At 36.5% G+C, this 72,089-nt stretch overlaps 2 protein-coding genes across 3 annotated transcripts in view; one reads left to right on the forward strand and one right to left on the reverse strand.

The window, feature by feature from the left end:
* Window positions 1–271: 271 nt before the first annotated feature.
* On the reverse strand, window positions 272–28,193 carry LOC108672505. 2 transcript variants are annotated; one of them, XM_018160184.2, is made up of 4 exons: window positions 27,899–28,193; window positions 5,942–6,023; window positions 1,762–1,914; window positions 272–1,358 (listed from the first exon to the last, which is right to left on the reverse strand). In XM_018160184.2, exons 2-4 carry the CDS (start codon window positions 6,021–6,023, stop codon window positions 1,084–1,086), a joined length of 510 nt encoding a protein of 169 aa, XP_018015673.1. In that variant the 5' UTR covers window positions 27,899–28,193; the 3' UTR covers window positions 272–1,083. The 2 variants fall into 2 exon arrangements, with proteins under 2 accessions (XP_018015673.1, XP_018015672.1); XM_018160183.2 differs by lacking the exon at window positions 27,899–28,193 and adding an exon at window positions 8,108–8,409.
* A 41,794-nt stretch (window positions 28,194–69,987) lies between these two features.
* Window positions 69,988–72,089, forward strand: part of LOC108672490 (alpha-amylase 2B) — a 4,022-nt gene continuing 1,920 nt past the window's right edge. The window contains exons 1-5 of the mRNA XM_018160157.2: window positions 69,988–70,012; window positions 70,366–70,461; window positions 70,910–70,999; window positions 71,216–71,373; window positions 71,972–72,089. The exon at window positions 71,972–72,089 is cut by the window's right edge and continues 72 nt beyond it. Of these exons, the coding sequence (XP_018015646.1) occupies window positions 70,381–70,461; window positions 70,910–70,999; window positions 71,216–71,373; window positions 71,972–72,089 (447 nt within the window). The 5' untranslated portion in view covers window positions 69,988–70,012; window positions 70,366–70,380. The remainder of the gene's footprint in view (window positions 70,013–70,365; window positions 70,462–70,909; window positions 71,000–71,215; window positions 71,374–71,971) is intronic.

Consider the following 72,089-nt stretch of genomic DNA (forward strand, 5'->3'; position numbering starts at 1 on the left):
ATCTAAATTTTGATGGACATAAGACTTCACGAAATAAATATTTTGAACTGGACGAAAAAAGGAAATGCGACACTCTATCGAGAGTCAAGAACAAGCAAGGAACCCCGCTAGTGCACTGTTAGAAAAAACGGTCCCACTGGCGTTCTAGTGGCCGGTCGCCCCGTGAAAATAAACTGTTTCTCCGTTTTTATCAGATGTTTTACGGATTTCTAGCTTAAAATTAGAATAAAAACGGCGACACGGTGTTTCTTTTCACGTGCCGACCGGCCACTGAAACGCCGGTAATACCGTTAACGGTAATTTTTCTAAGAGTGCGGGAAGATCAACGTTCCAGACAGGTCTGGAGCGTGGTCTGCTGTTTGGATTACGATCAACAGCAACTTTTATTTACAAGCTGGCAAAAATGTATTGATAGTATTTTATGATTCAAGTATCGATTCATTATATTATTACAATTTGTTTAAATATTCCAACAGTATTGTACGTATATAAACACTGAACACCTGCAAGTTAACATGCACAGCACAAATAAGAAAAGGCTCTACGCTTGCTTAACAAAACTTCAATTACAGCGAAGCGACTTATTCAACCCTGATCAATAATGTGCTGTAATACAGCCATCGCTATGTTGTGTTATGTACATTGTACAGAAGTCTTTATTGTAGACCAGGATCTCGAAGCATACAAAAGATGGAAGGCGTTGAGCAAGTAAGAATTTTCTTACTCCTCCATAGCAGAACTATCTGTCTGATGTTGACCAAGTTAAACCGACTTTGTATGAAATTTACGTCATTTTATCAATAGGTAATAATAATCGGATAATAGTACCATGACGACGGTCTGAAGCTCAGTACCTGAAAATATTGTTGCATACTGGAAATAATAGGTTACTTGCTAGCGGTTCTTTGACTCAGTAAACCATGCTACAAAAATAATCAAGTACCCAAATCAGCAGAGATTTCTCTAAGACAGGCCGTTAGCAGCATTTGATGCCTTCCATTTTTGATAGGGTGCAGAGTAAATAAAACGCTAATAATTTGTGAGTGACTTAGCAGCGATCGAATACGCTTTTCTTTACGAAATCTAAGCTGGTGAATACACCATCGATGCACTGGAAGATCTTGGTGAGTCACCATGTAACTGAAGGTTTCTTCTTGCGGTGACATGCCAGACGCAGTAGAGCATTACAAACATCAATGACAACCTCGTCGATGACGAAGATGCGTGAGTTGCAGTGTTGCAGTACGAATAATCGCAAGCACAGACGATTCTCGTGAGAATGACCGTTTCGGTGGTCTCGCAAGTGTTCGTCAGAGGCATGTCTTGGGCACAGTTACGGTGGTAGCTCTCGAGCTCTCCTGCAAGCAACAAATAAATTACAAGAAAGTTAGTGTGCTACAGTTTGAAACTAAAGTACGTATACAATGCATCTTTATTTGAAAAAAATCTCAGAAGTGATATTTCGGCCATTAGACTTTCGGTTGATTTTGCAATTGTTCGAAGTTTCTGACATACGATGTATGCACACAAGCCATACGATTCAAAACGTAATTAATTATCTCGTTGGCAAAATCGTCCTATAGCAAAAATCAACATTGAGAGTGACCGGCTTCGATAGATCAAAAATACGTAACGCGTCATCGGAACATATTTGTTGATAAATACACGTCTCAGCCGTAAAGTGGACGCTATCTGCCATGATGAGACCGGTGCCTTGCAATACCCGCTTGTGTCTGGGATAAAACAGAGGCTTGAGCTCACCGTTCACGTCGTAAGTGGCGACGCGCTCGCATCCAAACTCGCAAGTTCTCGTGTTGACGACGGTTTCGGTGAAGTTCGTTTCTGAGCACAGGTCCAGGCGACTGGTGTTGCTACGTGGTGCGTAGCTACAGACGAAGCATTCCACTGCGCTGCCTGGAAAATAAGATGAAACAAAGGAATTGTTTGAGTCCTTGGAACAAATGGTTCAAATCTTTCACAAGGGCTGTTATGGTGGGAATTGTCACCACTTTCGCGAGGGAAAATTACTGCTCAGAGAGTGCCATCGCGTGCATATAATTTGTAGAAAAAAAAACTCAAAAGGAAACTGGTAGTCAAAGCGGAAAGGAAAAACAAACACAGGAAATGTTATGCGCACAAAACACGCAGCCTTGCCCGCTAGTTTTTCAATTCGGCGATGGCGATGGATGACCTTAAATGCTTTCACGGTTACTGGCACAGAAATATAAAAATGTTTGAAGATATAATTGTACAAGTATACTGAGCCTAAAACCGTGTTGTTTAGAATATAAAACGATGATTCTGATATCGATTACTTTCATTACTGTCTCACTTACAATCGATATCGAAACTCACTAAAATTCCTTACCACTGATGAATGAGGAAAAATAAAAGTAAACAAATTCTGTCGGCTCAACTTTCGTTTTTAGTTTGAAAATGAAAACAGAATTCAATGAAACGTCGATGACTGTTGCGTGCTGAAACTTCAGCACCAGGGATTCATTACAAAGATGACAAGTTGGTGAACAAGCCATGCTGAACATGGGTCGTGAACAAGCCATGCTGAATTTAAGCATGGGTCGACTCTACTCGAAGCTTGGCACGGTCTCGTTTTTATGGGGGATTGGCGAGACAGAAAACGACTCGGTTTACGGCGGTATCGCGTGCCTTCAGTGACGGACTTCGATGTCTGTCATCGATCCGTAGAGGAGAAGTGGCGCCGCCCGGCAATGATCATGCAACCGGACGCTGAATAGCTGTTGTCGCGCTCCACGAATTACGATTATCTCTAGCGCGCCCGTCCAGGAAAATTAAAAGAGTTAATCCGCAGAAAAATAGAAGGATAAGCGTTGATTTATAGCGAGGGAAAAATGAGCCCGACTCACGGTGATTTTGCTTGGAAATCGTGTCAGCAGTAAAAGCAGACAGATCACCACAGGTATTGTTTACGATTTAGTGCTATACAGTACACTGTACAGTTAACATGAAGCAAAAGAGCTCGAAACATAAATCCCGAAAATTGAAAAAAAATGGGTTCAAATCAAGATATTTTGTCATTCAGCGGTGAAAAAAAATATGAAATGTTGGAGGGAGTCGACCACGCCATTCAGAGATTCTCAAGAAAATTAATGTGAACTTTTGAAGCTGAAAATCATATGAGGCTAAGTAAGCCTTATCTGCTAAGTAAGCCTTATCTGCGGCTAAGTTGGCACACACAGTGATATCAAAAACACAACAAACGGTCACAAAAAGCTTAACAGTTTTTATCGAACATCAAATTTTCACGCTTACACATCATTCGCTTGTGAGGATCAGAACATACACTTTATTGATATTAAAAACTCAAAATTATGTAACACTTGCTTGCATTCATCTTTGACACAAGTAAACTTTAATGTTCCTCGCAAAATTTTCCCGCTATTGCAGCCGTGAAAAAAGAGAAACTTTGTTACTGATAACCGCACATTCTCATAATATATACGCTTCACACTCCGACATAATGATATTTCGTTATCATATTATCGACATTAAAAGGACATGAACTACTTTGTTGTGATTAAAGATGCTACTGCGCTCGAGGCGAAACAAACTAGTGACGACCAAGAACAATTAGCCTTGATTTTATAAACTATTAGTTTTAGAGCAGATATATATGCTACCTGATGCGATGCTACTCTTTTCTGGTGTATGAAAATCTACCAAAATGAACATAGCGATACTACTGGCACAATATCGAATAGATTCAAGATAAATGGATGAATGCAGGAAAATTTAAGTTTCGATTTATTCCGAGAACTTTACAAGATACAAACAATTCGCAAAATTCCCTAACACATGACTGATAAGAGATATGTAAATGATCGTAAGTACGTATTTTCCCGCATGTTAACAATATATATAATAAGCAAGCATTTTTTAAATTTATGTTTCCGGCGAAGTGGTGGAGTTTTAGCACCTGCCAGCCTGGAGCCTCAGTGTCGTGCGTGGCATTTCTTCATCGATCCCATGCATTATTGACGTACAAGCGAACTCTGACAATACGGCAAGCTGCTGGCGATGTATCCGACGAATGTATGTCGAGGTGTATTAGGCAATCGACTATCAATTCGGTATTATCGATCATCGGGGACATATCGGCCAAGAAAAATAGGTCTTAAATAGCTGAAAAATATTTACCATCATTATTTCAATGAGAATGATTTTAGAAAGCTCTTCATAGAAATAATGAGTGACTTATACACGGTCATAAACTCAAATTATCCAAATAAGTCCGTAAAAACACTTGTTTAATTGCACATCGAAACGATTACAAGTTCTATTACTATTTAATTTCTCCATTAATCCGTTAATGGCAAAAAAATGTTAGCGAACTTCTGAGTGGGGGACGCGAAACGCGTTTTCTCGCGCAATATTTGTCACAACAAATTCAGGCGGTGATGTATAGGGGTAAAAAATCTTAGGTCAAATTCTGCGAAAAGTTCGAAAGTATAGAAAACTCCATAAAGTGCAATAGGTTAAAAAATATAACTCAGTACTCACAGCAGTGAGTGACAGAGAGCGCATTTTCTCGTCGACGAAAACATGAGGTCACGGACAGACGGACGGACGGACAGACAGACGGACATGGCGAGCGCAATAGTGCATTTTTTCCATAAATGAGAAAATGCGCTAAAAAGGGTTCTTTTAACGTTTGATTTTGTGAGTTATAATATTCTGATTCGAAAATGTAACTTCCATCAAAAGAGATCATTTGGTTCAATATTAAGATGATTTTATTATTATTGAGTTATCTTCATTTTTTCTGCCTAATACTTTATTCAATAAAACATTCTCTCAGACCGTTGTACATGAAATTTAGGTTTTAATTTGAGACGTCCACAAGTTGGAGGAAAGAAAAGTATGCCCAACGTAGGCGACGCATTATTTTGGGTTAGCCAAAAAGAAGTTTGCCATTAAATGGGAAAATTTCTATGATTAAATTTTCATCTTTCGTCAAACACCAAGTGGATAAAATATCCAAAATCAATTCACAACGTTGATTTTGTTGATTGATAGCTGCGTCTACAAAAAAATGCAAAAAATGCGAAGTTTCTTAGGATAGGTTACGAATACGAATGAAAAATTTCAGTTAGAGACTGCTATGTCTATTTCCACCATTTCGTAAATTATTAACATTGCAACACAGATTTTAACACAAATAAGCAAATTATAATCGCTCTACTTCTTATTCTGTGTCTCAAATTGTTGGAATTTCAAGCGCAGTAAAATACAAAAGGCTGCATTGGACGTCGGATCAAGCCGCAGAATGGCTGTAGTCTCCACCTGTAAATCTCCTGATAGATCCATCAGGGCGCGATGAATCTTTGATTAGGGATATTAGTGATCGGGGACGAGGAAATGTTGGGGCCCAGGGACATAGTGATCGAGGGACGGGGAAATGTCGAGGTGCAGAGACGTATGATCGAGGGACGGGGAAATGTTGGGGCCCAGGGACATAGTGATCGAGGGACGGGGAAATGTTGAGGTACAGAGACGTATGATCGAGGGACAGGGAAATGTTGAGGTACAGAGACGTATGATCGAGGGACGGGGAAATGTTGAGATACAGAGACGTATGATCGAGGGACGGGGAAATGTCGAGGTACAGAGACGTATGATCGAGGGACGGGGACATGTTGAGGTACAGAGACGTATGATCGAGGGACGGGGAAATGTTGAGGTACAGAGACGTATGATCGAGGGACGGGGAAATGTTGAGGTACAGAGACGTATGATCGAGGGACGGGGAAATGTTGAGGTACAGAGACGTATGATCGAGGGACGGGGAAATGATAGATGGGGTACAGACTACAGAGACGTAAGAAAGTTCACGTGGCGTTCTCATTACACATGGAACCTGGAGTTCTCATTACACATAAAACCGAGAGTTCTCATTACTCACTTTCTGTGGGCAGGAGCATCACGAGGTGGAGAAGAAAAAATACTCCAATGGAGGCCGTGAGCGATGACCGGCCAACAGCCATCTGAAAGTAATGGGAATATTATGCACCAACTACGCATGAATATAGAAATGAATGAACTTATAGGTGTCAGGACAAAAAAATATAAAAGAATCAACTGCAGTATAAATGCTAACATGGTCGTAATGAAATTGATGGAAAAGTTTAATGAGCAAAATTAAACTCTTCCATTGCTCGTCTGACGTCTCTATCATAAAGTTGAAACATGTTATATTGTTATATACGTAGGTATTACACTAGGTGAGCAAAACTATTCAGCTGAAATAAACCAAATTATCATCGCTGCCGAAATAGTATCGAAAATTTGAATTTGGCAGAAACTCGTGATGAAATTCTACAGTTGGCAAATTTTACGAAAATTATCGAGAAAAAACTCGACAGCAGCTCGATTATATATAGTTGAGAGTATTACCGGAACCAACTTTTGATATACTTATTACTATTAATTAACTCTTTTGATTCACAGCTAAAATATTAATAATTCATTGAACAGAGATTTCGGTGAGAGAGGATCAGCCTTGAAATTATAATATTAATAATAATTGAGTTAGTTAAAAGCTTAGCTCAGAATATTTGACGAATTGAACTCTGAATAAAAATACCGAAACTCATTGGAATGCGATCGAGTTTGCAGGCACTCTACAAGTTGACGTTCTACTTTGTTTAAAAAAATAGCGGTGATTTGCGGTGCAAATTTGTCATAGTAAAGTAGAAAATCTAAGTCATGCATTGTTTTCTTATCGCCACAGCCAATACACAATTGCATCTTTCTCGATTGACTTGGACATTCAGACATGAAGCCGATTGCATCACGGAAAAAAAACTTTTACAAAGCCCTTAGTTGTCTTTCGCCAGTGGCAACAAAAATATACGTTACGTTTCTTCTCAACTCGCGAGGGAAAAGGCAAGTGTCGATGCAATCTTGAAGCTACCGAACGCAATCAATCCTGGGGCAATCAACAACAAAACACGAGGCGTTCGTTCCTAGAAACTCGAACGACGATGGAGTAAGATGATCTTTTGAAAACCAAGCAGTAACTTCAAGAGATGAAGATGGGGCGCTTTAGCTCACTAAAAGCCTTCAAGAAATACTAACCGCACGCATTACACATCTAAAAGTCTTCCTATTTCAGAACGAATATTCTGTATATAACCAAGCGCCGAAGATAAAACAGTAGACAGTTTAAAGCATTAAATATTTTATAATTCAAGGAAGAGACGCGTTGTATTATGCATATTTGATATGGCAGATGATCAAGTAGCTACCACGAAACGAATTCCTCAAACATGGAAAATACTAATGAAGATTTTACAGTATTTCAAAATATTAAAAAGCTTCACAACTTTTTTCATCAAGTTTGAATAACTTGTTTAAATGAAGGTGAATGCTCGAAATATTCAATTGAAACTTATAAAAAAATACGTTCTATATAGTAATTTTCTATTCTCCATCAGTAAAAATTTAATTAAAGATCGAGGTTGAAGTTGAAATTAAAGACAGTTTTCATGGAAGTCACCAGGTCACCACAGTATACTTAACAGCTATTCAAATTCAACTCAAGAACAAAATTCTGTGGGTAGTCGTATTTTGTTGAACACTTCCCAGTCGTATTTGTTGAACACGTTCTCACATCTCATATGTTGAATACTACTACCCTCACAAATATTTTGTTGAAACTAGGCAGAATTGAAGGCGAGATTTGTGCTAGGTAGTTTAAGAAATAAATTGTACTTGGAGATTGGATATAAAAGTCTTGCCATACCGATGGTGCATGAAATCATCTCTGTCGATCATATATTGCGATGTTATTTCTCATACTCTCAACAAGGATAAGTAATAAGATGGTGATTACTAAATTTTGAGTATTTATTCAGATCTGAGAAATGAGCAACCGGAACAAGGCCATCCGAAGATTTTTTAAACTCTATGCCAACTGCAACAGGCGCATTAGTTCCGAAAAGCGACCATAGACGACGAATCAAATGCCCAAAAACAAGGATGATAATAAATAAAAAAATACGAACGAAAATCAGTGTTCGATAGAACATATTTCAATTTCAAAGCAAGTCACACAAAGCAAACACACATTATCAGGAAAGTCATCGACCATAAAGGAGTTGATGATGTCACAAAACTCCACGCTGGATAGATCTCGGCCCAGATGAAGGCGTGCGAGAATGTCGGCATTTGGTTCTCCACGTTCAGGGTCGTCCGGGCCATGAGCTTTAATAAAATGAAGGCAGAAATTTTTGAACTAAAGAATTGCAATTAAACTTCCAAAAATTCCAGCGCTCACCGTAGAAGACGAAAAATTTCCTTCCCTCAACCTCATGTACAAGTCCACAGACATTTCACCCCCATTTCTATATAAGTGCAGAATCCAGTTAATAAAAAAATATAGTCAATAAAAATAAACAGGTAATGATGAAAGATAAAATTTCCAAAAAAAACTGGCTTTGATTTTACGAGAATAAATCAACCCAAAAAGTAGTCGGTTATTTCAGATTAAGCCTATTTAATTACAGTACTAGTGGTTTGACGGCGGTGAGTTATTCTCTCCCTTCTCGATTGCGTGGTTATAACTGGTCACAGTTTATTTCGTAAAAGTGACATTTAATGTGAATAAGATCTCCATAATCATCTTTACTTAGTGGTGAATAATTCATGTAGAGGCTCCATGATTATTTTCTCGCAGTGAATAAATAAGACTCTGGAATTCAAGCTCCATTGATTAACACATCACACACACCAAGAAGGTCGCTGGTGCTCCTCACACTCATGGTACGCATGCCGCACCCACAGAACACAGGATGTCCAATAACAAGCCAAGAGTGGCATCATCACGAGCACAAGCTATGCACTGCGTGTGCTTCATTGCCAACCCTAATATTTCTTGATGGCTGAAAAGCGCATAAATCAATCTAACAATACAAGGATATTTTTAAGAAGGAATGGCCATTCGAAATACGCTAAATCGAACCTGAGACTGCTAACAAAACATACAAATACAAAAATTTGACTAGCGTGCTTAGGCAAGACAAATCGTGAGATAAATAACTTCAGAATGGAATTGAGTCAGGAGTGAAATAATAAACAACAAACTATGCGTAGTAAAATTGAATATATTCATTAAAAAAGGACGAAAGAAGCTCTACAGGATGCTAGAAGCGTGAGGGCAGAGTGGGGAATGTAAGCAGCTTAAGGTAATAGGTTCTAAAAGTGTCGCACGTGAGGTCATCAGAACCTGACGTAAGTACGTTGACGAGTAACATAACGTAGTGCAGGGACACGGAGTTATTACGGTCATGGCCTGTAAGATTACGAAACCAAAGTATACAGGGCTGTCCAAAACAATTATGTCGATCAAGTTATGGTACGTTGCATTCATTATTAATTATAAACGGATTAATGAAAGGGAACTATCAAGGGGGCGGTCCACAGTCAATTAAAAATAAAAATAATACTAGCCGCAAGAAGCGAGGATTGCACGCAAGATTTTGTTTCGTTTCAAAAGCAATAAACTAATATAGTATAAAACCACATAGATAAATTACTAGATTAAGACGCATAAAATGGATAACGGTAAAATAAACAAAAAAAAACAACGATGTGAGAAGATATACATTATAATTTCAGCAACATCATCATCTAAAATACTCAACGATGAAGTCAGAAAATGGATTCAGGAGGATAGCGATCTTTCATTCAGGAGAATGGCTAAGTTGAACATTTTTTCTGGACAGCAAGAAATGAGCCCTGTTTCTTCAGGACTGTTCTGGTCTTCAATTTCCAGCGCCACACAGAAGCAAACCTCAGTGCGTGTGCTCGGTCAACATTACCGCACCCGATTTAATTCCACTCGTTCTAGAATGCAGTCCGCGTGGAAATTAAAAGAAAGTGTTAATAAAGCAGCACGCTCTAGTTATAATCGGACAATTATATTCTACTAAATTGATTCTCTTCAGTTACACGTACTAGTATATATGTATACCCAGAATAAAGAAGTGAAAGAACGGTAGCACATTTTTTACAGCAGTCATAACTTGAAACGAGAAATCAATATTTTTATTTTATTACAGTACCAAGACCCCGGAAGTTATTTGAATTGACTCTCAAATTATGAATATTTCTGACGGCGTCGACAGAAAACAAGGTTTGAACAAATTTATTCAACGTTTCCAAGCTGAAAAAGGTCCAACGTTAAAACCATCGAATCAACAAGAGTAAAAATAATGAAACAGCATAAATGCTCTGATTTGACTTACAAGAAAAAAAAATTATTCATGGATTGTCCAAATGTACTCAAAACACGTGCAATATCATCGAAATTTTGGAATAAGTCAATGGTAACAAAACAATCTGAACAGGAGACGCAGCCTGTATTAGATGTATATACTCACATTTAAACGTCAAAATATGAAGAAAGGTTCCACTGAGCAGCATAGAATACCGAGTTCTAAACGCTGTATTCTGTCAAGTCATCAGCCTCGAGAGTTATCTGAACGACCATGAGACTTCAACACTTATATACCGAAGATAGAAGGGAACAGCTTGGCTCATTTGAAGTAAAACATCGACGGGATCACCTAAAGAGCTTCGATAGAATGATCAAGAAAAACATACGATGGCAACTTCGCGCAATTCGTCGACAGAAAAAAAAGCTTTGATGATTTCGGATCAATAAAAGGGAGTCTCGACACTCGTTATAATAGTCATGAATAGATTAGGGTTTGTGAAAATGACTTTAACGAGAACATTTTATGGGAATACAGACGAAAATAAAACAAAGTGCACAATCTGAATTTTGCAAGAGAATTGTTTACGAAAGCACTGCAAAGAGATTTTAATTGTCGATCGCCCCTGTATTCGGCAATCGAATTTATACCATCTTATTCGACTGAAATCCGCGCCTTAACTTTTGCTCGACTACATAAATTTACTGCACTGATTATATCGGAAGGGAGTAAGAAATGAGAAGGCAGAAAGAGTAGGTTGTCAAGGTAACAGACATTCTAAGCAGATTGGTGGCCTTTCTAATCTCCCCCTATATATGCAAGTTTATTTTCAATCTCTCTTTCTAGCATATAAAAATAAAGTCGATTGCTTTTCTTCATCCCATTTGAATTCTCCCTTCAATCAACATCATTTCCGTCTTGATCTTTTTGCCAACAACTATCGTTATAGTACCATTACTTATTGATTCTCCTTCGCGAAAGGCTTGAGCGACACAAGGTTTCGCTTCTCTGCTCTTCTTGTCAGTCGAGGCCACTGAAAGGCTTCGCGCAGACAGCCTCGCGTCATGTCACTGAACAAACACGAGTCACTGCGGCAAGGAATTGTGAACATTCATGGCGTCCTTTCACCATTTAATGATTACCATATTAATGATTACCATATTAATGACGGTATGAAACGAAGAAGCAGCAATTATCGACCAAATTTCACACTATAAAGAGTAGTTCGCAAAAAGGAACGCTCAACAGGATGAACCAAAAGAAAGATGCTCAATCAGCTAAGCAAACAACTTGAAATTTGTTGAACCCTCAATGCTTGAATTTCAAGCATATCTCGACTACCTAATCATGTTTAGAAGAATCATATAATAGATCATCGTTGAAAATACACTAGATGTTGCGTAAAACAGTGAGAACACGTAATTTTTCAGGCAGTAACTTTCACGGCGCCTCATAGTTAAAAACTAGAACTTTTAAAAAAACTAGAACTTTTAAAACTAGAAACTAGAACTTTTTTTTAAACTAGAACTTTTAGAGAGCGGCCAGAGTGTCCACAATTAGGAAAAGTTTCGAATGAAACCAGATCCAGTAATGATGTTATACGAAAGGTTCATGTCTCAGCTAGTTGATAGCTTGCTATTACATTTAAACACAAATGCAATCAGTATCAGTAAAAAATTGTAGATTCTATTCTTGCAGCTTGAAAGCCGTCACCGCCGGGCAAAAAGCCTTCGTCGTGCGTCCAGACACTCCGCGTTTCCAATCATTTAATTTCGCTAGAAATTTGACAGTGGATTCCTATTACCACGTACATTTCAATACCAATTCTTTAATCTACGAATCAATGAGACAATAACTCTACAGAAATAATTTTATTTTTGATACTCTAATAATAATTTCTCGCATTTCGACGAAAACCTGCAACATTTTTTAAATAATTATCAGTTGTGATCTGCGAGAATGAGTCTGACTATTTATGATTGATTGAGCGATTTACCTGATGATCAGAAACTAAAAACATACGTTATTCACTGAAGAAAAGTTTTAATACTTACCAACTAGGACGAAAATGAATTGTTTTGCTTGATCCAACTTGAAGCAGACCACTCCTAGCTCGTTGCACAACCAGATTACCCAAAATTAAACTAAATTCAAGAATAACCCAAACTCGAGCAGCGTCAGCCATGTTGAAGCTCCGCAGCTTAACCGGACAATATAGTCTGCGGAATAAACGCTCTCAATGCTTGGCTTATCCGGTCCAATTTCACGGCCGATCGACAGATCACCTGAACCACACGAGTCCGTACGGGGTTCTGCATTTCAGGAAACGCGAATCGCAAGTGAAGAGATCATCCGATTTGTTACGACGACTCATTGTAGAGCTTCGGCCATTCCGCATGGGAGGAGAAGCGGATGAACGAATATTAAGTCTCGTGTAGCTCAGTTTAAAGGACTGCAAATTACGCAGCAGTGACTAATCCTTTTGTGCTACCACTCGAAAAAATCTAAAATCGGAATAGAAATGTTGATGCAAATGCGGGCAAAAAAGCTAGAGGTAACTTTCTTCTCCGTTTCAAGTAGATGACCGGTTATAGGAAGATGATTAGACTTAATTTTATTTTTCGGTGAATTGTCACTTGTGCAAATTCTTTAGCCAAGTTTGCATTGACTTATTTTACGGATGATCGGGTGCAAAGTTTGTTGTTTTTGTTTGCTTGTAGAATAATTTCTTGAATTATTCAGAAAAATAAAATTCAGTTCAAATTCCAAACAGATCGATTCTTTCAAACAAGTGTTTTAAAATATTTGCAGTCTTTTCCCTATTTTTTCATGGATAATATTGTTTACAAAAATCTGCAGGATTAATCAACTACCTATGCAATTTACCTTTCGATGCTGCTATATGCTTCACCTTTCGATGGCCAATTTAGTCATTTATAAAAGCGTATAAATGTTGATTCGCAAAATAAACAGCTCCCTGTAAATGTCACTCATGTAGTAGAAATTTTATTAATACGTTCATACTAACTAAACTCATCTCTGGGAGTTCATATATTATCCAAACATCTCGTATGACGAAACTTGTTCGACAAGAAACCTTGATAGTCTCCTAATAACTCAAGTTAGTTAGTCCGACCCTGGCGCTGAAGATTTTATTGCATACCTTGCATTATTGAACTCACGCCGGTAGGCACTTACAAAAGCCAGCAAAGCCAGCGGCTGACTAAACCAAATATGATCGCTCATATTTACACAGATCTCGGCTTCTCCTGCTCAAAAAGTAAACGAGGGACCAGAATGGACGACCATCAACATAGAATCAAAAATTCACTAATGGATATATATAGTCAAATGGGGTAAGACAGGATCGCAGCCTTCATGGGGTAAGAAAGGACCAGCCCATGGCGTGCATTCTAATTGCACTGAATTTAATTTGACAAAAGAATATGTTAGAGCAATCATTGCCTGTCATTTCAGTGTTTGTTTCAACCCTCTTCTGCAAATGTTAGATGCAAAATGTCAGAGTTGTAGCTTAGAAGCCTATTGCATAGATACACCTTGTGATAGGTTTAGGATTTTTTAATTATTCATGGTATAGATGCTACGGGCTTGTTAGTGATTTCGGTCCTGTCTTACCCCATCTGACTATATATATAACATCTTTGCTGAATGGCTAGGGATTTGGGCGAATCTTTGATCTTCAGAATTAATTTTTGAGTGAGAGGCATTCAATGAATCTTCTCTAAAGTAATGGCCGCGCTAAAAGCGTCTTGCCAATATCCCTTACTAGCTAATAAAATGTAACGAATATATTGAATTATGATAGATCTAAGCTATTGGACGAGCATTCACATTTTTTTCATCTACGATAAGAGAACGCGTTCAGCCAGCATTCTTCGTTATACCGTCGCGCGCCATAACTATACTGTGATGCATATCCAATAGAATAATGTCAAGTCGGTAACTGTTGACAGACAACAATTATTAATTGGTTAATGCAGCCGGATTTTACTTTGGTTGACAAATTGTTCTCAATACCAAAAACGATTTTATTACAGCATGTGCGCGATTTATCAGCTTCTATTGCTCATATTATTTCATTACTGAATCCATAAATTACGCTTTTTTATTAGCAAACGAACATAAAAATGCTCGTGAATCTCTATCATGTGTTAAGTGATTAGTGATTAACTGAACTCATGTCTTTTATGAGATTATGAAAAGCAAGTGAAAAAATGGAGATCAAGTGAAGGGAAAATAGACTGAATCACATAAAGGTAACAAGAAAATGATAAGTTCAGTAATATACGACAAAAGCTGTCGAAAAACGTCCACAAACTGTTAGAGCGATGTCAATTCGGCAAGCAAAAGTTGGTTCAGATTAGGAATTATTCGTCGAGTGTTGCCAAATAGTCAATGCATTGAGTTGTCATGAAAATTTATTGAATAAAGTAAAAAAGGAAGCAAATTTCAAAGCTATAGTATTTACCCTCGACAAACTAAAATAAATGTTGCATTGACTAACCACCGGTAGAAAGAAAAAGTATTGTCAAAATTACGAATGAAACCCGAGAATCATTCACTTTTTCACAAAACACGAGCCTGCATAAATAAAGAATAAAGTGGCAAAATACTCAAGGCCATGCACAGCTAAATTTTCTCAAAAGAAAGTATCAACAATGGGCACAAGCAAAGCTGCAGCGTCGGGTCAAACAGGTTGTCAGGAACTGCAGTACAAACATGGTTTGTGTACAAGACTGAGACAAAGCGCTCCCTTGAGCACCGTCTAAAACGATACGATGGCCTTCATCAGCTCCAGAATTAAGGGCACTTCCTTCGTCCATTCAGTAAAAGCTTTTGACATGAAACCATTCATTTAGACTTCGTCCCTTCAATAAAAGCTTCTGACATGAAACCATTCATTTAGAATTCACATGCGTTCGACTGGTTACTGTGCTTTGTTTGGTGCAAATTGGATTCGAGCTTAGCTTCCCTGTGGTAAGAAGTTCGCTATGCAGAACCCAAGTCGTGGAGTACGTAGACGAGAGAGAGAACTGAGGGTAGTAGCGTTGCCAAATCAGAGTTTCATGAATGCTACCTTGAATTATATACGCCGTACAAGCCAGCCTGTTACGCTTACTATTCCAAGTAATGGCAAAGATGAAACTCTCAATTGAAGCCAAGTCGAAAATTTAAGCTCGAAGGCGAGAACACGTCACTCAGGTTCGGTAACTTAAGCATTTATCGTGAATGTATTTGCGTTGTTATGACCGTAGTTACCTCAAGAAACGTGAACGAAAACGTTATGATGTTGACAGTTTTTCCCACATCACGACTGAGTGGAAATTGATGGGCATAAGCACCCAATTTTCTGAATTGCGATAGAAAAATCGCTTAGCCAAAAACAGTTATATCTACAGATATTAGGGCTCTTAAAAATTATTTTACAGGGTAAATGATTTTTGACAGAGAATCTATCTAATTACTCCAACGAAAACTTTGTCACTGACACAATAGTTATAGATTACTCAACCTCGAAAAATGCTACATAGACGTCCTTGTAGATCATGGATGCATATAATTTGGAACGTTTCTCAACTAATTTAACCATCAAAATTGCCGACGACAGCAGAAGCTCTCATCTCGACGCTAAAAGACGTGACATTTTTGGTGACACTCATCGAGCAGCCAAATCCAAGAATTTTGTCGAACAAAAGTATGGTAGTCACTTTAAACGTGAAAGTTTAGACCACGAGCAAACTTCGGAGCCTCGGGCGGATTGGCTGCAGATACGCAAATTTTGGAATTAAGCTGTAGGCCTGGTGGTGCATTTACAGGCTTCACTTCTGCGCCCGAAACGTCTGAACTTATGAGCTTTCACTAGATTTTTATCCAAACCTCAATTATATCTAGGGAAATAAGTGCTCAAAGTCACGTGCACGAAAAAAAAAAATTACAAGGAAGATGGTAATATAACCTGTAAGAAATGAAGGCCTTGTGAAATAAATAAAACAAAGAAAAATCCAGAGATAAATAAATAAGATCCTGATGTTACGTATAAGAACTGAGTACCGCTGCGAAGAACTAAATTTATTCCGTGAGAATTGATTTCACCGAGTGCGAATTATAATAAATCATGCAAAAAGGAAAGGTCGACTACGATCAAATCAAGCATTGTTTTACGCATCTGAATTTTGAGCATCCAAGAGCTTGCTAAATGTATAGAGATACAGAACATTACCCAAGTTCTAAGATTAATAAATAGGCCCCAATTTTGCTTCTCGCCAGCAGTCTTCGTCTGAGCCCCCGAGCAACAATGCCCTACGAGTTGTCACTTTGGGAGGCCCGTGTGAATGCCTCCTCAAAGGGATGGTGAGCTCGTGCATTGCTTCGTTGTCTTTGAAATGTTAGAACACAGCTCGAGCTTGAATAATTCACACTTCAAATGATTCGACGGCATTCAGATATTTCTGCATTCCGAGGAGGAAAGTCATGCGGGTTCGATGTTCGCTTCTATGTCGTCTCACGAAGTTATAGTCAATTTTAGAATTACATCTTATATGCATTATACGGTTAGCGGAATTGCACACGTGAAACTGCAAATTAATCATTTCATGCAAACCCCAAAAAACTAAGTTCATAAAATCAATTTGAAAACTACCGCAGGAATCGTATTAGAAATTTGATAATGTGCATTTAAATTTGGGCTTTTGACAATTGTGCAGCGATACGCAACAACAAATCTCTATGATCGTTATTACGTCAATTAACCAATTTCTATGAATAAAAATTGGCAGGTAGCCAGGTGCTGCTTAGGCTCGACAATTCCAGCAACTTGTGAATCTCGTATCTTGTTCACTGGTAAAAAAAAATTGAATGCTTGCTAAAGAAATACATCTTTAGTTAGATTTTATATTGGACACTGAACTCACATTTAACTCCCGTTACAAAATTTTGGTAAAACGACTAGTCTCTAGAATAAAATGTATAGGTAGCAAATTGAAAATCGAATTACTACATATAATGATCGAATCCTTTCTAGTCTTTAAATGCTTTAGTATTGTCCCACTGAGAGAAAATTTTTCGTTTCAGGAAAATATCTCGCCATGAACAGTATCGTGGATACGTACCTGTGGTGTCGGGCTTCAAACATACAAACTTTGACTAATAAATCAAGATTTTTAGTCCTGATGCCGTACATTATGAACAATTTAATGAGGAATATCTTTCCAAAAACAGCTATACAATTTTGGACTTTTCGTAAGTAAGAATTGTTCTTAACTGGCATGAACTTGACAAATTTAGCACTTTCTATAAATTAACGAAACTTCATTCCAATTCATGCAGAAACAACAATTGAGAAAGCCAGCTGAAATAGGGGAAGATTAGCCTTGCAGTGCTAGTTCGACCTTTCAAAAAAGGTTCCAACTTGCTGACTCGTAATGTTCTTATATAAGCCACACTTCAAACGGCGGGTACAATTTTTCCTCCAAGAAAGAACTTCAAATGAGGTAATTAACCAGCGAGACAAAATTCCCACGCTATGAAAGCGTTTCAAGACCCCAAAAACCCACAAGTCTGAGAATTTTCCCCGATATTCTCCCAGGCAAAAAGCAAATCGGGCAAAAAATACCCTAAGTTATCTATTATTGAGGCTCGGTTATAAGAGCGCCAATGGTCTTCATTACTTGAGCAGCTGCCGTTGACGCTGGCACATGAAGGCAAAGGCGGCGACCGCGCGATCAGAGATCAAAGTTGCCTTTATTAGTTTTTGGCATTCGAGCAAATTGGACTTAAGCACGTGACTCGATTGATATATGATCGTTTGATTTGATATACCGTACGTGAGAATAGAATCGAAATTTAGCACACGCGAGCAGATGTGGTACATGGGACATAAGATAGCAGGTAAATATTTGCTATCGGCGTCTTTTCCTTCAATATTCAACACTTGACGTCTGAACGAATATCAAATCTACTCGTACAAGCAAAAAGCAGAAAATTTTTGGGGACATAAATTTCTAGAATAATTTTTCGTTTAGATGAAAGGCTCCAGAGTTAATTTCATAAAAATATTACCTTTACATATAAAGGCAATCATACTAGTTCAAATTATCTAACCTTTCCTGCGGAAAAAGCAACTAGAAATGACCGACGGAAAAATGCATGGCTCTGAATGCAACGGGAAACCGCGATCTTATAAGACACTAATTTGTTCAATAATGCGATAGATATTCTACGAGACCAGATCGGAGCCGATGTAGCGGCCCACTCTGTGACATGGGACTTTTGTGCTCGAATAATAAGATAACAAAGCAGTTCGTGCGACTGCGACAGACATACATATACAAGGCTGTAAAATGGCTCCCCGCGCTAGTTTCGGTCAGAAAGTAAGGTGTATTCTTTTTGCTTCCATCAAGGTCTTAAACTAATTCTATGAACACATTTTATTGCCAAACGACATCCAGGCTATGTTTAGGATCTTTTTTGAGGATAGCAGAAATTTTCGTGAAGTATTTGTTTGCACTAGATATATAGAAGTACGGTATGTTACAAAATAACATATATATTTTACGCCCAATTTGCCGATTCAAGTACCGGTAGGCTGTTTAAACATGCAAAGTACTCTAAAATGAAAATTTACCAGTGACCTAATTTCATGGTAATCATATGTGTCTTGTTCAGCATGAATAATATTTCATGTTAATCACATGACCAAGTTTATAGAAATTAAGAAAAACTGTCACGTAAATACCTCTTTTCAATATAATACAATTATTTGTCATTCATTCTAAACGATTGCACCAATATCAACTTTTTTCTAAGTAATTAATGCTCCAGTAGTATGTTATGATCCATGGTGAAATGTATACCTATGCTGGATAACTGTGTACCTACTGATAAATGTATACCTACTGTATACCTACTGGTGAAATGTATACCTATACTGAATTTAAATTTCAAGAAATATGTGAGAGGAACTGCTCCAATGAAGGATGGCGCCAGCAAGCGGTCGCTGTAGGACGCTTCATGTTGGCCGCGGCGAAAAGCTAACACGAGTCGCCAAGAATGCGACGCTAATGGAGAGGCAGCGTCGACCAGCAAACACAAAGCAGTTTCCCACGAACAGCTGCAAATTAATGTAAATAATCATAATAGGGGATTTTTAATGTCATGCTTGGGAGCTTTATAACGGTTATTTTCCATTATATATTCGCCGGTTCAGACATAAAAATTCCAAATAACATCTGCGAAATGAAGTAGGTTCTCAAAATGGACGGCCGTGGAAAGGGAATTCATTGACATACCTGAGAGTTAATAACTACTATTGTTGATGATGCATTATGTTTCCCTGCCGAACATCTGCGCAATGACATAGGCAGTCAAAACGCGCGAATAAATTCAATGGCATGTAAGGAGGTTTAATAAGAAGCGAGGGCATTCTCCACGGTATATTGGGCTGCCACAAATGAATTGCCTCTCAGGCTAATAAGAGGGACGACTATAAAAAAGCAGCAGATGATAATAATGACGATGAAATCAAAATGACGAATGAAAGGCCTGCGCTTTCGCCTTCCCTCATTAGAATTTATTGCCTGTTGGCCGGATGGATCATCATGAATTCTTTTAAATATAAAAATATCGCATGCGCATTCACATTCAAATATTAATAAATACAATTATTAAAGGAAAACACGCTCAACGCAAGATGTAATAGTATTCGCGCCTGATTGAGAGCAAATTTTTGAAGATACTACAGTGAATCCACCTCTTCAAAATGACTGACGAGTTATTTTATTTTCCCAAATTACCGAATTTAAACCAAGTTAAACAATGCAATTCATGAACCACAATTCTGGGGTTTACAAATCGAGATTTATTAAACTAATTAGAAATACCTCAGTTATTCGCTTGCATTTCAGTAAGAAATATGCTTAATTAGATACCAGACTTAGTAGTCATTGCAATGCATGCGTAGGTATGCTTTTTGTATTCAAGACACTCAGATATATTAACCCGATCATAAAGATACAGCTATCAAGAAATGACAATCTTCGGCACAAATCTAATATGAATAATGAAAAAAAAAAACACATTTTGTAAGCATAGGTAGTCTTTCAGTAGGTATATAATTAAACACCCAAGTTAAATAGCAAATTTCTGCTAGCCATTGTTAGGACGACATATGAGACCATCTTTTTGAAGGCAGGTCGTCTCGGGGAGGCGCCAAGGTGCGGAAAATTCAGCCATTCTATTGTGCAATGTTTAGAAAGCACCGAGTTTATGTAAATTTGTCTCGCTGAGCTTCCAATTGGGCGCGACGGATTAAAATTCTTAGGATTAGACGCCGCAATATTTTTTCCAGGCAAACAAAATCTAAGTTGAGCGTTGTGTCGGCACAAGGGTAACTTTCCCTTGACATTAAACTTTGATGTACTCTTAATTGAAGTGAACAATCACTTAGCCTAATTTGATGCAAATTGATAAGTAGAAATAATTTGATACAGTTGGTTAAGGGTTTTCATGATTGAATTTAGCATTGAAACCCATTTTTACTTTATGTGCAGAGTATTTGTGGAGATCCGACAAGAAAAATCAGTTGAATCAGGCATCATTCAAATCTAAAGTCGCAAAACAACAAAATTGAGTACAATAACTTACATTTTGCATGTCCCCTTCATTTAATATACGCCCATTAGGCAGTGAATGCATCATGATTAGGAGGAGAATGCGGGTCTCCATTGTGATGGAGGTCTATGTAGTTTGTTTCCCATTACGCACTCTATAGGTGAACCGCATTATCCCATTAGGCACACAAGGCCACATATACATATACATATACTAACACAGTAAACAAATTAAACTTATTATTTTATAACTGCCGTACATACGCACTAACGTAATCATCAAGTAATCCCTAATGCTTTGATAGACCGTACAAAACCTGGAGTGTAAGAATTCGTAGATAACTTTAATAAAAAAAAAGATCGGATTAATAAGAAACATATATATATGAATGCTATCCAAGTGGAATAAGTGAACAAGAAAAATAATCAACTTCGCCCATTTTCCCGGGTTTGTCAACAACGAGCACTAATTCACTATTATTACCATAATTAATTTTTTTAGACCATCAATGCACCAGCCCAGATTTTAACCATAAGGAGGCATTCAGGATCATTATAAAAAGTCGTCGATTTCTACGAAAAAAAAGACCAAGAATAAATTACTTATCCTCAACTAACCGCGGGAAGAAATTTCAATCGAATCCAATTACAGCCAATTTTAATTTAATTCCGTTTTACTTATTTTTTACCCCCCACCGTTGAGGAATTTTATTGTCACTTTTACGTCCAACGAAGTCAGATGAATCTAACCAACGGTAATTTTGCAGCATATCCGAGGATGAAAATATAGCCATTACTGCCCTAATATCTAAATTTGATTCACGGGGAAAACAGCGTCCAACAAGCTAGGCGAGAGACACACAACAAAAGAATCCTGCACATCGACATCGGCGCAGTGGTAATTAACGAAACAATGCAGCGTAACCTCAGCACGGTCATTATTGAAGAAAAGTTGTAATGAGATCTCGTGTGTAATATTTTTAGAAGAAAAATTGTGACTTCACACATATTGTGTGACTTCAGCGTAATGTTTTCAGAAGAAAATAAAAAATAAAATTCTGTGACCTGTATATAATTGAATTTAACTGAAAATAATTGTACATACTAAGGTATTGCCGCGAACTGCATTCAGTAGAATTAACTTAATAGGAAACATAGGAACTAGTACGAAAACATAGGAAACTTGTTTTTAAATAAGAGGCTAACCAAAAGCTAAGAATAACTTGTAAAGATGAGGATAACTTGCAAAGTAAATATCACACGCGGAACGGTATACAATTACAGCCAGCGGTTCAGAGTAGTTAAAATCAAATGATTAGAAGTCAGAACTCATTTTCGAGGCTGGCTCCCCGTCATTAACAGGTTCAATCAGCGCTCTTGTCAAGCGCCATATCGAAAATCTTTCATATACTAGATGCATTGGGAATCTGTCGAATTCACAAAATCTGGACATCGCACTAGAAATTCATGACATTCTGACGAGCTGAATATAAATAAAAATACTCGGACTACGATTACAATAAATTATTTTTCTATCAAATTTTGAGGAAGATCAAACAACTCGTTCAAATTTCAAATTTTAATAGTCAGAAGAGATTTAATTATTGATTACCAAAGTTATGAAACCTTTGCTACAGGAGGGCTCACGAGCATTGACAAAAGGGAATTTTTATTGAGGATTTAAAGCGTTATAAAGTCTATCGTTGAACTGATCTTAATCCATGCTGACTGCGCTGTATCTGCCAACAACCAACTTTTTCCTCTTTAACAAGAAAACAAGAGGAAATACACGTACATTTTGTACTAAATACACAATTAAAGTAAGAGAATACAGTCGTATCAAGGAAGCTTCCGCATGAAATATTCAAATATTAATTAAGTGAATAATAAATGCTTATATACTTTAAGGTGGAAATGGTAGCAAAATTTAATGTTCGATTTATATGACCATAAAATTTCAACGTTATTTTTACCCATCCTCCAAGTAATAAACAGCATGAGCAATAGATGAAAAGCTGCCCTAACAACTAAAAATTCATCATTTGTTCACTTTGAATGATTAATGATAACAGGACTCAGTATTAATTAGCTTTCCTTTCGCTATGTTCGCTCGAATGTTGATTCGACAAGAAGCTCGTCAAGATGAATAAAGTGGACGTGGAATTGTATAATTACTTAATTAGTAACCTTAGTTACGAAAACCGCTACGTACACGAAATCAAAAGCGCTTTGAAGAGGAGCATATCATTGGTTTGCCTATCATCACAATCATCTGACAAAAAATGTCCGTTAAAACATGTAGATCCAACATGAATTAGAAAGTAGTTGTTGGATAATGGTATTCGCGGTATTCCGCAAGCGATAAGAAAAATAACGTAAAGAAAATTTGCGTTTTTCCAACGGGATTAATTCAATTAGAGTATTTGATGCGCTTAATGAGGTGCCTAGAAAAGTTCACAGGAAAAACTAGAGCTGGAATCACTTTGGAAATAAATTTCTTCCATCAAGGGAATCAAGGAGCGTCGTACACGAGGAGTATTTTAATACGATGCAGTTTGCGCGTTCATTTCACTAACGAACTACACGATGCCTGAACACGAGCTGTTTAAATGATACATGAATTAGTGAGCGCTGAGCACGTACCAATGTTCGAATGACGCCGGTTGAATATAGAATATGCGAAGTCTTTGTGTTTTCGTTAATATCGTTAAGTGTTACCTATCACTGATAACAATGTAGAAAATCGTTGGAAAATGCGTAAGGCAAATTTTACGTGATACAGGAAGGGAAAATGTTTTATTCATAGCACCAACTCGTCAAAAATCTGGTTTTTCTACTCTCTAAGTCTTAATTCGCATACTTTTAATCGCATTTTGTCGCAGAATTTTCAGTGATTTATTGAAAAGAAAATAATAAAAAATGTCAATTGATAACAATTTTTAGTTTCACAAACGAAACACGACTCATTGATCAAACAACCGAAGCCCAAAGTACATTGAATTATCTTTAAGGAACATTGGCAATTTCGAAAGAGCATGAAGGAAGCAAATTGCTTTCGTTCATTTCAATGTCATGCACAACAACGCGTCATTCATTCGTCAAGTTTGCTTCAATTTGCAAGGATGAAGATCGAACTTTACTCCCCTGCTTGCCGCAAGAATACAAGAAAAATTTGCAGAAGTTCATTTCGCGACTGCAAACTTTCTTAATTGCTAAATAAATAGAGTTCTGGGCTTCACTTCCACTTTCCGAGCGCTAGTGATGCCATTCGTTCACCTCGCATTAGGGTATGGCAGAAGATAGTCGAGAAATTGTGTGAACGTAGAGTCTCTCATTTATATATATGCATGTATGACTAGAAGACTTCTTACTCATTTACGAACTGAACTATATTCGACGTTGATGCGATTTAATGATTCTTTGCATTTACCAAAGAAGGAGCAAATGGTTTTGATGAGGACCTCTGGTTATGTTTCCAATCCAACGTGTATACCTGAGCAACGCTGTTCGCGCTGCGGAGTCGAGGCTCGTGAGAAACTCTTGTTAAAAATCAACTTTAAAGTCAAAAATGTACGAGAGAGAATTAACTAATAGTATCTATCATTCGCAATCAACATAGCTGCTTTAGTACCGAAAAGAATCCTGACTCGATTACACTGGAGGAAATTAATCTAATAAATATTTGAATGGCCATTTTTTCGAATGCGGAACTTCTCGCGTTTCCCCTATGCAATCCGGAAACCTTTCACGTTTTCCGTTAGCTGCTTGGTTTTGAATGAGACACATAATAGGCTGATAATCTCAAGTTCCGGTACATTAAGCTTTTCGTGTGATAATAAATATTTTTTAGAAGATATTAAAATAAAATCGATCAAATCGCTTCGTTTTAGAAAGTTAACAAAAGTCAATGGTACATGATAAGGCACCGCATATTATCTCTCTCATAACTACCGTGATTCAGGACTGCGACATATGACGATTTCAATTTATTTCGAGCAGTGACAAACTCTAGAAAGAATCCGAGGTAACTAAAAATATAATAATATAATTTCCAATATGTTCATCTAAAATGCACAAATTCGGGTCACAAATTTTCAAGCAGTAAAGATAAATGAAACCACGAGAACGCGTCGCGGAAGAACGGAACGAAGAGTGAATATACTCGTATGCTACAGCTATAGGAATGCCGGCAGCGCGGAGGCGGTTATGTTGGACAAGATGCGTGAGAAATTAGGTTGTCTACGCTGGTCGGTCGCGCATCTGCCACAGAACTTCTCCCTACAGGTAGGTTCAATTCTTCCTCTCCATCCCATTTCTTATACTTTCCCTCCACCAAATAGCAACGGTGAATGGTAAAATAATGAAATAAAGTCATTGCAGCCTCCACAATTGTTGGGCAACGAACTACGGGCGAATATTGCAATCGTGCGCAGAAGGTGACAGACATTTGATAAAACTACGGATATATGGAGCATGGACACTAACAATTTACACTAAAGATGTAAAATTCAAGCGCAAAATACATGTAACATAAAATTATATGAGAGAAAATACTTTTAGAAACTTCGTTGATAAAACCCGGGTAAGCTGAAATAACATGAAAACCTAGGCTACAAGCACAAGTCTACAACCAGAAAAAAAAACATTTCAGAAAGACCGTAGTGGAACTTGGAAGTAGGAAGGCAACAATGCAGATCCGTTAGAAATTAGAAAAATACATACATTTCTTAATTGAATTGCTAAAAAAATTATCTGGTAAAATTCGTGAGATAAAGCAATATTGTAAGTTCGTTCAGTGTCACACAACTCGTGAAACTCATCGTGAAACCAACCATGCGTGAAACTATTGCCAGGAACCCAGGATTGGCTCCCTATAGGCTAGGTATGATAGAATAGAATACCTAGAAGTGTCGGCACTGAAGAAATAGGCCCATGGCCTGTCCCTGTTGCAGTGTTGCCGATTCTTATATTTTTCGTGACTTGATTGTTGATTCACAATGGATCCGGCCTTTAGAACCCGATCTTTCCTAACTGATGATTGATTGAGCTAGCTGCTGGACTTATTGCCTAGGCATTTAAGACTGAATAGGTATATCACATATGCTCCTGCATAGCTTCGTCTAACTCAGTGGTTCCCAAAGTGGGCGATATCGCCCCTCTAGGGGCGGTGGAAAGATTTTGGGGGGCGTTAAGGAAGAAAAGGGCGATAGGGGGGCGATAGGGGGGGGCGATAAGGGGGCGGCAGTCCGAAATCAAAGTTCGAACGTTTGTTTGACGATATGTACACTACACGTGCAGCTCATGGCTCCCAGCGATGGTTTTTTACCCAGATCTCTTTTTAGCGCATTTGCTCATTTATGGAACAAATGCACTAGCTAATGTGCTCGCCATGTCCGTCCGTCTGTCTGTCCGCCTGTCTGTCCGTCCGTGACTTCACGTTTTCGTCAACGAGAAAATGCGCTCTGTCACCCACTGCAGTGAGAACTGAGTTATATTTTTTAACCTCTCCTGGGTTTACGTCTCCGACAAATTAACGGCCGGACTCGCGGCGGCCGGTCACACGGCCAATTCCCAAATTCAATGTTCAAGGAATATCTCTCAAACTAATAAACTTAACTTGATGAAACTTGGTACACGTATTCATTAGGACCTAACGGTAATGTAAAGCTCGTGAAATTTTTTTAAATTTTGCCTTCAATTGTTTTTGCCATGGTTATATGGAAATACGCGCCGAAATTCACAGTGATCAAGGAATTTCTTCCAGACTACTGTACAGATTCGAACGAAATTTTGAATTTACAGTCCTAACTACCGAACAGTGATGTTTAGCTCGCAAAAATTTTTTCGACTGTCATTCGTGATTTAGGCAGCAAATACGTGCTTACATTCGCAGTAATCAAGAAATTTCTTCCAAACTACTGAACAGGTTTGAACGAAATTTAGTATTTTAATACCTAACCTCAGCAACGGTGATGTTTAGCTCGCTACAATTTTTAGCGCATTTTCTCATTTATGGAAAAAAATGCACTATTATGCTCGCCGTGTCCGTCTGTCTGTCCGTCCGTGACCTCAAGTTTTCGTCGACGAGAAAATGCGCTCTCTGTCACTCACTGCAGTGAGAACTGAGTTACATTTTTTCGCTTTGCCTTCGTTTGCGAATTATACGGCGATACGTAAACGGCTCTTGGTTAAACCAGCCTGTAGAAAAGCCGGTCGTTCTCCCTATATCTGTATAACTTGCGAACGAAAGCGAATAAGGAAGTGTGAAATCAATAATGACGATGAAATGAAAAAAAAAATCTCGCAAACGAAGGTAAAATCAAAAAATTTTTTAGAATCTAAAAACACCATTTGGTAGTTAGGAATGTTTATTCAAAATTTCATTCAAATCTGTTCGGTAGTTTGGAAGAAATTCTTTGATCACTGCGAATTTCGGCCTGTATAGCAATATAACTCACGAATGAAGGTGATATTTAAAATTTTTTCGCATGCTAAACAGCACCGTTAAGTTCTGATGAATACATGTTCCAAGTTTTATTGAGCTGCGTTCATTAGTTTGGGAGATATTACTTGATAATTGAATTTGGAGATTGGTCTTGAGACCGGCCACGAGTCCATGCCGTAAATTTGCCCGAGACGTGCTTGGTTTCTAGTACTGAAACAGTTACAACAGCTGAAAAACATATTGGTTCACTAAATGGGGTTCTATTTGTGAAAAAAACATTTGTGTTTAACCTTTATCTTTTAAAATATCAGCGTACTAAATTTCAAGAAAGTGGCGTATGTCTGTGGGGGGCGCTAGAAATTCACTAGGGAGCCAAAGGGGGCGCCAGCCTGAAAAAGTTTGGGAACCACTGGTCTAACTCTAGTCTGTTATAAAGAGAAGGAAAAGAAAAGAGAGAATATAATCATTCTCGCCCCGCAATTCTAATTGATTTTTCACAACTCAATACTCATTCGAAGATATTGTAAAGAAACCTCAAATATATTAGTTCAATAACCAAATATACTAACCTTCCAATCAACTGATGCACGCTGCCTGTAAGCTTCTAACTTCGCGCCCAGAAGCCAAGTATCAACGGTACAACCTGGGATAAATCACGCAACTCCAATCCCAATGCAGGTAAACACAAGCACAACCTGACACAAATTACATGCGCGGCTCGCATTAAAAGCGTAATTGAGATAATCTTGTTTCAAAACAACAATTTTGAATAATTTTATCACGAGTGACAAGATTCTAACCGGCACGCACGCAACCAGATTCATTGTCTACAGAAAACTCTTCGCACAACCGTACACCGCCATGGTTACGAGGCAACTGGCCTCAAAATTTCCCGCGCTTGCGAGTTGCGACGATACGAGGCATGTCGATGTCGCTGAGATCGCGTTTATAATGGTGAGCATGTCGAACGTTTATTTTAGTTTAACATTTTTATTGAAACTATTTTCATACCTTCTGTATGAAGAAGCCTTTATATCCACCACTAGAAAATAAATGAATGCTTCTGTATGAAGAAGCCTTTATATCCACCACTAGAAAATAAATGAATGCTCAGAAAGTGAACATTCACTAGAAAGCTATCCAAGCTAGAGCTAAATAATATACATGTGCGCATGACCTCACCTTAATATTCTTCACGAATATTGGAGAAAAAACATATAATTGCATCGTCTTGAAGTGGATTGCATCTAAATAGTAGGGAATTTTTGTCTCTGCACTACTAACACCGCACAAAATAGGATATAAGTTCGAAAATTTCGCATGTAAGAATCATTTTTCTAGACAAAAATTAAAACTCGTTATACAGTATAACAACAACAACAGAGCAAGCTTACCGAAAAAATATAGTCAAGCGAAGTGTTTTTCAATCTTTGTCGCATAAAAATTTTTCTTCCATCGATCACATATTTTCTAACCGGGATTTTAATTTCCGTGGAGGCTGATAATATTGGCGGCCAGACGGAGCTGTGATGTATTGCGGTCGCGTTCAAAACAACTCGATTAATCCACGAGTCTACGTGAGTGAAATAAATCTGAATGGTATAGCCGTTATATGAAGGAAATGAAAGGAGATAGTTGACCAAAAGCATGAAATTATATCCCAAGCGTTTAAGCTAGTATTTTTTACCTATTCGGAATGGATTTCTGGATGAAGGCATATAGATTTGAGTGTATAAGAAATTGTAAATCTAGTTAACAATTATCAATTGCTCGAAGTGATAGGAGTTGCTTAATGATTCTAGCAGATCTAGTCGTTTTACTCCTCCAACAATTGACAAGTAAATTCACACATTGTTAGGGTTAGGGGGCGTTGTTCACAGGTTAGGTTATCTTAAAGTTCTATAGGTTTTATTCATTTCTAAGGGAGCAGTCAAGGTAAATCAAGCGAAGATCTTGAGATCAATTGGCTGTGGCAGCCAGAGATGAAGTTAAAGTGGGGCTCTCTGTTGGCTCGACTTCAGAGTGAAGGATGGTCTCAAGTGTTATCTAAATTAAAGTAAGCTTTCCTGATCTTCCGAGAATTTGGATGTGCCATGACCGGCTACTTCTAATCCACATATGAATTTAAATGAGGATATCGATGTTCAATATCAGAGAATTATTGAAGATCAATTTGTAAAATCATATTGTCATTTATTACTCGAGTGACATTGTGGTTCCTAATTAGGAAGTTAGGCAAATTTCTGACCATCATCGAACTTACTATGGTCGTTATGATTATAATTAAAAAAATATTACAAATTAATTTCCACGAATTAAACTCGGGAATATAATTTGCATAAATGGAAAAACATGATTACCGTATCATGAATACACGAGTAAACTTATTCACTTCGTCAATGTTCACTATATTCAGTTATGTGGATAACAAAAATAAAATACTTAAAAATACTTTTTAAAAAAACACGTTTTTCTTGTGGACTAAAAAGTAGAAAATAAATTATGGCTCGCCCCAAAAACGTGGGTCGGGCAGATTTATGATTAAAGCGAAAAGCACACAACACACGAATTTTGGAAATTTGATGGTAAACGACGAATTTCAGATCTCTAGAACAATCAGAAGTGGGCTAATTTTCGTTGTCAATGTTAACAACAAACAAACAAACAAACAAACAAACAAACAAACAAACGCGAAGCTAAGCTAAGAAAAACGTGTTAAAAACGTTTTAATAATACTCAGCTTTGTTATTCAGACGAAGAACTAACCATCATGATTAGTTATGGTGAGTATACTCACCATCATCATCATGGTGAGCATCATCCCTGCAGTCTCCTGGTCTCAGAGCACGTTCTCACCAGCACCTTACCAGAACAGCTCACCATCTCTGTTCTACCTCGTACAATTTCAGTTCATTGCTCTGTTACAAGCTTGAGTGTCCTGAAGCAGCGTTCTCATTTAACTAATTAGGTTTAAAAATCTGTGAGAAAGTTCCCTGTGCATCGATTTTCCATAAAAATTGCACTGATCGTAGCAAAAAGAAATATTTTCTGCATCACTGCAGCTTTTCCTTACTTCCTTACTTATATTTTTACTCAACCTATACTTAAAATTTAAACTTTTACTTAGCAGATTAACTAAAATTTTCAAATCACTAGTTACTTAGTTGACCAAAATTCAATTTGCAAGTGATCATTGCCTAACGTTTTTTACATCGATTCCCAAGAAGGTTATTTCTTACATGGCTTGTAGAAATGACTCAATTTGTAAAATATTCAATAGAATAAAAGTATAATAATCGAATATTCCTGGGGAACTTTTGATCATCACGAGATATTTTCTTCTTAAACTGTACTCTCGGGTGCAAGCATTACGTACACAATCCACTAGCACATGCCGCCTTGTTATTATTAATTAATAACCTTGTTATTAAATTTTCTACATCAGAAAATTTCATAAAACTGAGAAGATTGCTATGATTGTTATTTTCAGACTTAGAAGATTGCCATGTAAGAATAGTAGCGACGCTTTGTAAAGGCCAAAGTAAGATGGCGGAATAGAATTCAATCAAATTTCGGTTCTCTTAAATCGTTGTGATCGACGTCTGTTGAGAACTCGAAAACTTCAAGTTTAGACGCAGATATATTCGAGCTTCAATATAGAACTACATCATACATGTTGAAAATAATTTTGATCGAGCAAACGGATCATATATATTATCAGGACTATACTGAAAATGTTCTCAGTATTTGTATGGAAATATCTCTTCCAATTTTTTAATTTGAAATTTCTCGTAAACATGCCTAAATTTTATAAATATGCGCTAAGCGTAGTACGCAACACTTAATCTCTTAAAGTTTAATAATGTTTATCTCGCATCCAAATCAAGCGATTTTAAGCCACCAAAATTATCTAAGCGTTTAAATTCAGGCTGAACCTAACATTGATAATTTGTTATTACCTCTCAGCTACGATATAAAGGTTGATCCGTAAATCCCGGACCGGCAACATGGCTCAATTTTATGGTCACTAACCTCATTGATGATCAGCATTGACGGTCACTGTGACCAGGGACCCATTTTTACGACAGCTGATCGGCTCTAGTGATTGCCAGACCAAACATCAAAATCATTCCTAACATCGAGTCGTTCACGTGCATGATGTGAGAGGTCGTATCAATCGCAGGGATATTACAACCCCATTTACGATTACAATTGAGAATACTGTTGCGATACTGTGCTGCTAGCGACGAAATGAGAGTGATTTGATCGATGAAATCGAGCCCTTTCAAAAAGGAGCTAAATTTATATCGGTGGTGGCAGACAATTTTGAGAATCAAACGTTGAAATATGTTGTTGAGTTCAGCCACGTTCGAAAGCAGCAACGATGTTGTTTACGGATGACGGGACTCCCTTTACGGTTGATGACTCGAATGAACGTTACCACCATATGAGAGCAGACTTGATACAAAAAAGCCGATGCAATATTTGTATTCAATCATTTGAAAAATCATGTTTAAACACAGCATTGAAGTTATTTCTTTTTGTTTTAAACTCATAACGTCAAACCCAAGCATCGAAATCATTGTTGATATTACCAATTTAAAATTTCATATATATCGCTAATTTTGTTTCATGCATATACTGTACACGATAAAATAACTGTTGAGTGAATCTTGCACACAAGTAGCACTTATACCACACTTAAAAATGTGTTTTCACTTTAATGTGTCAGGAATACCAGTAAAATGATAGACAGTAAAATTTTGTTTTAACTTGTCACGGGCTCAACATATCCCGACATTAAAGTTTAAACCTAAATTGAATTAAAGCCACAAGTCCGGGAAGCATGCAACTCATTAAAAGAGAGTGCGGTTACCGAGACAGGGCACCGAACTTTGTTTTAGCTGAGCTTTACCAATGTTAACTCTAGCAACATGCATGTGTCTGAATTCATTTGTAGCAAAACTTAATCAATAATAACCATTCACTGTGGAGAAATCCTCAGAAATCAAACATTTAAAACCCATGCTTGAATTGCTCTCAAGCATATTTGAAAAGGATAAAAACAAGATATATTTCTTGGAAATTCAAGAGGGTATTGAAATGCCGTATGTTTGAATTGAGCTGTTCGTTGCTAGATGGATTATTTTGTCTAAATTACTTAGTCACTTTCAGCTCAACGGTGAGAATGTACGGGTATAATCCTCACAAGAGATTTTGTCGTTCATATGAATACTATTATGCCTGTTCGATCGTAAGCCGGATTAAGTCATATTGCCATGTAGTTTTATTATTTTGTGCACGTAAGCGAATAAAATTTAATAAATAATAGATTTATTTATGAATCTCATAGTTTTTAAACATAAAATAATGTTGCCAAGCCCGGCAAGCTGGAATTTTTTGCAAAAATATATTATTTCATAATTTCTTTTTGTTCAAATCGATAAATGATAACTAATTTTAGAGCCATGTCCAAAGCATTAAAAGAAAAAATCGTTGGCATTAATCAAAGCATTAAAAGAAAAAAAATCAGGACTAAGGAAAATCCTAGCAAAATTGTGCTCAGTTACGTTTTGTTAAAACCTTCTTCGTAAACTATTAGAAACGCCCTCATAAAAATGTAAGCTGTGCATCAATTAAAGATGGCGTTGCTGGTTGAGATAGAAAGCATGAACAAAACTACCTTCTTCGACTCACTGGAAAATGACGGATAAGATTTATCAGACATATTTTGGTCATATACCTAGATGAGTCTAAGTTGCCTTTTAATTTACGTTATCTTCGAAATTATTAAATATTTGAAATAATTCATTTATGCTTAGGATCATACAACAGCAATAATTCTCAGGCTACAACAGAACACACTTCGAAGTATTCATGAACAATTAAGTTAGTCTCATCACATAAGTATCGGTATCAATGCGTCCGTAGCGTGAGCATCGTAGAGCAACATGGAAGCAGCAGTTCACCTACTACAGGCTACAGTGCTCAGATTAGGAAAAAAACTTTTAGTCTCGTAACATGGTTGAATTCTCGTAACCCTCACAGATTACAGCTTCCCAGAGCGCACTGAAGACTTCAGCAGGAAGTTCTTGAAAGCGAAGCGACGTAAAATGGTCGTTAGATGTCATCTTGCAAGGGATAATGGCATGATAAAGATTTCATCGTCGAACAATCCTGGACATGACACCCGATGTTCGTTCGTTACTGCGAAAGATGTGAAAAATTCTGACGTAATATCCATAAAAGGATATTGCTTGGTAATCCCTTATCCGACATTAGCGGGAATACAGCTAGTGGATTGTTCATAAGTTCGAAAGAAAATTTATTCCACTGTCTATTTTGATCGACAGACCAAGCTCTGGGACAAATGTGCATGACTATAATAAGAAGAGAATTAAGAAACCTTGATTCTCTACTCTATTGCTCATTATTTACGGTCGTCGCAAAAATAAAGTGTTTTTTTCGCTAAAAAACTCAATGAATAATTTGTTTAAATTTGTTTTAATTTTTTTTTATTAGCCAGGCATAGAGAATGAACGATGGGCCTCGATAACTAACACTAAATATTTATTAAGACCGCGCCAAATGAATGAAATGCCCGTCCTAGGAAAATAATTTTATTTCTAAAAGTAATTAGATCGCTGGCAGTAATTGGAATTGAGTGCAGAAACGTTAATTATTCCAGACGGCAATCTAGATTTATACTTACTTCCGGAAATTAGTTAAACAGATAAGTTCTGTATTGAATAAGTTCTTTCCGGACGTCACAGTGAAGATTAACGTATAGCGGTACAAATCAAGCATATGAAGAATAGTTATATTTCGATTTTATAGTACTACGCTAAAATAATTATTTAATCGTTCGAACAACAACTGGAAATAAATATTGTAGGTATACTCTATGTATCAAACGATATTTCTTGGCATATTGCGTTCTGCATTGAAAAACGAAGAAAACTTGAAGCACACATGCTCATGGAAATATTGTACATAGATAAAAACACATCCCATAACTGATATGAAATTACTTGCTGTCTGTACTGCATGAACATATTAGCACAGATTGCATCGTGTTCCAGCCTTACTTCAATGACATAAAATCAACGTGCTCCTTAACTCGAAGTCGTGTTTTGAGACACTTATATCATGAAACTAGTATTTTTGGTTCTGCCCATGTTAATTTCTTAGATTCAATTTGTATGAATCGGCATGCTATTCACCCATGTAGGCATGGGAGTATTTCCGATCATACTGCCGGAATATCCAAGCCTAAGGAAGAACTGTGTTGGTGTCATGCCTGGACGCTCCTATACAGAGTCGGGCGTTGGCTCCGTAGGCACCCAGTTCAGGTGCTTTTTATTTTAGCAATTCAATTAGTACGTTCACCCCACCAGCGCACGCTGAGTTTCTTCCGATAGATATCGTATGAATTGTAAACTCTTCGAATTTATGCTCATTTTAATAGTGAGTATTTGTGATAATAAATATCTTGACCGCACTGAAGGAACTAATAGGGCGCAGCATGTTGAGGTTAGGTCGCCGTCATGATGTCATGCACAGAGCGTTTGCGCGGCGAGCTTCATATTCCACGCCTCCGGCGAGGCACGTCTCCAATATGCCGTAAAATTTGTTGTCCTTGCGCGGGTAAAGGTAAAAAACGTTATAAAATAAATATTGGCCGAGGAATAACATGATGTTGACAGGAACAGTGTTTGGTGTGACGATGGTTACGCGAAAGTAACAGGAGTTCATTGAATGGAAGTGATTTGGATGTAGTTAAAAAGTAAATAATTGTTCCCCACGACTTGAGGATGGGATGAGAGTTTTATTAAGAGATTATAATCAATCAAAAATATCGTCATTGGCTGTGATTAAGTAAACGAATATGTCGGGGTGGGGAATAATGTTGCACAAGTAAACATAAAACATGGACTGTACTATTGAATATTAATATACGAAATCAGTAAATGAAGACTGGGTGTGAAATAACTTTATGAATCATGGTTTTTAAAATATGCTCTAGAGTCTAGCCAAATGAAGGGATACTGGTACTTCTACCAGCATCTCTACATCCTACGTAGTATATTGCATGTGAGGTCGATCTCTAATTACAATCGATAATCAGTTTAAACTATTGAATAGCACAAATTATTGTAAGCATAAGCAAAACATACATTTTCAAATGATAATCGGCAATAAAGATAAAAGGCGCATCAAAAAAGATTAAAATATTAAAGAATGATGAACGAAGTTGCATCAACATCCGTGGTAGATAAGAGTATCAGCTAGAAATTCCAGTTTTTTACGCAACGTCCTGTGAGGCAGACACTGCGCTATTGCGCTTCAGATTTTTGAGCATAACTCAGAACTGCGAGAAAAGACACGAAGTCACGAACCAAATTCCTCGCAAATGATACAAGTGTTAATAATGTATAATAATTAGGAAATAATTACAGGAAATTGTGGATTAGGCGTGTTGAAAAGAATGGAAATACTATGGCAAAAGGTTTATATTTATAACGAATTACCTACCATCGTGCGTCGCCTGGTCGTCAATGTTTTTCAGATTGATACCTCGATTCATCGGACTTTTCTACGTAATGCCGGTATGAAATATATTTTTTGTGTTTGTGCTCTGCGAAACATTGTTTGTTTCGCAACATTGTTTTAAATGTTTAAGATCTCAAGATTTTTTTTTTATTTCGTTTGTGGGGTTGGCAATTTTTGAATATTGAATCGCTGAACTACTGAACATGAGGTGGATAAAACATCTCTAAAATGCCATGGGAACTTGCTGGATTCTTGATTTTGAAGGAAATTGGAATAATTGTTCCTTGGCATTGCCACAAAATCACAATCCCGAATATACGCACTTACGGTGCGTATAGGAGGATAACTATTGGCTGCGAGCCTGTGTCACTTTTAAGCATGATCAAGCTTTATTTATTCGCTTAGAATATCATATGGTAAAAAATTTTCATTGTTTTTGAAGTTATTCCATTGTTATGGAATGACCGTCAATACCACTTTCCGGCAACGATTACCCTGTCATATAAAAGTTAACATAGCACATGGCCAAACAACGTCTCGAATTGACCAAAAATCACTAATTGTTTTGAGTAATTGACAAATTTTTTTAGGTTCAAAATCTTATTGAACAAAAGTTCCAAATTTTGGAACCTGTGATACCGCTTTTCCATGCTTGAAAATTTCTTGAACAAGATTCCGGAATTCGAGATCGATGAGATAAAATATAGGAGTATACGCTCGAAACTTTCATTTTTTCAGATGAATAAAAAAAACATATCCGAGGCATTAGAGGACGGACATCAACATCCTTGACAAAACTGATATTTAAATAATTCAATAAGTAGATGAGAAGTAATAACAAGATTGCACTATTATTTACCTATGCTCATTGAAGAAAAAAATTCAGGTATTCTGTACAAATTTTATGCAATTATAATGATTTATGCAAATCAACTCATATATGGAGAAGCTCGTGAAAACTGGAAAATACTTTAGGAGAATATTTATTTTCTGCACTCCACTCGTACGTCACTAAACCACAAAACTATAAATAATGTTCAAGGCACATTATTATTTTACTATTATCTGTCAATGTATCAAAAGTAATACAATGTAACATTGCGTTCACAGTCACACTGCGACAGTGCGACCTAGTATCATGGGAAAAAGTAAGATAACATAACATAACATAACATAGTGATGTCGGCGCTGAAGTGTAGGCCTGATGTGGCCTGTTGCCGATTCTTTTCCTTTTTGTGCCTTGTTCATAGATCTAAACTCGTGTCATTTGACCGGATCTCTTCATGACTGGCGATAGTTTGATAGAATAAGAATAAATAAGAATAAATAAGATAGAATAATAATAACAAGAAAAATATGACGGATTATTTTAGTGGGCATACAACGCTTTGCAATTTCAGTAACCAAAATTCATATCCGTACCACGTCATATAGCTGGCAGGTAAACTCAATAATTACGAAAATATAACTCAGTACTCACTGCAGTGAGTGACAGAGAGCGTATTTTCTCGTCGACGAAAACGTCAAGTCACGGACAGACATACGGACGGACGGACGGACGGACATGACGAGCACAATAGGGCATTTTTTCCTTAAATGAGAAAATGCAATAAAAAGTCCAATTAGTCTGAAAGATGGCGCTCGGAATGAAACGTTACACTTTGTTTTAATCAAGGCGGCATTGTTGACTGTGGCGCGTGGCTGGAGTAAGCTTACCATTGACAAAAGGCTATAGATAATAAATAAATAACCCGCAAAATAATGAATATAGATAACACTCAATCCCAGGGTATTTTTTACAATTGAAATAACGTGGTAAGGATTCGAAGTCCTTATTCGTCGTGCATCGAAGCGAAGGGCCGAAAAAAATCTATTTCGGTTACACAATGCTTTAATAAAAAAAGAATTATATTATAATAAATTACTCAATCAAGCGTTATTATAAGAAAACAAATTTAACGCCAAAATATTAATAATAGCATACGAATAGAATAATTGGAAGAAAGCAGGCGAATCAATGAATGTATTTATTTATTTTATTATTGTGTTGATGGGCGATATTAGACGAAAAGGACTACTTGGACAGGATCATCACAAACTCGTATCTCGTGGCCCAACGGTGTCCGTAATGTAAGCACAAACAATCTCCTACAGATTAACATGCAAGCAAAATCTTCACTCAACTCCAGAGAGGAGTTCATGCACTTAGAATCAGGCTTCATGCTGAAAACTCCGCTCATAAATAATGTCCGAAATCTCCCTAATTTACGGACGCATATTTTCTGGAATTGCGGGACGCGTGTACTCCAGAAATCCCCAGTCATTCATGGGTCATAAAAAAACAAATCCCAACCGCCGTAACTTCTACACCGAAGATTTAATCACCTTGATTGTCGTCTCAGTAGACGCCGACGAACATAACTCGTTCATCGTCTGTAAATTTCCCTCAGGACCGCCAGTGCTACCAAACCTGCGTATTTTACTGATAAATGCACTGGTGAAGCAAAAAATTGGCAGGGATTAACATCTCTAGCCAAGCATTTGATTTGCCAATTGAATTGTACCCTACTTTTTGGGTTTCTTACCATGATACAATACAGGGGGCACGGAATGCATCTCAGAAAATAAATTGCTGAATACACGTGAACATTGTAGCTGCTGAATAATCTGTCTTATCATCAGATACAAAATTCAAGAAACATCAATTATTATTTCAAACTGACATATTCATTTCAGTTTTCGATGAAGACGATGCGGCATTTGCTGTAAATCGCAGAAGCGTCAATGTATGAAATCGACGTAAACAATTACCTATTTATAAACCAAAGCTTAGAATTTTGTTGTAGCCGTAGCAACGTAAGTTCTTGGTTCTCTAGCTTGCATGTCTTTGAATGAAGCTATAGCAAAGGGTGAGATGTTCAGACTGCAGTAAAATTATTAACTGAACAGCACGATGTTATTTTGACGAGACATGCGGATCACAGGGCGATCTGTGTGCTGTTGTTGTGACTTAGAAAAGGAATGACGTTGTTTTGACACGTCCATGAAATGCAAAGCGTTTGAGTTTGTTCCTCTCGACGGCTAACAGTGAAGCTACGTAAAGCTTCACTATTAAAGAAACAACATTGAGGAATTAAGACACCATTGAGGAATTGAGCCAACATTGAGACAACATTGAGGAAATATTGAAGGGGAGACGTTGTTATCAAAAATATTTCATGAGAGTATCACTGGCTCCATTAAATGTCCCTAAAGTGTTGTAGAAATTCTGAAATACACGAAGAATTTTATTGACGACTTGAGTCAGGAGAGTCTGCAATATAAGACATAAATGGATCAGCACGACATTCCGTTGATAGTTAGAGCTGTACTTCTGAAGTACATATTCCAGCAAACTTACCTTCATGAGCTACGTTGAATTTGTAGGAAAACAACATATACAACAATGCTGGATACGTCGTGCGTAGGACGCACATAACTGATATGTAGGAGCAGGTACATGAGAACATTTACTTAAGCTCTATATTTGCAGCCCAGCTTATGTGTGAATAACTGCTGAGAAAAACAACGATTTCAATTATTAGATGATAGGTAATATGTAATATGATGCAATACCCCATTACTATGAACGAACTCTATAAATTATATTCCTAAAGCAAGCGTAAGTCGACTTGCTGTCGATAAAAAGTTCCTAAAAAATTTCCCAAAAAGTGAATTGATTGATCATGAGTTTGAGCTATGGAAGCTTTTCAGACATTGCGAAGAATTGAAATAATATGGCCAATCAATCGAAAAATAGAAACACTCTTTATTAGCACAATAAAAATGCGACTGAACGAAGCCAAGAACAGCTTGGACACAGTGTTGTATCTGAAATGCTACAGCTCAGTCGTTCGTGATCTCCATCAGGTCGAGGTCAGATTTGAGCCAGAAGTGTAAGTCGCACCAGGGAGCTCTCAAAGCTCCATTTCTTCAATATTACTGCTGGTGTTACGCTTCTCAAGGCGATGATAAGACTTCTTCAAAATCTTCATTTGAGACTATGAGACTTAAATTGCCTTGTGCCTCACCCAGTCTATATTATGTAAAAAAATCCCCGAGGCATTGTTTAGCCTTGAGTTTCTCTTCATGGAAGAGAAAGTGTTTATATGCATTTCATGGAATATTTCAGAAAATACCTCCGACGACGCCAAAAAGATCGTTGTTGGATAGTGTGCCTGTAATATTCTTCGTATTATAGTGTCATAAACAATTATCATAACCCTGGAGCAATTATCATACATATACAATCTCTTGGAACTTTTTCGGATCAATTTTATTCCTGTTTTGACTCTTTAGTTATACATACTGTATCTTGACTCTCATTTTATAATTCACAGCTAGTTTAAAAAAAAATCGTGTTTCAGTTATGAAAATGGTCATAGTCTTATCGATTTGTAGCTAATGTGTCCCTATTTTTTTCGTAACTCATATTTAAATTTGAGTGTATATTTTATTAAAACGCAGAAATGAGTAGTTAATTTTATCGAACATAAGAAATGGTCATAAATATTTATAACGTTCTTTTTGAATTTCAGAAACAATTTTGCTTCCTCCTAAAAGGAAGGCGCAGCTGTCAAAAACTGAATGGACAGAAAAGTTTATTAAATATTTAACCCTGCTCAATCTTTGGAATCGGAGCTCAGGTCAAACATTTGCTGTCTTTAAATACTGTCATTTTAATCATTTTGTCTGATGTAGATTTCCAACTATCAAAGAATGACCGAACTTGTTTAAAATGTTCTTTTATTTAAATTATATATTTTTCGATTAATTCTAAAATAACCTGACAATCGCAGAAGCTACAAGGAATTAGGGTAAGAGCTCATACCAGGAAATATTTTCTTCTTGATTAGCTGATAAAGTGAAAAAAGTTTTTTATGCGCTCCTTTGAAATAAATTTCTTCTTTTCTATGGTTCTCTGGAAAATAACACGTGAGGAACTTCGCAGAAGTTCTTCACGCCGGTATGCATGATATGAAATGATAGTGACTTAATTCGAGGAGGAAGGTTGTTAAAGTTATTTCTTTTACACATTTCGTGGTAACAAATCATTTTATTTAATCATTGAGCCGTTTTGACCTCAGTAATAGATTCGTCCGTGCGATGGTCTTCTATCGGATATTTTTAATATGATAAACGTCCATCATACGTCGAACGTTGCAAGCCTTGAGTTTGAGTTGAGCATAAAGTTTTACTTATAAACGAACTCTCGTTCACAGAGAAAATTACTCACGGGTTATTTTTTAAATCAGCTGTATTTTTTTTTTTGTACAACAAAACTAGTTCACGTATCACTTGGACATGGCAACACACATATGATTTCATAAATTTCTAGGATTAAGGTGTGTTGAAACGAAATATTATTCCTGAAAACCTTGTGAATATTGAAGTTCTCAAACCCTAAAACATGACTTATTATCTTACCTAAATTATCTCTTACCTTATTATCTTACCTATTATCTTATTATCTTACCTAAATAACTCACACTGCTGAAAATTTAAATGGAAAGCATGTCAACATAGGGAAGGAATTTTCCTGTACTTGCTTCCATACACGGAAGAATCCAGTGAGTGAACGGGGACGGCACGATTTAATAGCTTCATCCGAGTCATGATGGCTAAAAGACTGCGACCTTTATCCTTTTTAATGTACATTTGAGCTCATAGCAGCTCAGCTTAATGTTATTTCTTAACGAGGCTCTCATAAAGTAAGTGTCGTTTAGATCACGACGGAGATGATAACTTGTTTGTTTTATTACTTCTGGTAAATAAAGAACATCTTTACTAGTTGGAAAGCGAGGTAATTAATGGTATATTGTAAATTGGAGTGGAACGTATAAAAATACGCAAAAATTACCGTAAATTAAAATTTAGGCAGATTAAATTTTAAATGGACGACTTGCTACCAAACATGCAAACAGACTGCTAATGCTATTCCTACGAAATTTATTATAATCTGAGATAAAGAACTTACACGATGAAATCAACAAAACAACATAATCAAGTAACGCCAGAGTTAGTTTTGAACTTTCTGAAACTATATATAAATGCAAACGCCTTAACATACATTGGATATTAAATATACCGTTTTGTCAGCTTCGTTTTATTAAAGATAAGTGCAGTGTCAGAAAGATTCGATGAGGACTTAACGAAACAAATAAATGAGGTCATAAATTGTATATAAGCTTTGTCACTCGTCCTTCACCAGTGGGCTTGGTTGTAAGGGCTTAGAACAGTTTACTATCCATAACATATCCAATTTACTATCCATTTATTACAAGATATAATTACACGATGATGGTTATTGATGAAAGAGACATGAAAGAGACATGAAAGAGACATGAAGATTGATTGACGCCGCAAGCATAAATAACAAAGATAGATTAAATACGAGTAACTACGATAAACGTCCTTTAGCAATTTTATTTCTAGTTCAAGAAATTTTCACCTCCGGTCGATTGCGCAGTCCATAAAAAAATGTCTTCCGGAAGTATGTAACTGTATTTTTTCGTGATAGTTAAGGGTTGACCGTGTACAGGGTTTTCCTCTTCCTGGAATTGGATGGAAATTTTCACTCTGACTTCTCATTAAAAAAACGAATAAAGAAAGTCTGGCTGCCGAACCCTGAGCGCGAATCAGTAAAAGGCAAAGGGTTTAGTGATGGCGTCATCAGGACTTGTAACGGTCGCTTAAATCCTCCCAAAAATGCTGATGGTCGCGCATGGGCCACGGTGGCTCAAAAGTGCCAGAGCTCGTATGACTCCCTCGAGGACAGATGGATAATGCTATTCCTATACGAGATTAAAAGACCACGTATCGACTTTTTTCTTTCTGGGCTACAAGAATAGTCTGAACTGCCGAATGTAGTTTGAAGCACTAAAGCAAGAATGGATTGGCCTCGATCGTGATCGTGTATTTTTTCAGGCAATGTTCCCTGACTAATTAACCGCGCAGGTTGAAGATAAAAATTTACTCCAGTAGCGTCATTATTGCAAGCAAAAATGTCTGGCTTTTTGAGATTTTTAAATTATGCTGTAATTTACGGGGTGTATTATTCATATTACCATCTTGATAATTAGGAAAATTGAAACAAAATTTTCAACTTAATCGAAAAAATTATAAACTGAAATGAATTCGCTGAAAAACCAACTGTGAATTTGTGCAAATAATTTTGATAAAAACATTGGGATAATACATGAGCATGCATCGCGCAGTTCATGATTGAAGTTGAGAAAAAATATATTTCATCAAAAATATATACATTCATATAAAATTGGGTTCTTTTGGAATTTTACATAAAAATATACACAACAAAAAATTACTGCTGATTGTTCCATTCAAGCTTATTTTATTGTTATTATCTGTAGATACTAATTTAATTACACTGCTGCAATTTGCACGTGAGAATTAAATTTAATATTTTAAGACACTCCCGTTTAGAAAATGATAGGATGAGGACTCAGCGAAATTTCAAGTATTTGAAAAAAATTACAAATGTTAGAAGATCCATACATGAGTTAGATAAATTATGTTAGATGTTAGATGCATACGATAAATTACTTGAGTTTCCCAGACGACCAAAAAATTTTTTGGTATACATAAAACTTTCGGATAGATTGAATTCTTAAATGGAATCCGGTGTTTGCGCTGAAGGCTCGACAGGAATTTGAATATTGGTCATTTATATTCATCAGCTCGGCCCCAAACATTATAAGATGTTGTTTTCTTGCTGGATTTGGAGGCATGGAAAATGAATTTATGTTCAACGAGCCGCAATTCCCTTGCATTAACAATGTGAGCCTGCAATATGTCCGGGATGAAGGTATTGAATTCGCGTTCGCCTTTCGTGTGTATATGACAAAACATGGAACTTGAGAAAAATTATCGAAAATACGTTTGAAACTGAATAAGTGTCAATATCATACTATTGAGAGAGTGTCAGGAAGTATGATAATTTTTTTTTCTCGAAAAAATTCTTCGTTCAAGCGAGTTCTATTAAGCATCATGTTGAAGTGTCACATGGTAGCCACTCACATAAATTTTGCAGCGGTAGCAGGCGAGTGATTGTTTACCAAAGTCTGCGACGTGTTCCAGGCTACGCTTACTCATTTAAAAATACTGCTCTATAGGAAGCACGGTTTCGAGAGGAAGTGGCCCCTCCCCTTACTCATTTAAAAATACTGCTCCTGGAAGCACGGTTTCGAGAGGAAGTGGTCGGTGGCGGGCGTATCCACCTTACGTACTGAGAGATAATGCGTCCCGCTAACTTTCTGCACTGCAGTCGCTCGTCCATTACTCTCTGGGCGGTACAACTTTGAAAGGCGCTGCTTCCTTCAGAGTTTCCTGCCGCACCCAACAATGTTTGAGCCCACTTCTTACTTGCGGTAAGCTTTCGTTTTGTGTGTATTTTTATTGCCAACAATTTAGTTCACAAAACACATCGTTTTCCAGTTCATTTTGCTTCTACGAAATCGAAGTGTTCCGTAGAAAATACGTGAATGCGAAATCTAATTCTTGTTTGCACATTTTTCTTTATCAAATTGACGAATTAAAGGTTGAAAAATATAACTCAGTATTCATTGCAGTGAGTGACAGAGAGCGCTTTTTCTCGTCGACGAAAACGTGAAGTCGCGAGCAGACAGACGGACGGACATGACGAGCCCAATTTGCGCCTTTTTTCCATTAATGAGAAAATGCACTAAAAACTCGGCAACTATTATGATAGTCAAATCAATCATAGTCAAAAGATAATATCTGAACTACCTCATAACAAACAGTTTGGTCATATTGCGCATTACTGCAGTCTTGCTGTGCTTGCCATAGGCCAACCTAAGCACCTTCCTGGTGGTTAGGATTGGTGATCAGGGACCTGCAATGACGCAGGGTGTGGTCGGGACAAGTCTGGGTGGGTAATGAGGACCTTTTTCGTCCCTGAACTATGTCCCTGAATGTCCCTCACGGCGTAACTAGAGGAAAGGATATATTGCCGTCCACATCCTGAAGTCCGTATGATTGCGATCTCGAACGTAACTGTGATACAGCTCTTGATGTGAAATTTTTAGTGAAAAAAATTGTGCAACTCAAGCTTCGGAAATACTGAAGAGTGTCGTAAATTATCGACCTGGAAAATGAACTCAACTTGAACATATCTCAATAAATATTTGCACTGACAAGCTTGAATAACTACAGTAACTAAATGCAGATAAAACCTGGGTATTAAATGAGGTACAATATGTCAACAAGCCAACATGTATTCCTGGTCAGAGTAGTTCTTGAGTGCGACATTCGTGTTTCGGCTTTTAAGCTTCTAAGAATTCCAACCTTACATGATTGGAACTAAAGCATAAATGGATTTAGAGAAACTCATACGAGTCAATTTACTATAGTCCTAGTAATAGTCGTCAAGTGGAATATGTCGAACAGATCAGCATTTCAGATTCATGCTTGGATGACATCAATTCTATTAATCTACCGAATATGAAATTCTGCAGGCTGCCCAAGCGTTTCTACGATCCGGTATTGAATTCTACTGGAATGCTGGAACTCCATCGATAGCAACGATAAACCCGTAGGATTTTCGGGAACATGCAAATTGTATTGCGGAAACATGGAAGACGTTCCTCTTACTGACAAATTTTCGATTAAATGTTCTTAAATAATTATTATTTACTTCTGTCCAAAATGAAAATGTCCAAAATGAAATGTGAACCATTAAGTGAACATGTTCATTGTAAAAATTCTTATTATAAGAATCGATCACATTTAAAATTAATTTCGCTATAAGGTCTTGAAACATTTCAACATCGTAGGCTTCACGGCGTTTAAAGATTTGAGACCTAAGAACAATTGGAACTCTCACTTTATTATATTATAAATAAAAGAATAAACTTTCATAAAATCCTCAATAGTGATAAGATTAATCATTTCTGGATATTATCCAAACTATCCACTTTGTACTTGATAAAACAATGCATGGATGGTTGCCTAACTAGAAACTCATGTTTGTAAAACAGTGATATTGAAGGGAAATTTTCTTAATTGCTCATACTGTTCATCTAATTCGATATATGAATGAGTAATGAATGCCGCAAATGTTGAATAAATGCATCGGAGAAATCTCGACTAGAGTTGGCTAATATATAGTATTGGAATAAAAGCAACCAACAACATTTATGATGCCATGAAAGAATAATATTATGAATAAAGTACCGGAATAAATTTCTATAACGGTGGAATATTGTTGGTTTTGAATTCAGAAGTTTGGATTGACAGAATGGTTATGATTTTCACACCATATATTAATTGCTTGTTTATTTGAATCCGTATTTTTCTTTGCTTATCTGAATTTTTTGAATAGCTCACCTTTTAATTTTCTTAAATTGTTTGAAATTATTTTTCTCTTTATTAATAGTCATACTTATGAACTGAGCAAATTATTCTGACTAAAAGTCAATTGACGTATCAAAGTTTTGTTAGTCGAGACGTATCAATTGACGATACGTTGTATCCATTTTGGATACTTCAGTTAGCCGAGAATAGGAGTCTGGGGCCATACTTTCAAAGCTCGCTAAGTGAACGTAAGTACTTATATACGCTCTAATTTCTTGTCTATGATTGGTGGATTTTGCTTGAAAGGCCGTCAATGATTGGCTGATGAACTTACGATCTCTTAACTGTTTTTAAAAGAGTGGCTTGAAAGGCCGTCAATGATTGGCTGATGAACTTACGATCTCTTAACTTTTTTTGAAAGTATAGGCCCAGATCTCCAATAATGCAACACATCTTCGACGAATACCGCAGTTCACCCGGAGTTCGCAAATTATTCAATCATTCCTCGCCCCGATCATCCCTCCACTGATGTTAAATCATGCACTAGTAGCTTGCAAATATTCTGCGGATCATGACCGCAGGTTTTCAATAACGTTCCGCTATTGGTAATTACTGGCGAGATGAAATTGATGTTTTTATATGCATAGTGAAAGCCACTAAAAGTCACCAAGCCTCGTATTTTTCCTCTAAATTCTCCAAGCCGCAAGAAATTTTCTACGGAAGCAAGGCAAGAGAAACCACTAACATTGAGGACGCAGCTATTCATGTAATGTTTCACGGCACGCAATAGAATAGAAGAGTTTACTATTTTTTTCATAAATATTTGGGAAGGGAAGAGCCTAGAACAGTAATTGACAGTTCTTTTATATTATTGATTTTTCGTCAATCCACGTAGCTCCTACCAAGCATCTCTGGTAGGAACATATGTAGTTAAGGCGGTAGTATTTCAACTCATTCGACCTGACGATTGCTGAGGGCTTCGTTTGATACGTTTCATGCCTTCTATTGGCTTATTGTTTTGATTCAAATGATTCTTTGTCTTGTGTAGCCCCATTATTTTGATTTTCGGAAGAGTAAATTGTCTATGAAAAATGAACATTAAAACTGAAGGAATTCTCGTATACGTACAAGAAATTTCTGAATGAATTGCTGTCGGAATACGTGAATATAACTTTATTTTAAAATTTATAGCTGTATATGCTTGTTTAATTCATTCCGGATCCTAATTTTCTCAACAAACCAAAGTAAATTTCACCGACTCGCCAGCGAATGCAGTGGCACATATTTTGAGTCTGTCTCGGTGCAGCGACGTCGTTGGTGGCAGGGATTCGGAGCAACGCTGTCCCACAAATAGCCTTATTATGAAGCCTAAGAGGAAGCACAATGGCAACTAAGGTGTAAATTGGGGCCTGTGCCAGCTATGATTGTGTGGGCAACTCGGGGCGGCAATGCCATGAAGTCCCACAAGAAAGATACACAATTGACCAACCCTGTTCTCTCTGCTCAGTATTTCTCTGTTTATTAATTCCAAATTTTCGGCAAGGATTGCATTTGAATTTTGTTCGCACGCAACGTAAAAGCAAATGCAGTGGCTGTGCAGCTGCCAGCGTCAAAATTCTGTAAACTTCGGCCTTGATGGATTTTTCGTTTCTTCTCAAAGATGAGTTAAAGGACGGAAATAAGCGTGAGTTTTTACGAGAGACGAAGCTGAAATTATGCTTTGCGTTCGAATAGGATTTCTGCGTTCCGCAAAAAGCTTGTGTAATTTGGAAAAAGAAACAAACATAAAGTATTTTCAAAGCTCGGAATAGCGTGGTTTTGCGGCCTACGAATGTAATAAATTATTGAGGATTGTTTTCTGACCGTGGCGTAGTCGGTATTGGAAAACATTCTTTAAAAATGAATGTTAGTTCTGTGATGTCATCTTTTTTTGACTACTATGTCGCGTAAAAGGAACGCCTTGCTTCTATTGAAAAAGATTGATTAACAGAAGATATTTACATCGAAACTAACAATTCTTACATTTATTAACTTTACCACCAATTTGAAGCTTCAATGCTCGTCTCCTCAGTTTTGATAAGCGTCATTCCTGTAGGACATTTTTTTCGAAATGAGGAACAATGCCGAAGTGAACAGTTTTACTTTTGTTATGTGGTCAGAGAGGCTTTAAAAATAGTGATGGCGGCAGGGTGGTTCTAAACATAACGTTTTTCCATCCCATGACATCCGTGGAGTAATTTGTTCATGATAGCACACTTCCTTGTCATGTCTCAGCATACAATAAGCAATTAAATCGTCATAACCAAGGATTTGCCAGAAGCTCGGGCATTACATTATTTAAGGTTCACCCGAATTTTCACAGTAACTTATAATAATCGTACGTTATCATGTCAACTTTTATCCATTTTTAATCAGTGAGCAACCAAAATCGTTGTGAATAAATTCGTTCTTAAAAATATGTTAGAGTAATAAAAAGACTCACAATTAGAATGCGGCAGTTTTTAACAGCCAGCAGGTACGACAGTAGTGCTGGAAACTGCATTTTCGCATTTTCATTGATTTGCTCTGTTGCTAATACTTCAGACAGTTCATGCACATCCTGCTTTTAAATTTTTATAATATAAATGAACGTGCTCTCTAATTTTCCATTTAGAAATGTGCCAAAGTAGCAGCTGCCGTTAATTGTGTGACTCCTCATCATGCAATGTTGAGTTTATCCTTTAAATTTCTTACATATTTCTAAGTTATTTATTATGTATTTTTGATATTTCTTCCGCAATATTGTTTGTGTCAGTGCTTATTTACTTAGTTTTTTCAGTATTTATTAGCAGGCAGGATTTCCTTAGGTTAAATTCAATATTCGTCGGGGCATAACTGCAAACTGCATGGGAGCCAATGATAGAGTTTTGTGAACTGCTTAATTAATAGGTAATTTTGTGTTGCAAACAATTTGGACACTAGATATAAATCGTGTGTCGGAAAATAAATCTGGAGGTGCTACGAAAAACATTGCAATGCTAAGCAATCAGGAAGCGATGCCATAACGTTGTTGCATGAATTGATCTACACAGCTGTGCTACGGGAGAGATTTCGCTCTACGCGAAAAAGTATTTAAGTCAATTTAGTGAAATTTGTTTATTCTTGTCGTTTCTGATTTACCGATTAAAATGAGATTCAAAAGAAGGGTTATTTTGCATATATTTGGTTAATACAAGCAACCGTGGGGCTTATTATTTAACAACAAACATAGGTTATCAATGATTCAAATATCAATGGCTCTTGGAAGATCTTTTTAAAAAATAAACTGATATCATTTAATACAAAAACTGTATAGTCATGTCAAGTAAGTGCAGCTGACATCAAAACTGATTAAATGTGTTTAATTCAAGATGAAATACGTATATTGGGTTTATAATTCTAACTGACAGCAAACGAGCAAATGAACTGCAATCAGCCGAATTTTTCTTCATTAAGTGAAGCTATGCCAGCTTTCCTTCTGTGTTCTTTGTTTTCACGCGAACTAATCAAGGAAATGCATTCACCGAACAGCGTAAGCGAATTCCGTTTCCCTTGGCCGTAGTTTCAACACGCACATTTTTTAAAACAAAATTTCGTGGCCATAGAATTCATGGTTCCTCGAAAAAGACTTTCGTTTTTGAACGGAAGTGGTGCAACGAATTGATGCTCCCTTTGTTTTGCATTCATCTATATTTTTTTCTAACTTTGCGAATAACGTGAGTTCTTTGAAGTAGTCGTAGCGTGAAACCCTCCCCGACACAAGGCCATCATCACTTTAATGGATGTTGTGTCGAATACAGAATGTAACATACATACATAGGCCTAGTTTGACGCGCACCACAAATGTCGCAGGGCATGCAGAGTTTAAACACATTGGACGTCACAGCTGAGCACCACATCCACAAATAATCAATAAATAAATAACATAATAATGTTATTTATTTATTAGTGTTGCACAAATAATCTATATATATATATAAATAATAAATAACATAAATCAACCCAAATGCTAAACCGCTCTCGATGGGATTGGGAAAAAAGCTAAATATTGATTCTGTTTTGGCTAGTAATTACTTAAAATTTTTAGGGTTCGACACGTATCGCCCGAAATTTTTTTATGACGTGTAATTAATTTGAATGAAATACTTATACTTTCATCTTATTCTTATTTGGAGGAATGGGTTTTATGGGTTTCAAACTGTCGAATCATCTCTCTGAGACATTGTTCTGGTAATGACTAATCGGAAATATTAAATAATAAATGCTCGCCACGCTGTACATTTTAATCTGGACTATACGTATATCCTTCTTCAGGAATGTAAGCAGAAACAATTAAATTGAATTCGATTGTCTGTTAATGAAAATCCCTTATCCACATCACTCTTTATATAAAAATATCATGCAATTAGTCATCCAAAATATTTTGTCACCGGGCCTATGATGTGACGATTCCATCATCTACTCACCGAGCACCGAGCATTGTTTTCTCTCATTCCAGCTTCTTATTCATGGATATGTCATGCAGGAAATATTGAACTATTTTGCTCATGGCGCTGCCGCATGACCGTTTCTCTTCTTGTATTTTACAAGAAGACCATGCATGGAAGTCTCGCAATGCCGCAGTGGAATTTTTCGGCCTTTTGATGCAGTAAAGTTCAGCGATTCATGCCACGGTGTCGAGAAAACTCAGGAACGCTCATGCCCTCAAGCACGTCCTATTTTACCTCCAAGATAAAGCTGGGAGATAGTTTTCGCTACGTAGATATGGCGAATGCAAAACCCGAGCGTGACCTGAGAAGAAGCACAGGATTTCTATTCTCTATAAGGATCTTATTGTTTTACATCGAGTTGTTTTTAAGAAAAGTTTGAACTATGCTTGGAGTTTGACATGGTTGATCTCAAAACGTTGCTAAAGTGTCATTATGTTATTAATTAATCTCTTGATAATTTCGACACCAACAAAAGTATCGTTAAGTTAACATCAACATTAAATTAACAGCTCGAGTTTCATCATGCATTTAGATCTATTGCTGCCACGAATTTATTGTTGAGTTTATGGTCGATGAATTTAAAATATGAATTTATTTTGATAAAGTGAGTAATAAGCAATGTAAATAATTAGTTCCTAGTCACTTCCTACATTTATTACAAATACTTTTTCCGACTGTAAACGTGGTAAACTTTGTCTGGAGTACAGCAGTAGGTACGGAATAGGATAATTGCACCGATAAAGTTCTTCATCGCATCGAAAGTTCTCCGTTGTCAGCGTAGGCAGTCGAGATGGAATCGCCTGCATGTTAACAAGGGATGTGCGGACAGATATATGAATGTTTTAGAAGAGTTATTGATTTTGAAAAGAAGAGAATTAGAGAAGAGAATTATTGAAAGAAAAAGAATTATCAGCTTGAACAAACAGAAATAAAAGCAATTAATTTAATGCTTAGGAGCATCGCTTCTTGTCGCAAAATTTTTGAGATTGCACGTCGTGTTCATGATTTGCATATGAAATTATTCACTCTCAAAGGTATTCGATATCGACATTGGAAAGGTTTTTTTCGTCTAAAATATAAGTTTGGAATGCAATAATAATTATAATTATAACACTATAAGTTATAACAATAATCAAAAGAATTATAACTAAATTTTTGGCAACTTTTTTTCATTTATACGCTTAAAGAACATTTGAATGAAAATTATTCTTAATTTCTCTGGAAAATATTTCTAAGTGCGATTGACAATTTAGAGTTTGAGTTCGTAGACGAACGAAAACGAGCGCATTTAAAGGAAAAACTTTGTCAATGTGAGACTCTAATGAATAAAACATTCAGAAAAATCTTATTCTACAACTTTTAAGGATGGTAATGCATGGTGATAATTACATGAAAATTATATTCAATTGGCTTGACAAAAATATTACCGGCAAAAAGTTCGAAATGAGCACAATGAGGAAATTATATATTTATTGATATTACCGTTTAAAAAAATGAAATTTTAGTTTTAAATTTAAGAAGATACCTGCGTTTGTGTTGCGGCCACATAGAAATGAGATGACCTGAAGCTTGCTATTAGTAGCAATTAATTATTTGATTTAATTGGTCTGATTTGTAAGAAAATCCAAAGAACATTTTTATTGGCATATAACACAGCCTTGAAATTGATTAAAAGAACATGTATGCGCTCTTACAGGAACTCTGTGATATCTATGATGTTGCGTATTTTCAAGTAACGATCAGAAATCATTCGATAGCTCACGTTAAGGATCAAATAAGTATTTTTATATTTTCAATGGATTGATAGTAATGTGGCTACAGCTCTCTTATAGGAGTGTACCGATCTTATAGATCGAAACAAACTTAAATAGGTTTTTTAAGATAACATTGTTTCTGAAGTCGCAAATTAATCAGGGGATTTACTAGCAGGGAAAAGGCAAAGAGAATTCAGATGATATTTTGAAGTGATGATGGAATTGGTATAGTAAAGTTTAGCGGGGTCAGCATTCATTAGGCCTTTAGAATGCTTTGTCAGGTAATTAGAGCTTCATTTGGTCCAGTTTCGTCTCGATGTTATTGCTCTTTAATAATTTTTTTATTCAAACCTAAGGATTTGAACGAGTTATTTGTATCAAAGCTTCTATACTATTTATGAAACATTCATCTAAAAAATGCACTTATATCCGCCGTTCTTCTAGGCACCTCGAATATAGCGAGTAATAATTCTCTCTTCCCATAACAGGAAAATTACCCATAATTACTATTTATTCGAGCAGTTACCCCGGGAGTGTTCGGACCTGCTATTTATGGAGCACTGAGGAGCTGCGAGCGTAATTTCTTTGCATTAAAAATCGTATTTATTTGAAAACAACAACAAACAATATTGTAATTCTGGTGATAAATTTCCTTCGACTCATCAGTAGGAAATTAGTGATGGTGATAGTGATATAAATTGATTTAAATATTTTCACGCTAATTTGCGCCTGTTTATCTGTTTCCTATAAATTAATTTATTTTAAATATATATATTGCATGCCGGTTAGTAACGAGACCACAATATAAATTTTTTCTATGCTTATTTTCAACTAAGATTGAGCCGATTACTCGAATGATTTTTATACTGAGATCTGATGTAATTTGATCATGCTGAGGAATGGTAAAACTACGACTTAAAATTTCCAGTTGAATATTGAAATTAATTTTTAATATTCGAGAATATTTATAAAATTGAAACCATGATTTTGTAGCGCATACCAAACGAACACATTTTACAATGCTTGAAGAAATTTATTTACGTAATATTTTCTTTCTAAAGAAGCCCTTCGTAACTTGCCTCCGAATTTGCCTCTGCATTTGCACAGAAATGAAGAATTTTATCCCAAATTAAGCGGGCATCTCAGCTTCAAAGATAGGCAGCTCAATTGACAAGTGGACGAGCCTTCCAAAAACGAGTCCAAGAATTCCGTTCATGCTCGGAAATTTTCTTCGCGCATACTCGTTAGTCGGCATGACATCAATGACATAGGCAACCTAAATAAGGAGGTACTTTTAATATACTGGTAAAAATCCATACTCTCAATTGACTTTCGAAGATGAATAAATATAACATGCCACGTGTACGTGGCATGTTATATAAATATAACATGCCAATATATATATATATATAACATGCCACGTGTACGCGGCAGTTTTGCTATAGTATATCCTATTGAGGAGTTGAAACTGCCACATAAAATTGTTCAAATCAACATTGGAATTAAATGTTCGTTGCTCTACAATTCGAAATTACATATTCTACAATTTACCATATATTAATGGTAATTAATATTACCAATTTACCACCATAAACAGCACGATGCAGATATTTCTAATCAAAACACTAATCTAAATCTGCTTGAGAATTGACGTATATTGGATACCTTTGAAATGCCCTGATCATTTCCCAAGTTAATTGACTTGCACTTTGCGGGTTCATCATCACCGATATATAGCCGCACCATGCATATTGATCAAGAGCAATGTGAACCTTCAAAGTTAAGAAGCTGTAGCTCTCAATGCAATTATCTTCCTCCTCGCAGTTCCCTCAGGACCTTAATCTCTTTCTAACTTCGGGTATGCTTCGTCTAATGAAAAGGTAAAAGTGTTGATGCAAGTGCTGATGGCGCTATGAGGGTAATTCGATTTCACTGATGCGTCTTGGACTGGTAATTCCTGAAGTGCGAGCGACCGCGTCGCCGGGGCTGCTCTCGAGCTCATTAGCAAGACTTTTGTTTTGTTTGCTCCACTTGAGAGTGTTTGCCTTAGAGAATTCAAGGCACTCATGGGATGGTGGGTCGTAATAAGTCCGGTGTTTGGAAACAAAGAAAACACTAGCGTTTTGTACGAGTTGAATAATCGTGCCACCATTTTGATAAGATATGGATTGTGGGGTGAAGTTCAGTCCAGTTAGCACTATTATTGAGTTCAATAGAATAATAAAATAATAATAAAATAATAATAAAATAATAATAAAATAATAATAAAATAATAATAAAATAATAATAAAATAATAATAAAACTTCAAGTCGGTTAATGGACTACATGAGAGTCGGAATCCTGCTACTCAACATTGAAACGAAGAAATTTTAATCGATGTTGATTTAAGGAACTAGTCTTTGGCTTTTACCATAAACTTATAGATCTTTCATTTTCAGCATCAGCCTAATCTTGCATTAACTCATTAACCCCTCGCAAGGTTTATAAAGTAAGCAAACTGGTTGATACGTAATACAAAATATTCCTTTTAACAGAGGTTGCCTGATGCATATATTCGAAATCCTCAGTAATATTATTCTCATGCCTGCGAGAAATTTGTTTTGCGTATTATAAGGTCGAATTTATTATGCATAGGTCTTAGTTATTTTGGTGGATTTCAAATTTTCTCAATTAAAAATGCTTAACGACAATGAACGAATACTGGAGTTGTGAGGACCCAATTCGTTTTTAGTATATTTTTAAGTATAATAGATATTTTGTTATTAGGCTTTTAAAAAGTATCTGGTAAAATAGGAAAATTCATTATTAGTTTCGTTTTACCTTCCAAGTATTCATGACCAAATATCAGTTTTAGCGCAAAATTCTTTTAAAAGGACACAATTTCGAAACGGGAAGGGCTCTTATGGTCACTGTTTTTTACACGATACAACAGAATCGTTTGAGTGTAAAGGCATTTACACTGCTAGAAAATCTTATTTTTTTCCGTTTCTCGTCATCGAGTCCGGCAGAAAGAGCGCACAAAATCCTCTCTTCTTCTCCAGATCCGCGGACATGTCAGTTGCTCGGGACATGATTTGCTGGTAGAGCTTGTCAGCGTCTACGACGTTGGGGAGCACAAAATTGAAATGATGTCGTAGAGCAAAACCAAAAAATGTGATGACGTCGTAGAAGTAAAAAATTTCAAAGCTGTCATTGAAGAAGACCTAGAATGCAGATGACATCGTAGTGGAAAACCTAAAATGCAGATGATATCGTAGAGGAATACCAAAAATGCAAATGACGTCGTAGATGAAAACCTAAAATTGCTCGACGTCGTAGAGGGAATCCATGAATTACCATGATATCATAGAGGGGCACTAAATATTTCGATAATGTTGTAGGGGAAACCTAGAATTGCGATGGCGTTGTAGAGGCAAGATAAAAATAAGGGTGCTGACAACTTCCTTGAGACAACTTCTGTTGATAGTTTTGTGCGTTGTATTATATAACTGTAATCTCATTGTAAAGCGAACAACGTTGAAAAGCTTGCGATACATTTCACGGTTCTAATTTTTTTGTGAAAACCCAACGTGGAAATTTTCATCTTCAACGCATAAATGGGGCAATAGATCTGAGTCATCGCAGGGGTTCATCGGGGCTCAGGCGAGCTGAGAATTTGTTTGCGGACGTTGCCTAAGTTCTCAAGTGCTGGGGCGGAACAGCAAATCGAAGCCAATGGAGAGGAATTGTAATTTTGAAGTAGAGCTTCTCATGCGCATGCAAAAGAGGGTCGAGGTTAACCAAGCGGATCTTGAATTCCTGGACGAGAGGGCGCCGTTCTCAGCAGACGCGGGCTCTCAATGGACCAACTTTATGATCACAGGCTGTGGGTGCGTTGTGGAAATTTGGAATTTATTCGTGCACGTAGGCTGCATTATTATTTATTAAACAAAATATTACAGTTTATATCTCGTTATTTAGGCATATAGACAAAATTATTGAGGACAAAAAAGGGCGAACTTAATAAGGATATGGCAGAACATTTTAAACTCCGCGTTTTGAACAGGGCAGGTTTCACATTTATCGCAATTATATTTAATTTTTAAATAATGTTCCAACAATATAAGTTTCGAGAAAAAAATTATCGCACTGCGTCACACTTTGCTATAGAATAGTATTTATTTGCGTAAAAATTTATGGGTGAAGAATATGTGCGACTACGTTCAAAGAATAAAATATTATGTAACAACGCATTTTATCTTCGGTTTACAGGCAAATTAATGGGTAAAACACCTGCGATTTCCCGGATATTCGCGTGAGGATTCAATGCTAAAATATTTTGCGTTGACGAGGTCGACGTCAATTTTTTTTCCAGGACGTAAGGCAAATGAGATCCGAGTGATAAATGCCAGTATGGCAGTGCCAGCGAGATATAAATTACGGCAATTTTTATTAGGACTATAGCCGTCGTCGCAGTTGAGATAAATGTTCTGCAACTGCAACGCTGCTAATTTTCAGCGTAGAAAATGTGATAGAGTATAAAATCAAACGTTGCCTGATTTTTCTAGGATTTGTGTACAGAGATATAACGTACTATCAGTACATCACGTATAGAGATATTGCTGCGGGAAAGCTTTGCTACACATTACGTAGACAGCTAAAGCATTATGGTCATGAAAGTTGAAGGCTATCTAGGAAATGCTGCAGAGTGTGACAGGAATTCATTTTAGTAAAAAATCTAGTTGAGCAACAATTTCAACTAACAATAATTTACAGCAGACACACTTCTCGCTGCGTATAACCGACATATGGAACTCTTGGACACGCAACTCTCCATGCTAGCATCGTTGACGCTTCCATTATTAGTAACGCGCTGAAGAACAGGCTAGATTAAAGCTATGCAGAGGCTTATGTTTCGACTGTAAGTGCCTCCCAACTAAAAATTTGGTGTATGATCAGCAGCCACTTAGCTTAAACGTCAGTTTTGGATAGATCTGATGGAAAGCCAGTTCTCAGATCTCCAAGAGATAAGTCCAGAGCATTTAAAAATTGGCCTATTCATGCACTTGTTCGTGAAAAACTTAATTCTAACTAATATTCAAATGAAATATGATTATATGAGTTTTATCTAGAATGACTCGATAAAAATAGGAGGATTAATGGGACTTGTACAAGTCTTTTCTGCTGCAGAGGCAGTGAGGCATGGACAAGTGTTCCCTGCTGCTGCAGAGGCAGTGAGGCATGGACAAGTGTTCTCTGCTGCTGCAGAGGCAGTGAGGCATGGACAAGTGTTCTCTGCTGCTGCAGAGGCAGGGAGGCATGGACAAGTGTTCTCTGCTGCTGCAGAGGCAGGGAGGCATGGACAAGTGTTCTCTGCTGCTGCAGAGGCAGGGAGGCATGGACAAGTGTTCTCTGCTGCTGCAGAGGCAGGGAGGCATGGACAAGTGTTCCATGCTGCTGCAGAGGCAGTGAGGCATGGACAAGTGTTCCCTGCTGCTGCAGAGGCAGTGAGGCATGGGCAAGTGTTCCATGCTGCTGCAGAGGCAGTGTGCCTTGAACCATCAAGGAAATTGCCAGGGTTTTAGAGGATATTGGCCGAGTATCGGCCACCGCGTGATGGTTGAGGCCGCGGCAGGCGTGTTGTTGTGAGGCCAAAGGCAGGCGTGTTGTTGTGAGGCCAAAAACGCTCCTTTAACCTGTAATGGTGGCGAGTTCGATGGCTGCTGATAATGGCGCCCTGAACTAACTTGGTACGGAAAATTTTCAGGTTGTGATGGGGTTGAGGGACACACGAAAAATAGGAGACCTGCTGCAAAATTGAATATGTTTGGTATGTTTAGGACAAGTGAATGTTTAACTATAAATTTTCTTGTACTTGTGATGCAATTGAGATGTTCTCTTAAACATGGTGACATTATTAGAAAGCAAAAACATTAGTAAAAGTAGATTTAATGCATTATCATGAGAATTTATTCAATCAAAAATAACATAGGACAAAATCAAAATAACCAAAATTGAGAAAACTGTACTGTAGCAATCGCAGATGCTGGATTTAGAATAAAAATTCATACTTGTAATTTTATTACATTCGAGTTGGATGCCCTTTCGAGTACAATTATTTAAATCGCTCGAATTTACATGGTAATTGAGTTTCAATATACATTCTAGCAGAAATCATCGAGTAATCCTACAGAAAGGTACAATTTTGGAATTTTCATAATGCAGTTAAATATAAATCTTACTTTTCAAATTTCCTTTCTTGCTACTCACGGTTTAAAAAATACATTTTTGAATAAGCAACCTTTGTTATATTATATTTTTAGAGAAAAAATATGATACGTCACGTGAAATCAGAATTAGTAGTCCAAATTTCAACTTTATTCATATCTTCATAAAGGAAAAGAAAACTCAACGCATGAGACGTCATAACCTCTGCCGCTTCGGGTCGAGACTAAAATAAAAAATCATTACAATTAACCCAGTACAAATTATGGCCCATTATACAAAATGACTCTAGCCAGCCAGTCGGCTACTGCACGTGTATTGCAGCTCTGGAGTTTTTCAAGCTCCCTAAACGCAATGACAGCAAAATCAAATTACATATTATCAGTTTACTGCCTCTAAAAATTCGCTAACATTGCAAAGAATTTACCGTAGATAGGCACCGCTGACTATTAATTGTATATTTTAATGAGGATTTTTTAATGTTGTACGTTCAATGAACTCAGCTACAGTCTAATTAAATAAACATTATAGCAATTACCCCTTCAAATTTTATGCTCAAAATCTAATGCGAAAATTGTTAATTATTTGTCGCGAAAATTCCATAATTATATCCATGCTCGACGCGAGGATCAGACACGAGCTGTGGCACTATTATGAAACAGTCATTTAACTTAATGGCATTATTGTTGGTTTGCAACACGTGAGTTATTTCTGCCACTGAACATTTATAAAATTTCTTACAATTTTGAGATACGTCGAGCTACTACATACATGAATTTATTTGCTTGAATAGAAATCTTTCGTTGCTTTCTATATTACTTATGTTGTGTTTTCCTCAGTAATGGTAATTTTTCTGATAGTAAAATGTTTATGTGAGATTGCGAATGAAAAAAGTTTTCATTATTATTTTTTCATTGTTTTCTTATTGATAATAACCTTCTTCTTTTCTTTCTATTTTATTTTTAAAGAGTCTCAAATATTCTGTCTTAATTTCGATCTTGATCTTCGTGTTTAGTCGATGGTTCAATTTTTCTACTCATAAGTTCTTTAAAGCGGAAAGCGCTAGCAGGTATCTACAATACAAAGAAATGAAGATTATTCGCTTTAGTCTTGGCTATAGTGCCTTTGCAATCACTGGGTGGTTGAACGAGGATGTGATATGTCTTTATTTAGTTTAAATTTGATTGTTTTGCTTGTGACGCCGCGAATTGGGGTTTTATGTAATTTTAATCTAAAAATGATGAAGCGATTGATAACAAAAAGAAAAGTGGATCAGAATTTTACCGCAAAGTTAGTTTTTAACCTACAATATGAAAATGTAGACTGCACTGCCATGGCTACAATGAGAGCAACAATGTTGTGTAGTGCCATCGACAGTGGTAGGAAACAGAATATTTAGTACAAAGTTGAATAGATTAGTACATCGAGAATGGTTTCTTGCGGGTGTATTAAGTATCGAATAATTTTAACTATATACTCCAGAGTTTTCTTGATAATAGTTAATAGGTTTTAGGGCAACCGTTTAGAGTGTTTTTAGATTCTTTTTGATAAGAGTATATAGTGTCTAAATATAGGTGCATTTTATTGACTTCAATAGAATATCGCAAAAACGCCAATATAATACACAAGCTTCTAAAGGCTTAGCGATTATTCATGACATAGCTTCGTACAACGTGATTAACCAATATAAATCATTCATGCCAATGAAACTCACAATCGCTACTGTATTCATGATTAATGTGCTATCAAATGATGATCGATCGATCGCACTGAGTGTTCTCTTACTGCATGTTTTGCCTAACACAAAATTCGTCGCGAAACGTGCATTGCTCGGTTCTTTTTCTTAAGTGTATTCTGTTGCTGTTTATTGGTTTTTCTATTGATATTTTTTATGATTTCAAGGCTTCAAAAATTTTCATGGATAAACGTGATGCAGCCATTTATGAAGCATTTAAACTATTTCTAGTTTTTTGAGATTTCAGATACAATTCAACAATTTGTGCGATGACGTTTAGTCGCAAATAATTATGACAGAAGATAATTATAAAGAATTATAATATTCTTATGAACAGGCATTTTTATTATGATTATTAAATGTAATTATTATTGTACAATTTGATATAGTCGGCGTAATGATAATTTCAAGTACCTCAATATAAATAAAATAAAAATTGCACTCCTCTTCCAATAATCTAAATATATTGAAAACTCTGAATGCTTTACCAACGATGCTGATAAATTCTGGTTGATGATTATATATTCAATTATTTTATATTCATATATTTATATTATAAATATATAAATATATCATTATATTATAAATATATGGAAATGGATATTTGCGTGAGCTTCTAGTGGAGTAATTACTTGGAGTTTAACACATTTGATGTCGTATCGCCGGTCGCACGTAATCTGTTAGTGCCTAGCCCCTGCATGTATATAAACGTCGTGTCTTGAAGCCAGTAAAGACGGAACAATTTCGTAGAGCCTCTTTTTAAAAACGCAACTATTCAGTAATGCCTATGAATCAAATGCTTAGTCATATGTTGTCTAGAATACCAGGTATTTCATTGTATTTCCGGAGTTTCGTTCCAATTGGTGGACTGAATTATACTTCCTGTACTTGATATTGTATAAATGAATTTCTTACTATTTATAAAGCTTTCGTATAATTACAAAGTGAAGTCTCGCGCTTTGTGGTTGAGGCGTATATAGCTGAACTTTGTGCGCGAAAATGAGTTATGAAATTTTTTTTAGTCGGATCATTATAAACTGAATCTAATGTCACATATTTTATATCAGGAAACAGAAACAATATTTCTGTACAACAGCAAGAATTTCTGTACAAATTGGGCATTTGTACTTAATGACACATTCCATAATTTTTTAACGTATCGATCGGAATTTTTTAGCCTTTTTTTACACCAGTTGTCTATCATCAATCAAAATTCGACATGTTCACTTTGCCGATTTTGCTCAGGCGAAAAACTTTAAATATAAAGCGACTTGTCGACGTCATCGCTTGTTGCTGTGGCCGGTGTGCCGGAACTGCTTTCTGTTTATGACAAGCAATCGTTTCCTCGGTGGTTGCACAAAATCGTCATTGCAGAGAACCACGACTGGAAATCATCGTTCTTAATGGACGTGGGCGAAGCAGAGCACAGCGCCGCAATGGGACAGATTTATGGCTGATGTTATCGGCCGAGGCGCGCCAGAGTGTGTGATTTGGCTCACAAAACACGGTCGGTTTTGGTAAATGAACTGCAATTTTGCCTTGCATGGTGTGCGTCGAAACAAATCTCTTTTTCATTGGTGACATCCTGGTAAGAGTAAGAAATAAAATAGCAACAATCTATTTGAGGGAAGAGAAGTATTTTTTGCCGTGAAATATTTCGTTTACCACATCTTAGTCCTTTGCATGAACAACGAAAAATTTTCAGACATCTTGGTAATGCAGTTAACTAAAAAGTATTGGCGACTTATTGATATATTGCATTTAATGCGAAAATTACATACAATGTTTTTAATTTTATAATGCCTTAATATTCAAAATACACAATAATATAAAAGAATAAACCCATTTATGTGTAAGAATAAATTTTTCATTTGAAACCCAAGCCGTTGATTATTTTGTCATTTCTCTACCACTTCACTATCACAAGTTGCCTTAGGAGTATAATATCTAATTTTGTGAATATTTTACGAAAAATTTAATCAATCGAAATGTTCCCCGGCTGCCCCATAATCTCTTTACCAAAGGGACAAATATCGCTGTTTTTTGCATCAGCAGCCGTCGCCAGGAGGTTCAATTAGGCTTCAAGAAAGCTCGGATCAAGCTCAGGGTACGCGAAATTGTTTTGACTCTTCATTTTAGAAACACGAATTGTACGAGTGAATTGATTTTGAATATATTCGTTATATTTGAAATTCGAGAAATTCAGAAAATTCTGATGCATTTAAACCATATTTTTTTGATTAACGCTTGTTCTCAACTATTTTTTTTATTTCTGGGCTAATATCTTGCCCTTATCAGAACATGAGGATCTAGCATAAAATATAAGGATCGACCAGACAATATGAGGAAATACCAGATTTGTTCATTGTTTTCTCTAGCGAGAAGATTGGGTACAATAAGAACAACAATTACTCTTATTCATTTCCCTGAGAAGTTAGTGAACAATAATTACTCGTGTACATTTCCCAGTCTTTCCGGAACACAGTGAGCGAACAAATTCAGAGGATGCGCCAGCGCTCGTTTCTGCATCTCATTACAGGTTCGCTAAGCCATGCCTGTCGTGCCCATGTAGATCATTTGAGCCGCGGCGACCTCCAAGGGAGGAAACTCGACTGCAAATTGATGGCTCGACTTGATGAACTGTGGCCATCGAGCGATCGCGTTATTAATGATTATGAGCACCGATGAAACCTTCTCTATAATTGATCAGTATTTTCAAGGAGGAATATTCATGCTACCGCAAAAAGTAAATTTAGAAAGGTTTAAAAATTTGTATATTAATACTTCTAGCATTGTTTTCCAGAAAACATTTATGAGTGAATCTCAGATCGATGTAACAACTCCAAAAATATTTTTCATATCAATTTGTGAATGCAGAATTATAAATTGTATTATTATGCATCAGGATACAAATACATTTTCCGAGATATTAGAATTGCAAAATTAAAAAATAAGGTCGGAGAATTTCAGGTAATGACTATATTAATTATCGCAAATTTTTTAATAGTGGGAATCAACCTTCCACACAGAACTTACTCGGTTACTCCATTCTTTTAATCTTGGCTTTAATGAAGCACTTGTGTGAACTTGTAATAAATGTCTATTTGAATTTCAATTTGTCTGTCGCTTTATTAATTTTATAGCAGTACTAGGTATAAAAATTCATCATGATTTTAACATTGCTTCGTTTTGCTTCGGGAAATTCGGCAAGGAAATTCTTTGGGCTCGTTCCAGCCCCACGAATGCGAATACATATGCTGTGGCCTAACGGTAAAATTCAGTTTTAAATTCAGCGTAAAATCGTTGGCTTAAGAAATAGCCTAAAGAAAATTGTCAAATTTATCCGTGCATTTTGAGTCCCGTTATTGAGATCTCTAAATTGTCAGTGGCGTCTTTTAAAATATTCTTGATGGATATTTGTTCCTTAACAAACTGCTCCATTTTGTTGACTGAACAAATATATCCTATCCGCGTAGAATTCGCTGAAGGTTTGCAAAATTTAGGCGAGAATTTTCTAGGAGCAAATTGCGAGCAATTTATTTTTCCGCCGTCTATTACCGAAGTTTATTTTTTTTGTTGGTAAATTAAATGCGTCATTTGTTTTGCATTATTGAAATCAGGAAATTGGCATAAAGATTACATCAGAGTATTGTTGATATAAAATATTTTTTGCTATTTCGCTGATCAAACAATGATTGAACACTACTTTTTTGACAGTATAATTTATATAAATATTATGGAGATCATTAATTTTAAATTAAAAGCATCTTGAATTGTGTTTTATCACCAATATAATATACCTCATATAAAAATCGAAGGATATTCCGACCTAGTAGAAAAAGCACTTGATCTTTACTTGGTACAATTCTTCACGGCAGAAAAGTTCTCAGTAGTTATTTTGATGCGAAAAATATCATCACATTACGATATACTTTGTAATGTGATGTATTCTTGTAAATAACATGACGCTGAAAATATTATGTCTCGAGTATTAAAAATTTCTTTGGAGCCTGCGGCGCCGTAGACGTACAGTAATTGGACGGCAGATCAATGATCAAAGAAACGGAGATATCAGAGAGAGAATATTTCTTTCAGAAAAGTACAGATATTTGCCTACCAAAGAAATATGTGGAAAGAACATTTCGAGTATAATTTGTCAATATAAAATGTATTTTATATACGTTCACGCGCGTACGGTAATGGAGTAACGTACTTTCATGGAGTCATGGTTTCACGGTTTAAGCATCATCGTGTAACTGCGTGCCACGGTTTGGGCATCATTGTGTAACCGGTTTAAGCATCATCGTGTAACTGCGTGCCACGGTTTGGGCATCATTGTGTAACCGGTTTAAGCAAGATTGTGAAAGACGAACCAGAAACTATAAAAGAACCACACGCACTACAACACTCAGAGCCAACAAATCCTGTACATATCGGAAGCTTTACACATCCTTTTCGGAGGGAACTATTAGGTGTTTTTCATGTTATTTAAAGCATGAAAATTGTGCAGAACTTCTGAAGAAACGAAAAAGCTTGCAGAGACGAAACATCATCCTATAGACGATGGTGGTAATTCTGATAGCCACACTGGGCAGGTCGTTAATGAACTGCAAGTGGTGGTGGACAGAGACCCTCCATGGTCGCTTCACAAGGTCCCATACTCAAGGAGCTTCGTAATTTTTGTTAAGGACACCACATATAATTAGACGTGAGGCCAAGGTTGTTACACGATTGAGTAACATACATTGTATCGCTAAGTAAAAAAAATGGCCCTGAACCGAATGTTTCGACTTTATTTTACCATTTGTGTGGTCCATCAACACACCTGACCACAACCCTGTGTAATATTTTGTGTGGTTTAATGGATGAATGGTCGCGCCTCATGCGAGATTCAGGTCGACCTGAACTGACGGATTAAGATCGTTTCCCCTGAATTAAGACTACGATGAAGGCCTGGCTTAGGTTGTGATCCCCTTTCAAGGACACCAATGATAATTTGAGCGAATCCTATGGTCTACAGAGATACCCGAACAGTAATGAACAGGATTTATATGCACCTGTTCTTAGCTGATTCATGAATATTTGTACTTAGATAAGGAAAGTATCGTTTTTCGCATTCTACTGAATGATATTATTTTCGCACTCTACTGAATGATATAATGATACATAATTTCTTTGCCCCTATAAGCCATTGACGAAGCATCATACTTAACTGCAATTTGGCATCGTACTTCAATCATACCGAAGATTCTCAGTAATTGGTTTCAGGTTATTCCAATTAACATTTAAAAGTTATTTAGTTTGGAAAAACTTTATATAAATTAAAATAAAATTAAGTCACTTTCCACTCAATTCAATATAGTTTCACATCATTTAAAATATATATGTATTTCAAACGATACCCCTGCTCAATTTTCGAGGCTCCGATATATATATCTCTGTCCGGAATTAATACCCAAATTATTCTGTTTAGATAACAATCAAAAACAATAAAATCATCCCTTCAAGTCTCAACGAGCGTTTGTTCCGAACACGAGAATAAGCTCCAGCCTCCCAACTGGCAGGCCAGCCTGAGGACGGACATCTCAGTGGATTTCCATAGCGTCCGTCGACTAGAAACGCGCGTCTTGCATTCTAAAGCAACACAATTTAACTGGCGGCCGCTGTTCACTTTAACTGAAATCTTGTCGACTTTAGAGCAGCAGGGATGCCACAAATAATCGGTACACCCACGGCACATGAAGTTGCAATGTTCTAGTCATTGCTCTACAATGTACTTGTTTGAATAAAAGTAAAAGTTTAAGAAGTTGAAGATCAACTTTTGCGTATGGAAGTTATGAATAAATTATTTCGCACACAAGCATAGATTATATTTATCACACACGAATAGATTATTTTTCACCCAAGAATTAATCATTTAAATACGACAAAAAATTAAATGACTTGGTGTGAAGTTTTTTATGTTAAGATGTGATTATAGATCGAAAAATTTAAGGCCCAATTATGACAAAACGATTTATTTGATCGGCATGACTTTTCTGATGTAACTATAAGGTTAATGATCATCAGGTCTAAAGCTTATTTAAAACGTCCAGAAATAGTATTCATTAAATCATTCATGTTCAAGCTTCAGTCCATAAATAAAATCACATTGAGCGGTGCCATCATTTCATCATTTCGGATTGCCTTGGTCATTATCGTTTGAAATGGAGGTTATATTGGATCAGAGCATCAAGGAAATTTCTTGGCCTGATTGTGGATTCGATTGCAATATTCATACCCTTGTCAATATCGAGTCATCGAAGAAGTAAAAACGTAGCTTCTCTTGTTACGTTACCGATGACACAAAGCAAGTGAAATTCGATTAATTTATGCGATGGACCGCTAATTATTCACAGGAAAAAATCTTAAAAACAATTAGACTAAGTAATAAATACGTGTAATAGCCATCGTTACCAAAATTCTCTCATGCATGACTTATTATTTGAAAATTAAGTCATTAGCTGGAAAATTTTACACGATAAAAAACAGAAAATTGTTTAGAAAAATGTTGTATGCCTAGCGGCTGGAATAGCTTCTTATTGAGCTCACAGTTCACGAACTTGCCTGAGCCCAAGTTATTTTATATCGCAGGTCATGGTAGATACTCATGTTTTTTTTTTCACATTAACAGCCGTGGATGACTACAAATTAATATCTAATTAATGTTGATTTATTTAGTGTCTGCTTTAAGAGCACTCGCTTTCTGATGCTATATTATACTCTACACAGGCTATTATTTCCATTTAAGTTTCTTTGTGTTTAAACACTATGCCTTCGATCTTCACTCAGCACTGAACGATCACGTAAAGGTCAATGTCCACTCACTAACTCCTCTCTTTCAGACTATAATTATGCAACTGCATTTTATGCTGCAGCCTTAATGGAAATTCCTGGTTGAATTGTAGAGCACAAGGGACTTAAAGTTTCAGGAGGGGAGGATCGATGCGGCTATGCGGGAGAATAATTATCACATTTATCACGCCATGAGAGATGCTTCGATTGGAAGAAGTTTGATGCAGTATTGATCCAGTTGAGGCCGGCTTGTGGGCACGGCAGCAACATTCACTGAGTCTTTTCTTGACTCGTAGCCACATTATTAATGACCTGATAAATAAACAATAAATGAACTGAGGGACACAGGTGGTTCTATGTACTCCGGATTCATTAATACTTAATTTTTATTTTGTTTCGTCTTTGAAAAGCTAAATAAACTTAAATATTATGATTAAGTATTCAAGGGGCAGTTGAAATTGAAATTGCCATGAAATTCAGTATGCTTATTCCACAGCAGATGCAATGAACAAAGGAACCAAATTGCGTTGGCGAATTAATAAATTTAAATGTAAAGCTATCCGTTAAACAACTTTCAAAACAGAAGCCAAATTAACGAGGAGAGTAATTTATTGTACAAGCTCCAAGGTCGGAGACATTCGAACGGTAGAATATGCGAGTGAAACATGGAAAATGGTTGCCATATGGGGAATTTTTATTTGTAATAAATTAATATATGAGGTTAATTTAATAATTATTCTTGTCGGTTACCCATGTACACTATATTCTTCTTTACTTTGCTGATTAATCAATTTGTCGTTATCTTTCATACGCATTCAGACAGCACCTTTAACTATTATTGCTCAAAATTTGAGTCTAATGATGTGCAGCGCCTAAATGAAATTAAAACGCTAAGCTGAGAATTAAAATACAGCAACCAAATTTAGCCTCGCTGGAAATTGTATAATAATGATCATAGAGTATTATTTTAGAATTTCTGTTATTTAGATATTATATTATAATGGAGATTAATATAAATCGATATTTTGCTACGATAGCAAGCAATTGTAACCGTTAATTAATTAATTAATGAATTAACGCATTAGAGGTGATTAATGTGTTCATTTTTGAGTATCGCAGACATCTCGTTTATAACTCTGAACTTCCTTGGCCGCTGGTTGTATAATGAGAAAGACCTTAAAAAATACTCCGTGATATATTGCTCGAAATATATATATTACGATTCTAAAAATTATATCATGGGTAAAATGGTGATTCCGATTGTAATTTTCGTTAACTTTATTGACTTACTGCATGTACGCATCCTATGTTTTCTTCGAATTGGAGTTTTTTTAACAAAACAATCTCATTAGTAATTTTTTCACAGTGTCATCGACACAGCTGACGAAAAACCCTAACATCTCGCAAAACATGAGCGGTATTTTCCCACGAATGTCATTCGGTAACTTGATAGCAAGCGATTATCTGATATCAAACCGACGCAATTTTCTGCACACGCGTTTGTTTTCGACTGCATATAATATTAAATGCAGGATATGATAAAACTTGGTGGTTTTGCGTCACATAATTGTTCATGCAAAAAACTCACCACAAGCCTGGCCTTGACATATTCGATCTCTCAAAAATTTGTGAACATTTAAATAGGCGTTGAAAGAAAACATAAAATACGTATAATATTGATTTTATTTAATGCCCCACTAAACATACATAAACTCATGTTACTTATTAAATGACTCACATTATGGAGAAATCCGGTTGAAGCTGCTGGTTTCTTCGAGCACATAATTCTTTCAGTCAGCCGTTATTTATGCCTGCTTTCCATTCACATTCTGATTTTCTAACTCTACTCATTCTACAAATTCACTAACGTTAGAACTTCACTGACATTATATCTGACGTTATGATACAACACTATTCATGTTTAACTTTGATTCGCCTAACAGCTGGAAGTCAGCATATTTAAACTAAAAATTAAATATGATATTAAATTGCCGCACAAAGCGAGGACAAGATCACTTCTTCTTCCCTTGTTATCATAACAGTCGCCAGAAATAATGTTTTATGTGCACTTGTTTAAACGATTAAATATGAAAAATCTACACGATTAAATTAATATGAAAAATGTCTCTCATGTTAGAATTTTTTAACCTTCACTTATATTATTGGAAAAATGCGCAGCAAATTTCCTGAACTTTTTGTTTTCAATGAGAATATGAGGGAGTTAGATGACTCAATTGGATGCATTTATCAACTGTCAAAAAATCAGCATATATTAGTCGTCGAGTCGAGTTATACAATTATGTAAAACCACTTCAATGAATCCCACTTGTCACGCCTGTTTCACAAGCCTTAATCGCCCCATTTATCCCATTTTCTTACTAATCCCACTAATTACGTTATTTGCTTCATTTGTCCCACCTTCTCCACTTAAAGAAACTTATAATGTTACAGTGGGTCTAAGAAGAAGAGCGACTTAATTAAATTTAAGGAGGTTAGTCGTTTATTAGTCTTTCGTGCGCCCTTATTTCTCAGAGTTTATCTCACGAAAGAGATAAATGTCCCCATCTCGGGAACTTTGATTTTGATCACGTATGTAGTGCGCTATCATTGAAGCTCAATGACGTTTCGACAAAACAACTGCACATGCAACACGTCAGCTCCAATAAAAGCTGACATGTGCCAGGCTGTGATTTTATTTCCTAAAAAACCCTGTTAGAGACAAGGTGAAAACTATATCTAAAATACCAAACATAAAAAGCCATTAATATTAAAACATGGAAATTTTTATTACAACTAATTATAGACTGTCAAATCATGCTTAGATACCTGACGCAATATAAATTATCTTAATTTCAAGATATCATTTATCATAAGTAAGACGTAGAGATGTTTTCCGAAAGATCCACACGTTACTAGTTAATAGGATCCAAGAAGTGTATAGAAATCGTTTACACACCAACAAACAATACAGGCCAAGAATATTTAAACAGGAGATAAAATTAGTTTGATCTTCCCTGCACGATTTGACATTGAAAAAATATCCTCCCACAGTTTTAATTTGCTTCATTATTTCCAGATAATTTCTAAGTCAATGCATACCGTTGTTGGGTTCTTGCTGCTGTGCGCGGCAGCTGCTAATGCGCAGTGGGACGCTAACGTTGTCAACGGCCAGGTAAACTTTCATTTATCCGGAGGTTTCATAACTTTAAGATAGAACGATAGATATTTAGATATAATAAAATGGTTATCAGTGATGGGCAGAAATATTTATTCTTCGACGCGAAGTCTATTTGTCAAAGAAGGGGCGTGCGCACAGTGGCAACGTATGACAAGCCTATTTCATGATACATGTTAACTTGATGCGATTTGCCATCACGTGAAATTTTTTGTGCGAACATTCGTCAGGATTTAAATCTCAAATGGTTAGAATAAACATATATATGTGACAAACTTCAAGGACTCAATTTGGACGTGCCTAAAAAAAAGGAATGCACTTAAGATTTTAACGTGTTGCGTCCAATATCTTCCATGGAGTTAATTCCGTGCACATATATTAGTTTTTTTATTAAGTTAAGTTTATTAAGTTTTTATATTACATTTTTTCAAGTTTATTTTTGCAGGTAATCGTCCACTTGTTCGAATGGAAGTGGGAGGATATTGCAAAAGAATGTGAGAATTTCCTCGGTCCAAAAGGATTCGGAGGAGTACAGGTGTGTAGAAAAGTGCTCGTTTTGTTTTAAGCTATATTAAAAATTATTGTGAAAATTTCAAGCCTCTCAGATCAAAATTATTTCTGTGCAAGATATTGAGTTTTCACCAAAATGAAACTTTGTTATTATTTTCTATTAAGTTATTTTGGTTCTATAAATCTGAATTTTTGGTACGGAGGCGTTCTAAAGTATATGTAATATTTTTCACGTATCCAGACGTCTCCACCCAACGAGTATGTAGTAGCGATGCAAGACGTGGTGAAGAGGCCGTGGTGGGAGCGCTACCAGCCTGTCTCCTACAAAATTGTGTCGCGATCTGGTGATGAAAACGCCTTCAGAGACATGGTCCAGCGGTGCAATGCTGTCGGTGTTAGGTAATAAAAAATATTTTTCTATTAAGATTTTAAATTAGTTTTTATGCGCAGCATTATAGCGAGAATGCCATAGGAAAGAAGAATTCATTTCAATTTCGAACTCCATGCCAGTAAGTTACTTTTGATTCTGCAGCAATATTGAAACGCAAGCGTTGAAGGAACAAGTGGCCACTATCATTTATTATTACTAATGATTGCTCGTCTTTTTTTGGGGAAAAATTGTTTTACAAGTCCATGGGAAGCAGAGATTAATAAGGTTAATATAAAATTATCATACTTTACCATAATTAATTATTTTCACCTTATTCCGAAGGAAACAGAAACTAATTTTAAACTATATATAATGTAACTACAGCATAAATATAGTCATTTTTGCAGCTTTCAATGCTCTAAAACACTTTTCCATCTAATATCAAAAGAGATAATCTAATCATATTGGGATTATGATAACATGCGTACAATTTGTTGGACAAAAATGCTATTATATGTAATATTCTGCGAACAGGATTTATCCGCACCAAAATGATATTATACATGATATTTTCTGGGCAGGATTTATATGAATGAAATGCTGATTTGTGTATTATTATGCGGACAGGATTTATCCGGATGCAGTGATCAACCACATGACGGGCGGTTGGCCGTGGGGCACTCCGAGTGTAGGAGGCAGCAGCTTCAACTCAGGCTCAGAGGACTACCCTGGCGTGCCGTACTCT

The sequence above is a fragment of the Hyalella azteca genome, unplaced genomic scaffold (assembly GCF_000764305.2).
Source record: "Hyalella azteca isolate HAZT.00-mixed unplaced genomic scaffold, Hazt_2.0.2 contig13457, whole genome shotgun sequence".
Lineage (NCBI taxonomy): Eukaryota > Metazoa > Arthropoda > Malacostraca > Amphipoda > Hyalellidae > Hyalella > Hyalella azteca.

Coding starts and splice junctions, on each gene's coding strand:
- LOC108672505 (XM_018160183.2), bottom strand. CDS start 8,131: ATGGTCGATGACTTTCCTGATAAT. Junction 1,915..5,941: donor GATGCTCCTGCCCACAGAAA/GTGAGTAATGAG, acceptor CTTATTTTCCAG/GCAGCGCAGTGGAATGCTTC. Junction 1,359..1,761: donor CGCCACTTACGACGTGAACG/GTGAGCTCAAGC, acceptor TGTTGCTTGCAG/GAGAGCTCGAGAGCTACCAC.